The sequence below is a fragment of the Triticum dicoccoides genome, chromosome 7B, assembly GCF_002162155.2.
Source record: "Triticum dicoccoides isolate Atlit2015 ecotype Zavitan chromosome 7B, WEW_v2.0, whole genome shotgun sequence".
Taxonomy (NCBI): domain Eukaryota; kingdom Viridiplantae; phylum Streptophyta; class Magnoliopsida; order Poales; family Poaceae; genus Triticum; species Triticum dicoccoides.
The window spans coordinates 316,291,266-316,363,354 of NC_041393.1; the positions used below are offsets into that span (position 1 = coordinate 316,291,266).

At 44.2% G+C, this 72,089-nt stretch overlaps 1 protein-coding gene across 8 annotated transcripts; it reads left to right on the forward strand.

Annotated features, from left to right (window-relative positions):
- The first annotated feature begins 31,495 nt into the window (after window positions 1-31,495).
- LOC119337711 lies at window positions 31,496-35,895 on the forward strand. 8 transcript variants are annotated; one of them, XR_005163562.1, is made up of 7 exons: window positions 31,496-32,225; window positions 32,543-32,664; window positions 32,760-32,882; window positions 33,311-33,438; window positions 33,902-34,031; window positions 34,727-34,822; window positions 35,426-35,895. XR_005163562.1 is itself a non-coding variant. In XM_037609870.1 (7 exons), the coding sequence occupies exons 3-7, from the start codon at window positions 32,637-32,639 to the stop codon at window positions 35,453-35,455; spliced, it is 315 nt and encodes a 104-aa protein (XP_037465767.1). In that variant the 5' UTR covers window positions 31,503-32,017; window positions 32,104-32,225; window positions 32,543-32,636; the 3' UTR covers window positions 35,456-35,895. The 8 variants fall into 8 exon arrangements, 1 of the variants encoding a protein (XP_037465767.1); XR_005163564.1 differs by having other exon boundaries at window positions 31,499-32,225; window positions 32,543-32,591; window positions 33,902-34,020; XR_005163560.1 differs by having other exon boundaries at window positions 31,501-32,225; window positions 33,902-34,020.
- The last annotated feature ends 36,194 nt before the right edge of the window (window positions 35,896-72,089 follow it).

Genomic DNA, 72,089 nt, shown 5'->3' on the forward strand with positions numbered 1-72,089 from the left:
AGACAACAAATTAATAGGTGCACGAGGTAGGAAACCATACGCAATTCCAAAAGGGCACATCTTAGTAGTAGAATGCAGGGAACCTTTATAAGAAAATTCAATATGAGGCAAGTATTCTTCTCACATTTTTAGATTACTCTTCAAAATAGCCCTAAGCATAGGATACAAAGTTCTATTAACTACTTCAATTTGACCATCAGTTTGGGGGTGACATGTAGTACTAAAAAGCAGTTTAGTCCCCAACTTAGCCCATAAACATCTCCAAAAGTGGCTAAGAAATTTAGTATCATGATCTGAAACAATAGTATTTGGCACACCATGCAAGCGAATAATTTCATGAAAGAACAAATCAACAACATTAGTAGCATCATCGCTCTTATGACATGGTATGAAGTGTGCCATTTTCGAAAATCTATCCATGACAACAAATATTGCTATCCATCCCCTTCTTTGTTTGAGGTAAACCTAAAACAAAGTCCATCGATATGTCCTCCCATGGAACACTAGGTACAGGCAAAGGCATATATAAACCATGAGGATTGAGTCGCGACTTAACTTTTTGACATGTAGTGCAGCGAGCAACAAAACACACAACATCCCATCTCATCTTTGGCCAAAAGAAATGTGTAGCAAGCATGTCTTTCATCTTCTTCAGGCCAAAATGCCCCATTAATCCTCCTCCATGCGCCTCCTTCAACAATAAAAGACAAACGGAGCTAGGAATGCATAGCTTGTTAGCACGGGATACGAATCCATCATTAATGACGAACTTGTTCCACGTTCTTCCTCTTTATAATTCTGCATCACATCTTTAAATTTAGCATCCAACACATATTGATCTTTGATGGTCTCCAAACAAAAAAAATTAAAAGTCAAGTCGTGAAAGCACAATATAACGATGAGACAATGCATCAACAATAACATTTTCTTTACCCTTTTTGTGTTTAATGACATAAGGGAAACTCTTAATGAATTTAACCCATTTAGCATGTCTATAGTTCAACTTTGCTTGACTTTTAATATCTTTCAAAGATTCATGATCAGGATATAGAAGATTCTTTGGGCCATAAATAATGTTGCCATGTTTCCAAAGTCCTAATAAGAGCATATATTTCCTTACCATAAGTAGAATAATTAAGACTAGGCCCACTCAATTTTTCAGAAAGGTATGCAACATGTTTACCATCTTGTAATAACACACCTCCTAATCCAATTCCACTAGCATCACATTCAAGCTCAGAAGTCTTACTAAAATTAGGAAGTTGGAGTAAAGGAGCATGTGTCAACTTATCTGTCAATACCGTGAAGGCTTCTTTCTATGCGGTACCCAAAACAAAAGGCACATCCTTATTTGTAAGCTCATAGAGTTTTGCAGCAATGATGCTGAAATCTCTCATAAAACGCCTATAAAACCCAGCGAGTGCTAGAACACTACAAGAAATATGTCAACTAGTGACCTTCTCTTAGTGAACCTAGGTAAATTGGTCGTAAATCTACGACCATTTAGATCCTAGTGCTCGTAAGTCATTTGAGAGGGTCCAAACCCTAAACCATAACAACCATTTTGGTCAGAATGGTCGTAAATTTCTTACTTGAAATGGTTGTAAAGCAGATAGCACTAGTCGATGGCCTTCTTTCTAGCTCGTTATGACCAATCTAGATGGTCATAACTGCTAATTTGTTATGCGTTGAAATGACATGGCGGCCACCTCACCTGATTTGCCTATGTGTTATGCCCATGTGTCAATTTTTGCTTACGTGTCTGGATATGATTTACACCTACCACTGACGCGTGGAACAAACACATTGGGCTATCTACCAAGAGGTCCAACTACATCGCCTATGCAATGACATGTGGGACTCACCTGCTACAGGACCTAGCAGCCTGACATGCGGGGTCGCATGTGGGACCCACAAAAATAAGGGTAGGAGGGATTCGAACCCAAGACCCTCTGATGTCAGGACCCTAACCTACCACCACGCCACCATCCTCTTTGTGTTCGGCTTCCACACTCGCCTTCTTTAAACCTTATGGTCCAGCGACTAGGCCAATGGCCCATATATGCTGCGAACCTCCAGACTATTTTTCTTGAGTGTTTCGATCCGCTGAGTGGGCCAACGGCCCATAGGCCACTAGAAGGAGCTCGAGGGCTACAGATTCGTATTACAGGAACTGCCTATGAGCGGGAAATAGAGGGCCGGCCCAACACTGTACGATATCTTTTCAAAAAAATTGTATAGAAAAAATGTTGCCCACGTATCAGAAAAAATTAATGTTGTATTTGGAAAATATTAATCAAGCATTCATAAATGTTAAAATGTGTATAGAAAAATGTTGACCATGTATTAAAATTACTAATCTTGTATTTGAACAAAATTAGTAACGCAATTGAAAAATGTTAAAACATGTATAGAAAAAATGTTGACCATATATTAAAAAATGCTAATATTTTATTTCACAAATGCTAATCAAGCATTTGGAAATGTTAAAATTTGTATAGAAGAGTTGACCGTGTATACAAAACGTCTTGTATTTGAAAAATGTTAATCAAGCATATGAAAAATATTTAAAATGTGTATAGAAAAATGTTGACCGTTTATTAAAGATGTTCAAATTGTATTTTAATGCTAAGCGTGTATTAGAAATTTCTTTTTCTGCGGTGAAAATCAAAATTCCTTTGGCTATGCCTGTTTAAAAAGCTCGTTGTGACACAATGTGAAGGTTTTCATTTTTTTGAATTTTTTATCACTGTTTCAACATGCGGTCTGAACAGTGGGCATGCCCATTCGTAGGTAGGGGTTGAATCTTGCAAAACTTTTGCAATATTTCTGATTAAATAGATATTCGTGTACCTAAAAATATTTAAAAAAAATAAAGAGCAAAGTATGAGGTTGTTGTAGTTCAAATTTGACCCGCTTCCTATTGAATCGGTGGAAATTTATCTTTTTCATGAGAGGTGGATCAAAAGATTTTGACACCCAACCATTTGGTCAATTGTATATTAAATATGGCTTAATATTTAAAAAAATTATTTGGTCCAATTTTGCAACAAAATATTTGGTAGGTTCTTCACAAAATAAACTCATTTTGGGCACTCTAAAAATGGAAAATGAAATTTCGTGCAAAGAAAATGAAAACTTTCTCAGGCAACATTTTTTTTCATTCCAAGATGCAAACTTGTGCAAAATATTATATCATCTGAAGAAAAATATGCCATGAATGTTGCCATAACATTGGCCATTTGCCTTGAAAGCCATGAATCTTCATACATGATAGCTCATTTCCGAGAACACTTTTTAAAGATATTTTCCATAGTCCAAGTTTGTTATTTTTCGTGGAATAGGTTAAATGTAATGACACAATGCGATGGTTTTCAAAAGTTTTGATTTATTTTAATTTCTTGTGACCATTTCAAAATGCGATCAAAATAGCGACTTGACCGTTTGTAGCTAGGGGTTGAATCTTGCAAAACTTTTGGAGTATCTCTGATTAAATAGATACTTTTGTACCTAAAAATGATTTTTGAAAATAAAATAAAAATCAAGCGATTAGATAGTCGTAGTTCAAATTTGACCCGCTTCCTACTAAATTGGCAGAAATTTGTCCTCTTCGTAAGAGGTGGATGCAAAGCTTTTGACACCCAACCATTTGGTCAAATACATTAAATATGGCCTAATATTTTATAAAATTGATTTGATCCAATTTTGCAACAAATATTTGGTAGGTTCTTCACAAAAAAACTAATTTTGGGCAAACAGAAAATGGAAAATGGAATTTTTGTGCAAAGAAAATGAAAAATTCCTTAGGCAACATTGTTTGCCATTCCAAGATGCAGCCTTGTGGAAAATGTGATATCATTTGAACAAACTATGCCATGAATGTTGCCATAACAGTGGTCGTTTGCCTTGAAAGCCATGGATCTTCATACATGATAACTCGTTTCTGAGAACACTTTTTTAAACACTTGTCGTGGTCCAAGTTTTTTATTTTTCCTGGAAACTAGGTCACATATGATGACACAATGCGAAGGTTTTCAATTTTTTTTGATTTTTTAAAACATCTTATGCCTGTTTCAAAATGTGATCAAAACGGCGGGCATAACCATTCATAGCTAGGGGTTGAATCCTGCAAAAATGTTGGAGTATCTATGATTAGATACTTATGTACCTCGAAATAATTTTTGAAAAAAATAAATAGCAAACTATGAGGCCGTTGTAGTTCAAACTTGACCCGCTTCCTACTGAATCGGCGGAAATTTGTCTTTTTTATGAGAGGTGGATCAAAAGCTTTTGACACCCAACAATTCGGTCAATTGTACATTAAATATATCTTAATATTTTGTAAATATTATTTGGTCCAATTTTGCAACAAAAATTTGGCAGGTTCCTCACAAAAAAACTTATATTGGGCACTTGAAAAATGGAAAATGAAATTTTCATACAAAGAAAATAAAATATTCGTTAGGCAACATTGTTTGTCATTCCAAGATGCAAACTTGTGCAAAATATGATATCATTTGAACAAAAATATGCCAGGAATGTTGCCATAACATTGACCATTTGCCTTGAAAGCCATGGATCTTCATACATGATAGCTCACTTTTGATAACACTTTTTAGGACATTTTCCATACTCCAAGTTTGTTATTTTTCCTAGAAACTAGGTCACATATAATGACACAATGTGAAAGTTTTGATTTTGTTGAATTTCTTATGCCAATTTCAAAATGCGGTCAAAACTACGGACATGACCGTTCATAGCTAGGTGTTGAATCTTGCAAAACTTTTGGAGTATTTCTGATTCAATAGATACTTTTGTACCTAAAAATGATTTAATAAAAAAAAAGCAAACTATGAGGTAGATGTCGTTCAAATTTGACCCGCTTCCTACTAAGTCGGCGGGATTTTTTTTTTGCCGAGAGGTGGATGGAAAGCTTTTGACACCAAACCATTTGGTCAATTTTACATTAAATATTACCTACTATTTTATAAAACTTATTTGGTCCAATTTTGCAACAAATATTTGGTAGGCTCTTCACAAAAAAACTCATTTTGTGCACTCGAAAAATGGCAAACAAAATTTTTGTGTAAAAATGATATCATTTTCCTGGATGCAGCATTGTGCAAAATATGATATCATTTGAACAAACTATGCCATGAATGTTGCCATAGTTGTGGCCATTCGCCTTAAATGCCATGGATCTTCATACATGATAGCTCGTTCCTGAGAACACTTTCTAAGAAACTTGTCGTAGTCCATGTTTTTTTCCTGGAAACTAGGTCACATATGATGATACAATGCGAAGGTTTTCATTTTTTTTATAATTTTTTAAGTTTCTTATGCCTATTTCAAAATACAGTCAAAACGGCGGGCATGCCCGTCCGTAGCTAGGGGTTGAATATTTCAAAACTTTTGGACTACCTCTGATTAAATAGATACTCGTGTACCTAAAAATGATTTTTGAAAAAAAATAAAAATCAACTATGAGGCAGCTAGTTCAAATTTTACCCGCTTGCTTCTGAGTCGACGAGACTTTATCTTTTTCACGAGAGGTGGATCAAAAGCTTTTAACACCCAACCATTTGGTCATTTGTACATTAAATATGGTCTAATATTTAGAAAATTGATGCAGTCCATTTTTTTAACAGATATTTGGTAGGTCCTTCACAAAAAACTCATTTTGGGCACTCAAAAAATGGAAAACAAAATTTTCGTGCAAAGAAAATGAAAACCCCCTTCGGCAACATTGTTTGTAATTCCAAGATGCACCCGTATGCAAAATATGACATCATTTTAACAAAACTATGCCATAACATTGGCCATTTGCCTTGAAAGCTATGCATCTTCATTCATGATAGCTCATTTCTGAGAACACTTTTTAAGACATTTGTCGTAGTCCAATTTTGTTATCTTTCCTGGAAACTATGTCACATATAATGATACAAGCCAAAGGTTTTCAATTTTTTGATTCTTTTTAAAAATTCCTCTGACTGATTCAAAATGCTGTCAAAATGGCGGGCACGACCATTCGTAACTAGGGATGGAGCCTTGCAAAACTCTTGGTGTATCTCTGATGAACTAGATACCTATGTACCTAAAATTGCTTTTTGAGAAAAAAATGAGCAAACTATGAGGCACCTGTAGTTCAAATTTGACTTGGTTCGTGCTGATTCGAAAGAATTTTGTCAAATTGATGAGAGCTGGATGGAAAGCTTTAATACATAGTCATTTGGTTAATTGGACAGAAATATGGTCTAGTATTTTTTTAAATGCAGTGGTTCCATTTTGCAAAAAATATTTGATAAATGCTTTATTTGGTGAATAAATACATAACATAAACCAAAGGGAAAACACAATTAAAGAAGTTTAATTCTCATTGATGGAAACGTTGGTGCCATGGATCGATGACATGCCACACATCCATCCATCCATCCATCCATCCACCAATCGCGAACCCCTCTCTGTCTCGCTAGATGCTTAGAGAGAGAGAGAGAGAGAGCAAGAGCTCTGCTCGCAGATCGCCACCCCTTCCCTCCCAGATCGTCTCCGCCACCTCCCTCCTACCTCCTAGAGAGCTCTGCTTGTCCACCTCCATCCCATCCCACCCAACACAACCCAATCCCCGTTGCCGCCACCCCAACCCCTCACCGAACCCGGAGAAGAAGGAGCCTCTCCGCCCACTCTCTATGGGGACCCCGACTTACACACTCAAAGCCACCGATTGTGTGTGCATAGTGATCCCAAGGATCAATGCTCACTGTACACAACAGACTGAATATCAACAGTTTACATCCATTACATAATGTCTTACGCAAATAGGACCATTATGGTCAATCTTACATAGATGAAGCCTCGTGGGATAAGCATCAAATAAAACATCATTGTGGAAAACTTCGTCGATAACTTGGACCCATGCCATCTGCCTTTACCCTACAGGCATTATGACTAGGAAAGCATCCTAGTTCACATGTTCGTCACCAAAGAACTCTTCTTCATACTCCTGCTCTTCCAGGCCCGGCCAAGTAAATTGTCGGGGACAAGCCAATGAGTACTTTTGAATATACTCGCAAGCAACCCATGAATGGTAACAAAATAATTATGCAAGGCTCTACCACTAGATTGGCATTTTTGTAGACAACTAGTTTTTCTTATGCAAGTATGATCGACACTTATTTAGTCATGAATGCATCTGCAACAAGTATCAGGATGTTACAGACATCAACATTGAGAAAGAGTGTAGGATTGAAAGTATGTCTAGGGGGGGTGATTAGACTACTTGACAAAATAAAAATCTTTCCTTTTCCCAGTTTTAGTTGTGGGAAGATTTTATAAATTACGACAAGTCAAGCAACCAACCTACACATGCAATTCTAAGAGTATAGCAGCAAAAAGTAAAGCATTGCATATGAAGGTAAAGGGAAGGGTTTGGAGAAGGCAAACGCAATGGGGAACACAAAGATTTTTGGCGTGGTTCCGATAGGTGCTGCTATCATACATCCACGTTGATGGAGAGTTCAACCCACGAAGGGTAACGACTACATGAGTCCACAGAGGGCTCCACCCACGAAGGGTCCACGAACAAGCAACCTTGTCTATCCCACCATGGCCATCGCCCACGAAGGACTTGCATCACTCAGGTAGATTTTCATGAAGTAGGCGATCTCCTTGCCCTTTCAAACTTCTTGGTTCAACTCCACATCATGTCGGAGGCTCCCAGGCGACACCTAATCAATCTAGGAGAAACCACTCTCCAAAAGGTAATAGACAGTGTGTTGATGATGAACTCCTTGCTCTTGTGCTTCAAATGATAGTCTCCCCAACACTCAACTCTCTCACATAGATTTGGCTATGGTGGAAGAAGGATTTGAGGGGAAAGCAACTTGGGGAAGGCTAGAAATCAAGGTTCAAATGGTAGGAATGGAATCTCTTGATCTCAACACATGAGTAGGAAGTTATCTCTCAGAAAATGAATGGTGGAAGTGTAGGCATGTTCAGATGGCTCTCCTATATGCGGAAGAAGGGGTATATATAGCCTGCACACAAAATCCAACCGTTTCACACTTTTGACCATCTTGGTGGCACCGATCAGAAAACTCGGTGGCACCAATCTGTGTAAAAATATTAACGTTAGGAATCTTGGTGGTACCGATAGGAACAACTTGGTGGGACCGACGTGCAAGGGCTTAGGGTAAACCTCATCTCGGTGGCGCCGATTGCATCATCTTGGTGGGATCAAAGTGAATCAATAAGGCAACAGAGAATCATTCAAGCCATGAGACAGCTTGCAACATCTCAGTGGGACCGAAATAATCGCAACAAGCAATAGAGAGCTGGCAAGGCCATCTCGGTGGAACCGAATTGTTAGTGTTTTGGCAGTGGCTAAGTCCAAATTAATTTGATGGCTCTGGATAGGAAGTTTTAGTGTGGTTGAGTTGGGAATTAGGGTATGGACATATTTGGGTAGAGAAAGTGGTTGAGGGTTTTGGAGCAATATCACAAAGCACTTGAGCAAATCGATCAGTAAGCAACACCTCATCCCCTTTTAATAGTATTGCCTTTCCTATGGACTCAATGTGATCTTGGATCACTTAAACAAAAGTGTAGAGTCTTGAGCTTTTGACAATGCTTGTCCTTCGCATTTTGAGGGGGTCCACATCTCTAGTTCATGCCATGCCAATCATTAAACATCCTGAAATATTTATCTTGAATGGACATTAGTTCAATGAGACATATGTTCTTATGAATTACCAAAACCACCCAGGGATTAGTTGCACTTTCAAAGAGTTATAAACAACTCATCCTCAAACTCATCATGATGAGGACATCAATACCATTGTTACACCCACAGCCCCTGCTGCTATACGTACTAGACCAATTACTAGAGCTCGCGCACGCCAATTAAATTACCAGGTACTTTCGTTTCTTGGTAATGATTCTAATGTTCACGAGAATATGATGCTGCCTAAATTGGATACATTTGTTTTGCTTACAAATGAAGGGCCTAGCTTGGAGAAGGATGAACATTGGAGCAATAACAAGCACGGAGATGATGGCATGCGCAAGGGGAACAAGAACGGGGTTACAAGTGATGATTTCAGGACATTGAAGCCATCATAATGAGTACATGAAGCCTTGGATGAAATATAGAAGATGCTACTTCATAACTTACGTCCAGAGGCTATTCTAGGTGCTGCATCACCTTATTATTGGGCCAGGCCCATGTATTTTTGAAATACTTGAGTATAGGCTGTTTTTAGAGTCTGTATGTGTGGGGAAATAAGAGATGGGGTTGGTTTCGGAACCCTTCCCCAGGGGCCACGAAATTCCCCCCTGTTCCTCCATATATACAGCCCTTAGGGTGTCGTTTAGACTTTGAGATTTGTTTAGTTAAAAGTTAGCCAACGCAACTTCGTGTACTTCGTTTGTGTCCAACGACCAGACCAAGACCACTTTCGGATCCCCACCATTATCAATACTTCATCCATATTCGCAATATTTAGATTGCTTTATCATATTCTTGCTTCGATTGCTTGCAGGAATAGACCTTCGTGGTCAGGCTGATCGTTCTTCCGGCATCGTCAGTAACCTCAGGAGATTGGTTTAGTGATTGCTAAGGCGCAACATCGTGCACGTTTGTAGTCGGATCGTCAAAGTCGACTCCACCAAATCGATAGTTATCATCTCATTGAAAGATCAGGACCCTTGCCTCTATCAAGTGGTATCAATTTTCAGGTTGCTCGGTGAGATTTTACCTGTTTTTCATAGTTAGATCACATCTGTCTTTATACCTAGAGTCCAAGGAAAAGCCACAAAAAAAATTAGGGTTAGTTCATCCTATCCGAACCAGTCTGAGCCTTTGCATAGTCTTTTTAGGGTTTTGCTTTGTTGAATTTGCGGTTGCATCGTCGTGTTGAGTTGCTGGTCTTAGTGTCTAGTCCTTTAGAGTTTCGAGTTCTATTCACAAGTTGTCAAGCCACCGCCGCATCATCATCATCACCGCTGCCATATACCACCATCATCGTCACCGCTGCCATATACCACCATCATCATCATCACCGCTGCCATGTACCACCATCGTCATCACCGCTGCCATATACCACATATTCACTGCCATCACGATAATCCGAGTCCACCTCCATCAGAGATTCGCCACCAGTCCGTGTTCCACCACCCTACATATATCCGCCACAAGTCCGAGTTTCCCCAGATTCATCTCCGCCACCAGTCCTAGTCTGAGTCTAGTATTTGTTGGTTTGTTTTCGATTTCCAGATCACGCCATACTCTGCGTCGTGACCAAGTCGGACTTTCCAACATCAGTGCCACCCGTACAAGAAAAATAGTTCGAGTTTCTAAAAAAAATTAAGTCTGGAATATTCTGGCTAGGCAGTTTTTAAACCATATGTAGACTTTTTTGAATTTTTTTGTTGCGGAGCAAAAAAAAGAGGGAAAAAAGTGCAAAAAAGTGAAAAAAGAGAAAAAAAATCCAGAGTGTGCTCCTCCCTTGATAACATGTCGCGTCGTGATTTTGTTAGTGTTTTAGGCTCGCGTCTCTAGCACGGTCTAGCCTAGGACCAGCACAGTACCATCGTTGAGCGTTTATTCAACTTTGCATCTCTGAATTGATTATTGCTGAACCTTTTTGCTACCATATTATAAGCCTTCCCAGCTCCACATACATCTACGTCGTGGGTTTGACTCTCCCTGGTAATCGCTCTATCCAAGCTTTGAGAGTTTTGACTACAACGGTTGCTGATCACCACCTGCTGCTAGGTAAGAACTGGTAAGAATTTGAGATTCACTTGAGGATTTGTGACACCCCACCACCACCATATTCCAGTAGTCTATAGGACCATATTCATGTCTGTTTCTATTGCTGCTAACTATGGCAGGAACACAAGCCGACGAGATTGACTGGGAGAACATGACGAACAAGGAGCTTCATGATAAGTTTCATCAAATGTTGGGTCAACAGGTGGAAGACGTGATGGTCAGCTTTGGAAAGGCAATGGAGAAGATGGATGACATTGAGAAGTCCATTGACACCAAGTTGGACGCCAAGTTTGATGAATTACTCAAACGTCTTCGAAGACCCAGCTCTAGGCCACGACACAGTAGGGCGAGGACATCATGTTCCTATTAAGCCAGGACAAAATTCTGGTGCCGCTGCTACTGCTGTTGGTGCTTCTGTAGCTCCTGCTGATACTGCAGAGGTGGAGGACTATTACGAGGATGAGGTTAATCAAAATCAGAACTACGTGCAGCCACTAGCACCACCATCATCAGGTCGACCGCAGGTATATATTCGCAACGGTAGGCCTGTACCACCACCTCATGTACGAGATAATGACCATATTCCTAAACTGAAATTGAATATTCCACCGTTTGAGGGTAGATATGTTCTTGATATATAACTTACTTGGGAGTTATAAACTTAACAATGTTTTACATGTTTACAATATCCCGAGGAGAGACGGGTTGCTGTTGTTGTTTGTGCTTTCACTAGTTTTGCATGTGTATGGTGGTCTAAACATGGTAGATTATATCCTATTCCAGCTACTTGGGCTGCTTTGAAAACTGCTATGCGTACTCGTCGGGTTCCAACATATTATCAACGTGAATTGCTACAAAAATTGCAGCGTTTAAGACAAGGAAAAAATTATGTAGAAGAATATTATCAGGAATTACAAACTAGCATGATTAGATGTGGTATTGTTGAGGAGAATGAAGCTATGATTGCACATTTTATGGGTGGATTAAATAGAGAGATTCAGAACATTCTAGAGTATAAGGAGTATACTAATATCACTCGTTTATTCCATCTTGCTTGTAAAGCTGAATGTGAAGTGCAGGATCAACAAGCATTGGTGCGAACTAACTTTTCTGCAGGTCGACCTTCATCATGCACACCGCATGCATCTTCTACTTACACTGCACTGGCACCTCCATCAGGTGCCACCTCCAGTCGAGATACAATAAAGCAGGCACAACCACCGCTATCTGCCAAGAGCGCACCTGCCGGGCCTACACAGAGCTCTTCTTCTTCCATGGCATCAACCGGGCACACAAGTGATATTATTTGTCGTCGTTGTAAGGGAAGAGGTCATTATGCGAGAGAATGCAAATCTCAGCATGTGATGATTGCTACTGAGGATGGTGGGTATGAGTCCGCTGGTGACTATGATGAGGAGACTTTTGCTCTCATTACACGTGAAGAACACGGTGGAGATGATTCTGATCATGAGACGCAATACATGGCTCCTGAAGACGCTGATAGGTATGAATGTTTAGTTTCTCAATGTGTTTTGAGTGTGCATGTCACACAAGCTGAGAAAAATCAGAGGCATAATTTGTTCCAAATGAAGGGAGTTGTGAAGGAACATTCTGTGTGCGTCATCATAGATAGAGGGAGCTGCAACAACTTGGCTAGCATGGAGATGATGGAGAAGCTATCTCTCACCACAAGACCACATCCACATCCTTACTACATCCAATGGTTCAACAACAGCGGCAAGGTTAAGGTAACACATACTATTCGTGTGCATTTTAGTATCTCTACGTATGCTGATTATGTTGATTGTGATGTGGTACCTATGCAAGCATGTTTCTTATTAGTTGGTCGACCATGGCAATTTGATAAAAATTCTGTACACCCTGGTAGGAACAATCAGTATACTCTTGTTCATAAGGATAAAAAATATTAGTTTGCTTCCTATGACTCCTGATTCCATTTTGAAAGATGATATTAATAGAGCTAATAAAGCAAAACAGGGGAAGAATAAGAGTGAAAATCAGATTGTGGCAAAAGAATTTGAGCAACAAATGAAGCCTAATAATAAACCATCTAGTGTTGCTTCTGAAATTAAATTGGAAAGTGCATGTTTATTTGCCACCAAATCTGATATTGATGAGCTAGATTTCAGCAAATCTGTTTGCTATGCATTTGTGTGCAAAGAGGCATCATTTTCATTCAAGGACGTGCCTTCCTCTTTGCCTCCTGCTGTCGCTAACATTTTGTAGGAGTTCGCTGACGTCTTTCCACAAGATTTGCCACCAGGATTACCGCCTATTCGAGGGATTGAGCATCAGATTGACTTAATTCCCGGTGCTTCACTGCCAAACCGTGCGCCATACCATACCAATCCAGAGGAGACGAAGAAGATTATGCATCAACTACGGGAGCTTCTCGACAAAGGTGATGTACGTGAATCCCTTAGTCCTTGTGCTGTTCCTATTATTCTAGTGCCTAAAAAGGATGGTACCTCGCGTATGTGTGTTGATTGTAGAGGCATTAATAATATTACTATTCGTTATCGTCATCCTAATCCTAGGCTAGATGATATGCTTGATGAATTGAGTGGCTCTACAATATTCTCCAAAGTTGATTTGCGTAGTGGATACCATCAAATTTGTATGAAATTGTGGGATGAATGGAAAACAACATTTAAAACTAAGTTTGGATTATATGAGTGGTTAGTCATGCCTTTTGGGTTAACTAATGCACCTAGTACTTTCATGAGATTAATGAACCAAGTTTTACATGCTTTCATTGGACGATTTGTGGTAGTTTACTTTGATGACATATTGATTTATAGCAGATCTTTGGAGGAACATTTGGAACATTTACGTGCTATTTTTATTGCTCTACGTGATGCACGTTTGTTTGGTAACCTTGGGAAGTGCACCTTTTGCACCGACCGAGTGTCTTTTCTTGGCTATGTTGTTACTCCACATGGAATTGAAGTTGATAAAGCCAAGATTGAAGCTATTGAGAGTTGGCCGCAGGCCAAAACGGTCACACAAGTGAGAAGTTTTCTTGGCCTCACTAGATTCTGTAGGCGTTTTGTGAGATATTTTAGCACCATTGTTACACCTCTCAATGAGCTTACAAAGAAGGACGTGCCTTTTGTTTGGGGTACCGCACAGGATGAAGCCTTCACAGTGTTGAAAGATAAGTTGACACATGCTCCTTTACTCCAACTTCCAGATTTTAATAAGACATTTGAGCTTGAATGTGATGCTAGTGGAATTGGATTAGGAGGTGTGTTATTACAAGAGGGTAAACCTGTTGCATACTTTTCTGAAAAATTGAGTGGGCCTAGTCTGAATTATTCTACTTATGATAAAGAATTATATGCTCTTGTTCGGACTTTAGAAACATGGCAACATTATTTATGGCCCAAGGAATTTGTTATACATTCTGAATGAATCTTTGAAACATATTAAAAGTCAAGCTAAACTGAATCGTAGACATGCTAAATGGGTTGAATTCATTGAGACTTTCCCTTATGTCATTAAACACAAGAAGGGTAAAGAAAATGTTATTGCTGATGCATTGTCTCGTCGCTATACTATGCTTTCACAACTTGACTTCAAAATATTTGGTTTGGTGACCATCAAAGATCAATATGTGCACGATGCTGATTTTAAAGATGTATTGCAGAATTGTAAAGAAGGAAGAACATGGGACAAGTTTGTCATTAATGGTGGATTTGTGTTCCGTGCTAACAAGCTATGCATTCCAGCTAGCTCCGTTCGTCTTTTGTTGTTGCAGGAGGCGCATGGAGGAGGACTAATGGGTCACTTTGGTGTGAAGAAGACGGAGGACGTAATTGCTACACATTTCTTTTGGCCAAAGATGAGACAGGATGTTGAGCGCTTTGTTGCTCGCTGCACTACATGTCAAAAAGCTAAGTCACGACTCAATCCTCATGGTTTATCTATGCCTTTGCCTGTACCTAGTGTTCCTTGGGAGGATATATCCATGGACTTTGTTTTAGGTTTACCTCGAACAAAGAAGGGGAGGGATAGCATATTTGTTGTCATGGATAGATTCTCGAAAATGACACACTATATACCATGTCATAAAAGAGATGATGCTGTTAATATTGCTGATTTGTTCTTTCGTGAAATTATTCGCTTGCATGGTGTGCCAATACTATTGTTTCAGATCGTGATAATAAATTTCTTAGCCACTTTTGGAGATGTTTATGGGCTAAGTTGGGGACTAAACTGCTTTTTAGTACTACTTGTTACCCCCAAACTGATGGACAAACTAAAGTAGTCAATAGAACATTGTCTACTATGCTTAGGGTTGTTTTGGAGAGTAATAAGAAAATATGGGAAGAATGCTTGCCTCATATTGGATTTGCTTATAATCGTTCATTGCATTCTACTACTAAGATGTGCCCTTTTGAAATTGTGTATGGTTTCCTACCTCGTGCACCTATTGATTTGTTGCCTCTTCCATCTTCGGAGAAGGTTAATTTTGATGCTAAACAAAGTGCTGAATTGATTTTAAAAATGCATGAGTTAACTAAGGAAAACATTGAACGTATGAATGCAAAATATAAACTTGCTGGAGATAAGGGTAGAAAACATGTTGTATTTGCACTTGGAGATCTTGTTTGGTTACATTTGCTTAAGGATAGATTTCCTGATTTGCGCAAATCAAAGCTAATGCCACGTGCTGATGGTCCTTTTAAGGTGTTAGAGAAAATAAATGATAATGCATATAAACTTGAGCTGCCTGTAGATTTTGGGGTTAGTCCCACTTTTAACATTGCAGATTTGAAGCCTTATTTGGGTGAGGAAGATGAGCTTCCGTCGAGGACGACTTCATTTCAAGAAGGGGAGGATGATGAGGACATCAATACCATTGTTACACTCACAGCCCCTGCTGCTATACATACTGGACCAATTACTAGAGCTCACGCACGCCAATTAAGTTACCAGGTACTTTCGTTTCTTAGTAATGATTCTAATGTTCATGAGAATATGATGCTGCCTAAATTGGATACATTTGTTTTGCTTACAAATGAAGGGCCTAGCTTGGAGAAGGATGGACATTGGAGCAAGAACAAGCATGGAGATGATGGCATGCGCAAGGGGAACAAGAACGGAGTTACACATGATGATTTCAGGACATTGAAGCCACCATAATGAGTACATGAAGCCTTGGATGAAATATACAAGATGCTATGTCATAACTTTCGTCCAGAGGCTATTCTAGGTGTTGCGTCACCTTATTATTGGGCCATGCCCATGTATTTTCGAAATACTTGAGTATAGGCTGTTATTAGAGTCCTATCTGTGGGGAAACAAGAGATGGGGTTGGTTTCGGACCCCTTCCCCAAGGGCCACGAAATTCCCCTCTTCCTCCATATATACAGCCCTTAGGGTGTCGTTTAGACTTTGAGATTTGTTTAGTTAAAAGTTAGCCAACGCAACTTTGTGTACTTCGTTTGTGTCCAACGACCAGACCAAGACCACTTTCGGTTCCGCACCATTATCAATACTTCATCCATATTCGCAATATTCACATTGCTTTATCATATTCTTGCTTGTTCTTCGATTGCTTGCAGGAATAGACCTTCGTGGTCAGGCTAATCGTGCTTCCGGCATCATCAGTAACCTCATGAGATTGGTTTAGCGATTGCTAAGGCGCAACGTTGTGCACGTTTGTAGTCGGATCGTCAAAGTCGACTCCATCAAATCGATAGTTATCATCTCATCGAAAGATCGGACCCTCGCCTCTCTCACATCATGACTTCTTAACGAATCACATCAACAATATTGGCAATCCATGTTGTTTTTCAGAAACATATGGATGTAGTCTAAGTAGCACCACCCAAATGTCCATGATCGTGGACACGGCTATTCGAATAGTTTGGCACTCTGCAAAGGTTTTACACTTTACCCACAAGATTCGGGAAGCTTCCGTGTCAACCATGACCTGTAGTACCTCAAGTACCCGGGGTAAGCACCTAATCACCATCTTTCCCTAGGTGACACTAACATAGAGTCCACTCGTTGGTACCCGACCTTCGTGTCATAATCATAAAAGATCTTGGGAATTGGCCCTCTCTATCATCACATTCACATGAAGGGACCAACAGTGTGTTTGGTGCCCTGTAAAAATAGTCATGGCCTCCTATCCAAGCACAAACCCGTCCCGAGAATGAACACACGTCACTCCCATCACTAGTAATGTGCGCATCATGCTAGTATCGGACCAAGTAATCAGTAATGCCCCGTCCCATAAGGGGCAGTGTGGTTGCACATGTTCGGTTGGTTCGGTCGAAAAATCTTAAATCTAATCCGTTTCTGGAAACAACACATTCAACTTGCCTCGATACACTACTTCTCATCAAGTACTGACCTAGCTCATCATCATCATCTCCAAAGGGCATTAGCGGCACCCATTGGGGTCTTCGGAAGATTTCTCTCAAGGTGGTATTCACGGAATTTATGTAAGTTCATGCATCACAAAATATGGCTCACCATCGTATCTCTAAGCAAAAAATAGAGCTATGAATCATGCAAGTGTCAATGGTTCATGCATCAATGCAACATGCATAGCATCTCATCATCACTATCATCATCATCACACATATGTAATTTTATTGAATGAAAGAGGGGTGATGATAGAGGAGGGGTGTCCCGATCTTTCGATGAGATGATAACTCTCGATTTGGTGGAGTCGACATTGACGATCCGACTACAAACGTGCAAGACGTTGTGCCTTAGCAATTGCTAAACCAATCTCCTGAGGTTACTGACGGTGCCGGAAGCACGATCAGCCTGACCACGAAGGTCTATTCCTGGATGCAATCAAAGAACAAGCAAGAATATGATAAAGCAATCTAAATATTGCGAATATATATGAAGTGTTGATAAAAGTGGAGATCCGAAAGCGGTCTTGGTCTGGTTGTTGACACAAACGAAGTACACGAAGTTGCAATGGCTAACTCTTAACTAAACAAATCCCAAGGAAAAAGCTACTAGATGGACCTACTTATATAGGAGCAAGGGGTGGCGGCGAAGGAGGTGGGAGGACGTCTCAAGGCAGCCTAAAACTAACCCTAGGTCGTACAAGGCTTATGGGCCCAAGTGGAGGTGATGCAACAGCTTTGGACTTGTAGTTTGACTTGGATTCTGTTGCAGCGTCAGATTGTTACATTGATAACTCAGCGCTCCATACAAATTGTAAGGTGAATCTCATTGGGTTGGAAAGAACACAAAATCTACTTTCCAACAAAAAAAGAATCACCCAATTTGGAGTCCATATGAAAGAGTTCTTTGCGTTTTGAGTCAGGTATGTCGATGCAGTCTGAATCTGAATCCAGAACGTGAGAGACTTGGACTCTATTTTCTCTTGGCACAAAATTGACGTGAGAGGACTTTTTGAACAACACCTAAACATCTGTTTCCCCCTTATCTTCATATGTGGATTGTAAAAATTTACCATACACCTGCAATTATAAATGACACAAAAGTTTGTGAAGTATTTTTGTCCTGGATGACATCAATACATTATTGCATAGTTTGCATTAGAAATCACCTCACAAATATACATGTATGCAATATTTTTGGTCGTATCTAAGGTAGCCATGTCCTCATCATCCTCCCCTTCTTGAAAACAAAGCCGTCCTCGGCGTTGCTTAATCTGAAATGTGGTTAACAAAAGAGACAAGGTGTACATGTTGTATATGTATGTCATCCATTTTTAGTTCCCTTGGTTTTTGCACATATGAAACATGTATACATGAGTAACCTTCATAATTCATAAAATCTAAAGACACAATATTATCACAAGAAGTAGAAGGCATGAAAATATTGCAACTCAGTTTGCACATATAAGTGAAGCTCTTATTCATTTCAAAAGGTTGACAATGTTCATCATTAAACCATCCTAACATTGGTGAATAAACGTTACTTGCATCAAATTTACATGCTACAATATGCTTAAATAAGCAAACATGCAATAAGTCAATGGTCACAGAATCATCACCAAGATTAGAGGTCATATCAAAACGATTAAACATTGGTTCTTTTGCATCAATAGTTAATTCAATGGGTGCACTCAAAATTGTTGGTATTTTAGTTGTTTGATCATATGACGCATTCATGACAGTAACACAATTCTCTAAAATAGGTAGTGTGGCCAAATCAATAGGTAACTCAACACATGATGTATTCAAGTTAACTAGGCATGCATCATTCTCATGTGAAAGTGGAAAATCTGGACCTTTGTCATTACCTCTTATGATCAACTCAGATGATGTAGGCACTCCCGATGGTGAAGTGTCACATGGTGGAGATGATGTAGTCCTCGCAACAATGGACGTGGTTGTCATAGTGCGCCTAGTAGTTGAAGAAACATCTGTATCAACACGTGGAATGTGCACCGTGCGCTTGTTCTCCTTGTGGGCAACACGTCGTTTTATTTCCTGTTCAGCTTTGCAAGCAAGACAAAACAAATGGTTCGTAGGATAACACTCTTCATGAATTTGTATCTCTTGAATATCATGGTTTAATCCTCCCCAAAATCTATCCAGAAAATCTTCTCCACTTTCTTCTAAAAATGAGTGCAACAATATAGTTTGTAAATCATCATAATATTTTGTTATCGTGTCAGTTCCTTGTTTTAAATGTTGTAATTTTTTAATCATGCCATGAGTATAATAAAGATTAGCGAATCTATCTCTCATGATAGGTTTTAAATCATCCCAAGTAGTAGGTATAAAATCAGGGTTTAACAGAAAATAGTCACCCCACCAAACTAAAACAAAGCTACTGAAAGTACTAACCGCAGCTTGAAATTTTCCACGCTCATCAAAATTATGGAAAAAAGATATAACATTTATTTTGTACTCCAATTCAATATATAAATCAGGCCTAAAACGACCAATAAATGGTGGCATTAAAACATTAACATGATTATGTGCATTCTGATGTTGTTGCTCCTCTTGTGACGGTTGTTGTATTTTCTTATGTGGTGGCAAATCTCCCACGATCGATGAAGCCCAAGAACTAACAACTCCAGAACCTGCCATAGTTAGTAGAAAACAAGAACCAAAATCCGAGAATAATGTTCCTATGAACTACTAGGATGTGGTGCTAAACACTCACAGTATAGCAAATATCAATATCTTACAAGTTCATACCAAGCAGCAGGTGGTGACACGCAACCAGCGGTGTCAAATAACTCCGAAGATTGAGTACATTGATTGCTAGGGGAAGGTACGTATACATGGTTTGAAATATGTGGAGTTTGAAAGGGTTAAATATTTGGTAGCAAAAGATTAGCAATAATCAATTCAGAGATGCAATGTTGAATAAACGCTTAACTACGGTATTGTGCTGGTCCTAGGCTAGACCGGACTAGAGACGTGAGCCTAGAACACTAATGAGGTCAGGGCGTAGCACAACTAGCATCAATAAAGGATATAAGTAGCTCTGGACAAAAAGATAAAAGTGAAGATCACAACAGCAGTAAAGATAATGATGCGAAACAACTGCCAAGCAAGATATACCAACAACTTTCTCTCCAACTTTCCTCTAGAAAATTTTGTGCCAATTTTCTAATATTTTTTCTCAAGAATGGCACTGACTCAAGCTTTCAAACGCAAAAATATTCACTCAATTCCGAGTTGATATGAGGAGTCAAAAAAATATCTAAAACTGGCCGAACAAGCTATGTTCGCGAACTTCGGAGGGCAAAAGACCTATTTAGAAGCTGATTTTGAGGTGTCAAATATTGAACTTGCTTCTGCAACTATTTAGATGCGGCTCGTCTCTAGCTTTAATTTGAGTACTCATGAAGCCAAAACAGACTTCGTATGAGGAATATATGTCTGTTTTACTAAACAGTACACAAAACAGATTCCGATCCGAATTCAGCTACGAGATTGACTCTAGATAGATTCGAATTTTGTTTTTTTCTTCTCTCTTTTTTTTCCTCACACTTTTTTCCTTTTACTTTCTCTCCTTTTTTTTCTCTGACTTTTTTTAACATTTTTTTCTCTCTCTTTTTTTCTGTCTTTTTTCTCTCTCCCTCTTTCTAAGACAACTAGATAAGATGCAGATTGGATCTAACGAACATGTGAACAACCTCAACTATGATTCTAACAATGAATGATGGGTAGCACCTGGTGGAAATTGATGGATGGGGTGATGGACATCGGAAGGGATAACAATGCAACGACGACGTGACTAATGTGAGTAGAACTCGAAACTCTAAACAAACTAGACACTAAGACCAGCAACTCGACACGACGATGCAACCGATAATTCAATAATGTAAACAATGAAAAGAAAATTACAAAGGCTCAGACTGTCTAGCACAAAGGATGAATATATCTAACTTTTTTTGTGTGTTTTTTCTTGGACAATAGGTAAGAAAATAAATCTAATCCAGGGAAAACTGGAAATTTTCACCGAGCAATCTGAAAACTGATACCACTTGATAGAGGCGGGGTGTTTCGATCTTTCGATGAGATGATAACTATCGATTTAGTGGAGTCGACATTGATGATCCGACTACAAATGTGCAAGATGTTGCGCCTTAGCAATCACTAAACCAATCTCCTGAGGTTACTGACGATGTCGGAAGCACGATCAGCCTGACCACGAAGGTCTATTCCTACATGCAATCGAAGAATAAGCAAGAATATGATAAAGCAATCTGAATATTGCGAATATATATGAAGTGTTGATAAAAGTGGCGATCCGGAAGCGGTCTTGGCCTGGTCGTTGGACACCAATGAAGTACACGAAGTTGCAATGACTCACTTTTAAATAAACAAATCCCAAGGAAAAAGCTATTAGATGGGCCTAAAACTAACCGTAGGTCATACAAGGCTCATGGGCCCAAGTGGAGGTGATGCAACACCTTTGGACTTGTAGTTTGACTCGGATTCTGTTGCAGTGTCAGATTGTTTCATCGATAACTCAATGCTCCATATGAGTTTTAAGGTGAATCCAATTGGGTTGGAAGGATAACGAAATCTACTTTCCAACAAAAAAAGAATCACCAAATTCGGAGTCTGTATGAAAGAGTTCTTGGCGTTTTTAGTCAGGTATGTCTGTGCAGTCCGAATCTGAATCCAGAACGTGAGAGACTTGGACTCTATCTTCTCTTGGCCCAAAAGTGATGTGAGGGGACTTTTTGAACAACACCTAAACATCTATTTTTCCCTTATCTTCATATGTGGATTGTACAAATGTACCATACCCCTGCAATTAGAAATGACACAAAAGTTTGTGAAGTATTTTTGTCCGGGATCACATAAATAAATTATTGCATAGTTTGCATTAGAAATCACCTCATAAACATACATGTATGCAATATTTTTGGTCGGGAAGGTGGGGTGGCATCGAAGGCGCAACCCCGGAGTGCGCTTCCACGTGAGGGCGGCGGCTTCCCCTGGTCCGCCTTCACTTAAGAGGATGGGGCCCGCCCGCTGGGTCGATGATGTGCAGGGCCCAGCGGTCAGGTCATCTCCTACCCCCCGCTAGAACAGAGCAAAGGCAGGGGATGTGGGGAGAGCCCGTCCCGGCCACCAGGGGCACCCCTGTGGGTGCCCGATGCACCGGCGAGCTCGGGGAAGAGGGCCGCACCTCTCTGGCCGGCCTGGGGTTCCAGGAAGACCGAGGCTGAGCGTGGCGTCAGCCATGGAGGTGGACGGCGATGACGGGCATGGCACTACGGCCACCAGGAGGAGTAACCAGAGTGTAGGGGAGCTCTGTGGGGGCGGTGTCAATGCAATGAAACCGAGAGGTGGAGAGGAGGGGGCTCGGGTGACGTGAATTTAGGCGGAGGCCGACGGCGGCACTTCGACCATGGAGGTGGATGGAGGGCATAGGAAATGGAGTGGTCTGGTCCAGGAGGTGTACGGGAGAGACATAGAGCAGAGGGTGTCTGGATGGGCACTAGGGGAGGCTTTAAATAGACATGCCAGGTGCACCACGGACGGAGCTCACGGGCGGTGCTCGGGCGAGCTGTACACGGGGAGTAGGAGGGCGAGGGAGGAGGGGCCCTACAACATGGCATGTAGAGGACGTCGAGGTGGTCTCGGGGGACACGATCCTAGCGCCCAAGGTCGATGGGGAGTCTTGGAATGGGTGTGCTATAGTGCGGGAGAGCACTGTAGCATGCTCTAGAGCACGAGCTCGGCATGCCATGGCATTATTTTAGTGCCATGGGCGTGTCCTTTTGTGTCTAGTGGTTCTAGGGGAGGGTAAACAAGGTGGGCATGGCCTTGGATGCCTTGGGGAGCCACTAGATGGGAGGGGAGGTGAAGAAAGATGGGGAATAGTGGTTGTCCAGAGAGGATAAGTGGGGTTTTCATCCACCAATTATTCGTCCATGACCTTGCAAGAATTAGTGGAGGTAGAAGATGACTAGGGAGAGCTCTGGTAAAAATTTGAGCTCATGGAAAATAGTGGAAGGGGTCAAAGTAACATTGGAAAATTCACCAGAAGATGTTTGATGTTGTTTTGGGATATCTAGAAGAATCCAATTGATCGGAAAATTAACAGGAATGTGTAACAAGGCCAAATAGGCTTTTTGTAAAATATTAGCTCAGATGGTGAAACTTGACATTGCAATTATTTTTAACCCTAGAAATGTGCAGAAATGATTTTGGCAAGATATGAATATGATGCACTACTCTCCTCCATGCACCACTTGGTATAGTTGTAAGAATAGGCAATTTGAGCAAGTTTACCAAATTTGAGCACATTTGGACAAACTTGATAGTGCAACAAACTTGAAAATCAGTAGAGAGGATTTTGAGGGGGTTTGATGGGGTTAACTTGTTCTCCATGACATGAGACTTGGCAAGAGCATCAAACTCGGCAATTGCGACATGGTAGAATTTTCTTGGAATTTATGGAGAAAATTTCCTTGGCAAATATTTCAAAAGATTGAAATATCTAGAAAGGGTTTCTGAGGGATTTGACCAATATTTTGAACATGACCATGTGTTGAAACTCATATATATGGACAATATATGTCCACTGAGCTTCCCTATTTTTTATCAAATATTTTTAAAACATTAAATAATTTTAACCTATTAAAGAATATTTTTTTGCCTTAAGAAAAACCTTTAAATAAAATAGCAAAATAACTTTTAAAATAATATTTTTGTGGTTTCAGGGAGTCCTATGGCTAATAGGATTGAAATATAATTTTTGAAAGATTTTTCTCAACCTAAATTAAGTACTTGTAGTTCAAGCCTTAACTAAGTTTTTTTTTGGAAAACCTAATTTACAAAATACTTTTTGGCCAAATTATTTTCGTAAGAGAATACTTTTTTGTCCTATACACATGGTATTATCATTGGACAAGGTTTTGGAGCAACAAGATGGAGTATAAGAATTAGGGAATTTATTCGATTTAAGAGCACTTTGAAAATATCAATAGAAACCCAGATCAAAATAAAGCCAAATTAAACAAAAGTTTTTGTTGGTATAAATTTCCATGCTTAATTAACTTAAATGATGTGGTATGAAAATCAGGGTGTGACACCCTCCCACTCCTCCAATCTCAAATCTGCAACCTCCTTCTCCACCCCCTCTCGCCCAGCCCACAAAACCCCGCATTAATCTCCTTCCAAATCCAACCCAATCAAATTCGATCCATCCGCCAGCCCTAAACCCCCTCCCATCCCCGCCGTTTACTTCCCATTAGGTTAGAGCAAGTACAATAGAGCTGAGTCAGCTGGCTATAAAAAATAAACTAGTATATTCTTACTTAGTTGGAGGAAAGAGAAGAAGAGAGAGAAGGAAAGCGGGCTCTTGGTGAAGAGCCAGCTCTAGCACGTGAACCTAGGCACTTTGTGAGAGTGAAAGGTGGGCCATATAATAAAAAAATAGTACACTCTTCTAATCAATTATTGTACATATTGGCTATAAGATGGGCTATAGATGACATGACAATGGCTTATAGCCAGCAGTTGGCTGTACTATTAACCATGCTCAACCTGGCAGTCGGGTCGGGTTTGCCCGGGTCGAGGTCTACCAAACCCATGCCCGATTACTAAATGGGTCTTCCCAGTCGCCCACGACCCTGCCCATGGGCGAAGGATCAGACCCACGCCCGAACCCGATGGGTAACCCGACCCGATGGGTTACCCATCGGGCTGCTGTATATCGTTCTTGTACAGTGTACAACAGAGTAGTGGCAAAATTCATATAACAAATATTGGTTCACACGGTGACAAAAATGCACAAATAGCTTCAGTTACTAACCATCAATGTGAATATATAGTAGAACAGCTAGAAAACACAATATCAGGAAGGCAAATACAAGGTTCAAGAGCACAAATAGCATCACAAATACATGGTGCAGGTCTTCAGAAGCACAAATACAAGGTTCAGGAGCAGAGATACAAGGTTCAGGTGCACAAATAGCAGCAGAAATACAAAGTTCAGTAGCAGCACAAATACAAGGTTCAGGTTGAGTAGTTGTGTGCCAACAAGCTAGAAGTAGGAAGTAGTAGTGTAGCAGCCATGGATAAATGTAAATAACAACAGGTAGCAGTGTAGCACGCCGGGTCGTCCGCCTTCTCGTCGCAACCAAGCAGCAGCAGCAACATCATACAATCATGTTTCAGGCTTTAGTTAGGATGGATTGATCATCAACCTCCTGAAACACAAGAAAATAGAAGCATTCAAAGTAAACAACAAGATTTGCATTAAAATCTATAAGATTAAAAGGCATGCTAAGTTGCTAAAAGTAGAATCTGTTACCATCATTTCTGTGTCATCCTTAAGAAGAGTTTCAAAGTCCGCAAAGAGAGTAGAATTGCAATCCCCTGATGCATAGATTTAGATATTAACATATAGCAAGGAAATAATATTGTGTATGGAAAGAAGAGTCATGATTGAAATAGATTATCACCTAACATGTCTGCACGGGACCAAGCTTGCATACACATAAGAGCTTCAGTCATGTTTGGTGCAAGTGAACATCTATGTGCACTTAGTATTCTCCCACTAGTACTGAAGGCAGATTCCGACGCCACAGTTGTTACAGGAATGGCTAGTATATCATGAGCCATTCTTCGCAATGTAGGATACTTGATACCTGCATACTGCCACCAATTGATGATGTCAAGACCCTCTGGCCTATGGATAATTTCCTCTTCCAAATATAAGTCTAGTTCTGTACGCACACGAGAAGCACTCGTAACAGGCTTCGAGGACATATATTGTTTAAATATATTCTCCATTTCATCTACTGCAGCACCACCTTGGGTAGAAATACTCCCACCTACATGTGACTCCGAGGTACCCACACCACCATCAGATGCTTGATATTCTAGCAACAAATCACCCATTAACTTTCTAATTTTCTCCACTTCTCTAGTTGCATGTTCAAACCCATAGAGAGAGCCAAACAAAGCTTGCAACATATGAAGCTTATATCTTGGATCAAGGACTGTTGCCACAGACATAAGACCATGGACTTCTTTCCAATACTTCTCAAACTTCGTCTTCATTTCCTCAGACATCTTTTGCAAAGGAACATGCTCACTAGTAGACCATTTTCGTATTGCTAGACGAATAGAAGATATTTTGGGGAAGAACAAATTTGCGGTAACATATTTAGTCCCTGAGAATAGTTCAGTGATCTCAAAGAAAACTTGTAGCCTAGCACAAAGTTCTTTTGCAAATTTCCAATCTTCTACGGTTGGGCAACAGTTGAATAGGAGCTCACGTGTTCTTAGTTTCTCGAACACATCAGTGTATAGTAATGCAATGGATATCATTTGATATGTTGAATTCCACCTAGTCTTGCAATCCAAAAACAACCTTCTAGAATAGTCAATGTTTAAAGTGTGTGCCATCTTTTCAAATTTCTTGTGCCTTTTAGGTGTGGCCTGCCAAAATGCAACACTATCGCGGACTCTAGCAATACCTTTCTCCATGACACTCATTCCATCTTTCACAATCAGATTAAGGATATGTGCACAACAACGCATATGCAGATACTTACCCTCCAACATAAGTGATTTAGTATCCAACTTATCTATCAAGATATCAATAGCCTTGTCATTACTTGTGCAATTGTCAAGAGTAACTGTGGATAACTTCCTCTCTAGATGCCAATCAAGAAGACATTCGTGCAAAGCTTGACAAATAACTTCACCATTATGTGGTGCTGGTACATATGCAAACCTAATATACAATAAACATCCAGGTTCAGCTTCACAATCATTAACAAAATAGTTCAGATTCATAATGATACAAAAAAGCTTCGCTTTAACGAAACATACCTCAAAATGATGCTCTTTAGATTAAAAGATTCATCAATAAAATGGGCTGTAACAACCATGTAGCCTTTCTTTTGACGGCCTGCAATCCACAAGTCTGAGGTGACAGCTACTCGTTGTTTGAAATTTGCAAAACATTTCACCATCTTTTCCTTTTGGGCTGAATGCATAAGCAAGATATCCTTTCTAATGGTATTTCTTGAGACAACCTTGAACAAAGGTTGCATTGAAGCACAAAAGATTCGGAAAATAGAATGATCAACCATCGATAAAGGATATTCATGAACACAGATCATTAAGGCAAGATTTTTCCTAGCTACATCTTGGTCAAAAACCCCATTGTTATCGAGTTCAACTTTCCCACCACTAGCAGCCGCCAACCTTAACTTCTGTTGCTTTAGGCCTACAGGAGCACTCTTGGCACAACAAGTTTTCAAATGGTTGTTCAAATGTGTGGTGCCACCTGTGCTTGCTGCACTAAGCCATTTTTTACAATACATGCATTGAGCTTGCCATCTCCCACCAATAAATTCTTTATGAAACTCATTCCATACTTCAGATGTAAGTTTCCTCCTTTTAGGTTGTTCAGTATCTGTACCAGTACCTTGGGTCGTCTCAGCCTCGATGCCATCTGTACCTTGTGGAGTGGATGACTTGTCATGTTGAGTTCCATGCACAGCTGAGCTTTCCACTCCCGGCGCCGAGAAACTATCCACTGGTGAACTCATCTATACAAGACCACACAAAATTACTTAGTTGAACTCATCTCTCATCTATTATACTGATGTAAAGTGAATAGAAAAGGTTGGGAATTGTTCTACTGTTGCAAACCTTGGTGAGACAGAAGGAGGGCGCGGTGATGGCCTCGGTGCTGCTCCGGCTTGATGATGGCCTCGGTGCTGGTCCGGTGCGGTGATGCCTTGGAGGAAGAACGAGGATGGCGGTGGTGCTGCTCCGGTTGGACCGGATTGATGCAGAGCTGGCGGTGTTGCTGCTCCGGCGCGGTGAGCCTGCTGCTCGAGGGATGGAGGCGGAGGTGGTGCTTGGCCGTAGATCTAGCAAGGATGGAGGCGGCCTGCAGGGGGGATCCTACGTCCCCGCGAGGATGGAGGCAACGGGGATCCTATGGCCCAGGAGGATGGCGGCCGCGGGGATCCGGCAGCCTGCGACGGCGTCGGACAGTGGGCGGCGGCGGCGGCTTGCCGATGGGACTGGGAGGGGCGAGAGGAGTGGGGCGGCTAGGTTTGTGCGTTGGCTGCGCCGCCTGCGCGGGGAGGAGTGGAGGACGGGGTTGGCAGCACTGGCTTCTCTGCCTCGTAAAACCTAGGTGCTGACTTACTGGACTGGGCCGGGGACTGTGGGCTGGACTGCGGGAGACTAGCCTACTACTACTATTTAGATATAAATGGCCCACATGTCAGCTAATCGGGCGACCCATCGGGTGACCCATGGGCAGGACCTCGTACCCATGCCCTACCCGTGACTAATCGGGTTACCCATCGGGCTTACCCATGGGTGAATATGCCGACCCATACCCTACCCATTCGGGTCGGGTGCCCATGGGCGCGGCCACCCATGGGTCGAATTTTTCCCTTATCTTCATATGTGGATTGTACAAATGTACCATACCCCTGCAATTAGAAATGACACAAAAGTTTGTGAAGTATTTTTGTCCGGGATCACATAAATAAATTATTGCATAGTTTGCATTAGAAATCACCTCATAAACATACATGTATGCAATATTTTTGGTCGGGAAGGTGGGGTGGCATCGAAGGCGCAACCCAGGAGTGCACTTCCACGTGAGGGCGGCGGCTTCCCCTGGTCCGCCTTCACTTAAGAGGATGGGGCCCGCCCGCTGGGTCGATGATGTGCAGGGCCCAGCGGTCAGGTCATCTCCTACCCCCCGCTAGAACAGAGCAAAGGCAGGGGATGTGGGGAGAGCCCGTCCCGGCCACCAGGGGCACCCCTGTGGGTGCCCGATGCACCGACGAGCTCGGGGAAGAGGGCCGCACCTCTCTGGCCGGCCTGGGGTTCCAGGAAGACCGAGGCTGAGCGTGGCGTCAGCCATGGAGGTGGACAGCGATGACGGGCATGGCACTACGGCCACCAGGAGGAGTAACCAGAGTGTAGGGGAGCTCTGTGGGGGCGGTGTCAATGCAATGAAACCGAGAGGTGGAGAGGAGGGGGCTCGGGTGACGTGAATTTAGGCGGAGGCCGACGGCGGCACTTCGACCATGGAGGTGGATGGAGGGCATAGGAAATGGAGTGGTCTGGTCCGGGAGGTGTACGGGAGAGACATAGAGCAGAGGGTGTCTGGATGGGCACTAGGGGAGGCTTTAAATAGACATGCCAGGTGCACCACGGACGGAGCTCACGGGCGGTGCTCGGGCGAGCTGTACACGGGGAGTAGGAGGGCGAGGGAGGAGGGGCCCTACAACATGGCATGTAGAGGACGTCGAGGTGGTCTCGGGGGACACGATCCTAGCGCCCAAGGTCGATGGGGAGTCTTGGAATGGGTGTGCTACAGTGCGGGAGAGCACTGTAGCATGCTCTAGAGCACGAGCTCGGCATGCCATGGCATTATTTTAGTGCCATGGGCGTGTCCTTTTGTGTCTAGTGGTTCTAGGGGAGGGTAAACAAGGTGGGCATGGCCTTGGATGCCTTGGGGAGCCACTAGATGGGAGGGGAGGTGAAGAAAGATGGGGAATAGTGGTTGTCCAGAGAGGATAAGTGGGGTTTTCATCCACCAATTATTCGTCCATGACCTTGCAAGAATTAGTGGAGGTAGAAGATGACTAGGGAGAGCTCTGGTAAAAATTTGAGCTCATGGAAAATAGTGGAAGGGGTCAAAGTAACATTGGAAAATTCACCAGAAGATGTTTGATGTTGTTTTGGGATATCTAGAAGAATCCAATTGATCGGAAAATTAACAGGAATGTGTAACAAGGCCAAATAGGCTTTTTGTAAAATATTAGCTCAGATGGTGAAACTTGACATTGCAATTATTTTTAACCCTAGAAATGTGCAGAAATGATTTTGGCAAGATATGACTATGATGCACTACTCTCCTCCATGCACCACTTGGTATAGTTGTAAGAATAGGCAATTTGAGCAAGTTTACCAAATTTGAGCACATTTGGACAAACTTGATAGTGCAACAAACTTGAAAATCAGTAGAGAGGATTTTGAGGGGGTTTGATGGGGTTAACTTGTTCTCCATGACATGAGACTTGGCAAGAGCATCAAACTCGGCAATTGCGACATGGTAGAATTTTCTTGGAATTTATGGAGAAAATTTCCTTGGCAAATATTTCAAAAGATTGAAATATCTAGAAAGGGTTTCTGAGGGATTTGACCAATATTTTGAACATGACCATGTGTTGAAACTCATATATATGGACAATATATGTCCACTGAGCTTCCCTATTTTTTATCAAATATTTTTAAAACATTAAATAATTTTAACCTATTAAAGAATATTTTTTTGCCTTAAGAAAAACCTTTAAATAAAATAGCAAAATAACTTTTAAAATAATATTTTTGTGGTTTCAGGGAGTCCTATGGCTAATAGGATTGAAATATAATTTTTGAAAGATTTTTCTCAACCTAAATTAAGTACTTGTAGTTCAAGCCTTAACTAAGTTTTTTTTTTGGAAAACCTAATTTACAAAATACTTTTTGGCCAAATTATTTTCGTAAGAGAATACTTTTTTGTCCTATACACATGGTATTATCATTGGACATGGTTTTGGAGCAACAAGATGGAGTATAAGAATTAGGGAATTTATTCGATTTAAGAGCACTTTGAAAATATCAATAGAAACCCAGATCAAAATAAAGCCAAATTAAACAAAAGTTTTTGTTGGTATAAATTTCCATGCTTAATTAACTTAAATGATGTGGTATGAAAATCAGGGTGTGACACCCTCCCACTCCTCCAATCTCAAATTTGCAACCTCCTTCTCCACCCCCTCTCTCCCAGCCCACAAAACCCCGCATTAATCTCCTTCCAAATCCAACCCAATCAAATTCGATCCATCCGCCAGCCCTAAACCCCCTCCCATCCCCGCCGTTTACTTCCCATTAGGTTAGAGCAAGTACAATAGAGCTGAGTCAGCTGGCTATAAAAAATAAACTAATATATTCTTACTTAGTTGGAGGAAAGAGAAGAAGAGAGAGAAGGAAAGCGGGCTCTTGGTGAAGAGCCAGCTCTAGCACGTGCTCCTAGGCACTTTGTGAGAGTGAAAGGTGGGCCATATAATAAAAAAATAGTACACTCTTCTAATCAATTATTGTACATATTGGCTATAAGATGGGCTATAGATGACATGACAATGGCTTATAGCCAGCAGTTGGCTATACAATTAACCATGCTCTTATTACTCCATCCACCCACCCGACGCAAATCCCCAATCCCAATCCCTTCCCATGCGTCGCGATGAGGACCGAGGATCCTGAGCCCCCCAACCCCAGCCCCAAACTATAGCCACTAGGGAACTCGTCTGGGCCAAGACCAAGTGCCGCCACCACTGGTGGCCCACGCACCTCCATGCCCCCTCCATCAACGGGCACCTCTGCCACCAGCCGGCGCATGACCTTCGGCCCCTGCTGCTCTCCCCGCCAGCGCACGACCGATGGCCGAAGAGCGTCCCTCGCCCCGGCTCCCTGCCCACCTCGACGAGCCGACGCACATCCATGACCGGCTGGAGCTTGCGCCGCCAGCCACGTCCACGCCCATGACCTCCTGCTTGACGCCCTACTCTTCTGTTGGAGGAGGTCCTTGCCGTCGGCCTGCATCTCATGGTCAAGCCACCCTCCGCATGCCTCCTTCCCCTCGGCTAGCTCTGGCCGCCTGCCGTCTCTGACCTTGCCGCCTCCCGTTGGTCCCTTGCACAAAACATGATAGCAGTCTCTTCCCGGAGAGTTCATCTCCCTCCAGCTCCTTCCTAGGGTTCGCCGGATCTGGCTGTCTCTCTTTTCTCCCACTCTCTCTCTATCAGGATTTCACTACCTGAGTCTCTCTCTCTCTGTTTGCAGGCACCCATGGAGGCGATGACACGTGGACTACTCGGGTGGTGGCCGCCAAGGACAAGGCCAAGGAGGATGGCGACCCGAAGTTCGTCGGGGACCTCATCGTCTTAGACAAGGCACGCCAGTAGGTAATCGTCGAAAAATGATTGTTTCATATGAACTGTTGGGTTGCTGGTTAGTTTGTACTCTTAGCTTCATCTACGAGCCCCGTATCAATGCATGGTGTCCTCTGGATTTAGAGTGAAAACATAACTGCTCACTGCTGCTCCTCTAAAGAATTTGAAGTATTGAACTTTCATGATGAATATGAGGACGCGTTGATTTGTTTACAGTTTTCCTGCTAGTAATCAATTGTTTTATGTATCAGTTACCATGGTTTCAGATGCAAAAAATATTGACTGGTGGATTAAAATGACTGACACAATCATGTGTGATCCATTATCAGGTTACAGATTTGTGCCGCTGGCCCCAACAAGGCACATTGCACTACTCGGGTAAGTGCGTTCAAGAAGGTTGTGAGGGTGTTCGCGGAAAAGCCGATGAATAATGTAGTCACTCCAGTGTTGGGTACTACCTTCGACTTGCTTGTAGAAGCATACGATTTGTCTCTTCTCTGTGTAGATAACATGTTGAATGTTGTTCATACGATTGCATGTTGGCAGAAATGATGAGGATTAGTAGGTGAAGACGAGGTACTGCTATGGTTATCGTAAAGATCCTCCTCCATGCCTCATGGGAAGCAACATCATGATTGCTCTTGCAAAATCGATGATGATGCTATGAATGTTAGTTCTGCTGCCATTGTGGATTAGCTTGTGCCCCTCAAATGCTATTGACAAGTTCCACCTTGAGTCCGTAGATCAGTGGAATTATAATGAGTAGTATAAAACATGAGATGTCTGATTGTATATAACCCGCACCTCCAAATTGATGTGTTCTAGGCTGTGTCTTTGATTGAAAATGTTTCTAGACTATAAACTGTTCTATCCGTGATAACTGCAACTAGAAGAATTTTTCCCATTTAAATTCTGTAATCCCTATTAGCTAAAACTTTAGCATTACAAAGTTTTATATCTAAGTTCAGTTTCTTGGTAAGCCATCCTCCTCATGGTAGAGTTTCTCTTGCAGATAGATAATTATTTCTTCAAGTTTTGTTTTTCTGGTGTGTTTAGCTGTTTCTCATGATGTAGCTATTGTTGCTTTTTTGTCTCAGGGTGTGATTGTTCTGATCACCTACTTCAACAACGGCTCGGGCGTATGTGCCTCAAACTCTTAGCGTGGACTCACTATTTATGTTTGTTCTCCTAGGGTTCGTAGATTGCGAAACATGGCAAGTAACATGTAGATGCTCTATTTCTTATTCCCTGCTCTAGTTTATTTCAATTTATATTTCTCTGGACATCAAGTCAAGTGCTGAATTTTGAGGGTACGGAAGCTTGTAACATCACGGGTTTCTTTGATGATAGTGAATGTGAAGTAGGATTGTATTGTATCTTCGTTTATAGATATTTTTTAGTTACAACTCAATACCAAATTCTACAGTAGGGGTTCTTGTGGCATCAACAGCTATTGTAATAATGAATGTATATTACGATTGTATTGTGCCCTTCGGTGTTTTCGTATTTATCATGCATACACAACAAATCATGAAAATAAACTACATTCGGCATACTCAAATAACACTAGGGTCTGGGACTATTTTATGGTGTTGTCGATATACTTTGTGATTTAAAGTTACTGATCTATGGTCTGGTGTCATATTATGGTCTAATATTTTTTGTTTTGATTCTTTCTCTGTTGCCAGGAATAGATGTCGATGATGCCTACTTGCTTGCCAGCTACAGTGATGCATGGACCGGTGAAGCAAGCACACATGCAAGGCTAGCCCCATGTATCTTCCTTGGGTGCAAACATCATCTACAAGTATGAAAAATGTAACACCTCTCTGTGTTGTTTTGCTCCTCTTCTCTCTGCATCCGAGAAAATTGGTGCTTAATATGCTATTGATTTACAGTGTCTGTTAGTTAACACCAAGCCTAAACTATTGCTTTGTTTTTCCTCTTTATGCCCCAAGTTTTACTAGCAACAAGCTCAACTTCATGCTTTGTAGGAAATAAGTACATGATTGTTTATCCTCCTGTGTAACAGTTTAAGTTTGTGAGTTGATCCTATGTTCGTGTTAGCAAGTCTAATTAGGCGTGTTCTGATGATAGTGAAGAAGAAAAGTGTCTTCTAATGTGGTGGTGCCAAACAAAAGTTTTATGCTTATGTTGAGCTTACTTTTAATATGTGAACATGACAATTTAGAGGCTATACTGAAGTTCCACTCATTTTATTCTGTGTGTTGAGCTTACCTTTGTATGTCAGGATTTTTTCTTCATCTGTTACCCTTCCTTTGGCTGTAGTTTATCTTTGTATAGAAACCAATCTTGGTGTTCTTCCTATTTGCATTTGATTTACATTTCGAAATTCCCTAGCACAACTATATATAACAATGTCGGTATGTGTTTTCTTATTTTAGTGTCTATAGTACATTTGCATGATGTTGAATTATGTGCTACAGAATATACATTAGCTGATTTAAACTGCTATTTTCCTATGCCTAATCAAATGCCCTTTGTTTTTGCAGTATGCATACCCAGGTCAAACTTGCGATCATGGTGAAGGTGCTGATCTAGGTTTCCTATCTTCAGAAGTGAAATGTTTGCTTGCTACCTTCTTTTGGGTACTGCTTTCTAATCAAGTTCTTGAACACAAGAGTTACGTATACAAATCATGTGCTATTTATGGTTAGGTTTATGCACTGATAGTCATCTTCTTGTCTACTTAGCTGAATCATGTCTTTGTGTACTAAACATCAATTACTAGTATTTGGCTTCTATGTGCTAATTAAACCCGATAAATATATATAGTTCTTTGAGGTGCAAATTCCATAGTGCATGTTTACGAGGTTAAGATTCTACAGATGTTGCATAATATTGGTGACAAAGTGTCTCTCCTTAGGGGTTGATTTAAATAACATATGATCTACTGAAATAAATTTTTTGGTGCCCAAACATTGAAATTCTGGTTCTTTGTTTCAAACACCAAAATGTTGTTTACCTTGTCGTTCTATGCTTAAATGATAAAAATGTCTCATTTATAGGAATGTAAACCTGATGTAGAATAGTATTTACTTGTTGCTGTTAGTTACTACTTGTATCCGCTGATTTCTATTCCTCATTTTGCTTGTTTTACTCTTATTTATGCTCACGGACTGCCTACAAGTTAACATGCTGTTAGATTTGCCTTTACTTTGTTCCAAACCATTTTGTTTGATAACTTGCAGACGTTGTCCTTCATTCATGTTTCGTCGTGAGATCTAGGACGAAGAAGTTGGGAGAATCATAAAGTTCTAGCTCATTGGAGCTAGTTATACTTGTATGGCTAGTTATTTTTTTTGGATTTTTTAGTTGTGTTACCTGATGTGAACTAGTTCTGATTGTAAACCTCATGTGATCTTAGAACTATTATTGCTCTAATCTGGTGGGAGTTGTGGAAGCATAGGAATGCTATTGTTTTTGAAGGGGCGCGCCCTTGCTTGGAGTATCTACTAGGGCGAGTGAGGCATGAGGGCCAACTGTGGGCATCGGCCGGGCTAATGAAAGGGAATGTAACTCCCTTCTTTACTAGAGTGGAGAGGTGGGAGATGAGTGAGGAGTAATATGTAACAAAACCGTGTAATTGTGGTGGAGGCTTTCTATGCCTTTCTTCTTTAATATATGATATGCACACTCATGCATATTCGAAAAAAATAAACCTCATGTGAACCATGTTTGATTGCAATGTGCCAAGTTTGGCTCTGTTTGATTGTATTCATGATGTGAACCATGTTTTCATGATATTTAGTTGTTCTTTGTTTGAAGCATCGTCTAATTATTGGTTATTTATTTATTGGATCATTGAAATCTGAGGAATATAACCTTGACACCTAGGAGCTATTTTTTAAATAATACATTTTTTATTAATTCTTAGAAATTACGCTGAATTATTATTTTCCAAAAATAATACATCGTCAGCCATCTGGTGTCCGACTGGATCCAGCCGGCCAAGAGTAGGCCGATTAGTACCATGTCGGCTAACAGCAAGGCGATTGGGCTCCTGCCCACTCCTATCGGCTAACTGTTTGCCGACTGGAACTAATTGGCTTACAGTAGGCCGACTGGAACTAATTGGCTTACAACAAGCTGATAGGTGCATGCCCCATTTTCTCACATAGTCGACCTACTATTTTTGAAAATTAATAAAAAATTGTATTATTTTAAAATATTAGCCACCTGGGACCCACTTATTAGAACCTAACAATTGGGATCCATCAGACTAGTGGACCCTTTTCTTGAAAATAAAATAAAATCTGAAACTCTAGAGCCAAAAAGGCCACGTCAAAGCAAAATAAAAGACCGAATTGTTGGGCTTGGCCCATGTGGCTGAACAAAATTATTAGGAAAACAAATAATAAATTGGATGAATTATTGGGCTTGGCCAAATAATAAATGGGCTGAATTATTGGGCACGACCAAATAATAAATGGGCAGAATTGTTGCGCTCGGCCCATGTAGACGGCTGGACTAGACTAGGCTGATTCTAATCAACGACCAATTCATTTGGTCACAATTTTGCCACATTAGCTTACCACGTTGGATCTGACGTGGTGTGGGCATGTTGCAAGTGACCAAAATAATTTGTCGTAGAACCAACAACCTTTTATTTTGGCCTTTGCCTTGTACGACCATTTCACACAAAGGTTGTTAAGTTTCATTAAAGACGGCAAGCTTTTGACCAACTATTTTTGGTCACAAAAGTTTGTAAATGAAAAACATTTACCATTCAGTGACCAATATTGATGGTTGCAAGTTGCCATATTTCTTGTGGTGGAAAATTCCTCACTTGTGTGACCGTTTAGGGCTACGGCCAACTTCCAATAGCTTCAATCTTGACTTTATCAACTTCAATTCCCTATGGAGTAACAACATAGCCAAGAAAAGATACTTGGTCTGTGCAAAGGGTGCACTTCCCAAGGTTACCAAACAAATGTGCATCATGTAGAGCAATAAAAATAACACATAAATGTTCCAAATGTTCCTCCAAAGATCTGCTATAAATTAGTATATTGATAACCCACAAGTATAGGGGATCGTGTGTAGCCTTTTTTGATAAATAAGAGCGTCGAACCTAACGAGGAGCTAAAGTAGAACAAATATTCCCTCAAGTTCTATAGACCACCGATACAACTCTACGCACACTTAACGTTTTGCTTTACCTAGAACAAGAATAAAACTAGAAGTACTTTGCGAGAATAAAACTATGAATAAATTGCAAGATAATAAATTTACTAGTTTAGTAGAAAGCTTTTTGTAATCAAGAGAAAGATTTATCCCTAGGAAGTCGATAACTAGACCGGTAATCATTATTGCAATTTTATATGAGGAAGAGGCAGAGCTAACATACTTTCTATTGGGATATAACTCCATGGTGTGACCTGCCCATGAGGGGTCGGGTTACACTGTTGGTGACTCAACAATGAAGCTTAGGCAGGCCCAAGAAGCCAAAACCTGAGAGCCTAGAGGTGGCTTACGAGGCGGGCCAGCTGAAGGCCCAAGACCCGGAGGTGGCGCGTGACCTGGAGGTGTAAGACACCCGATGGAGACTTGTCAAAGAAGGAAAGATGATGTAGAGCCGGCATTGGTTATGAAGTATAAGCCGACCCGGATACTTGTAAGCCCAGGACCTCGACTTGTGTATATAAAGGCGAGCCCCTACGGCGGGTAAACAAAAGTTACAATCGATTGATAGCCAGGTTAAGCAATACCGTTCCCTTGTAATCAGTACTCAATCAATACAACACAAATCAGGACGTAGGCTTTTGCCTCGATAGTGAGGGGCCGAACCTGGGTAAACTCGTGTCTCTCGTCCCGCTCAATCCCTTTAAGCTAATCACCGTAGACATGGCCTCGCACCTAAGTCCTTTCACGAGGGCATCTGCCGTGAGAAAACCACGACAGTTGGCGCCCACCATGGGGCCAGCGCATGATGGTTTCGACTTCTTGAAGGTCTCTTTCCTAGGGATCAAGGGATACGCCATTGGCAGGATGACTAAGAGTCACCGCGGCAAGCTCTACATGTACGACGCTGGTTGCGGCCCCGAGGCCGACTCAATCGAGTACGGGTACCGGGTCCCCTTCAGCGGGATTCATGTCTTCATCGGCAAAATCGGCGGATCAGAGCCTGAGTCGGACGTCTGCACCGACATCGTCGAGCCGGCTCGGCGCGCGCAACCCGCTCGGGTTCAACCCGGCCAGAAGCATGTTTTCGTTGGTTTCGCACAAGGCAAGGAGCTCGCGGAAGATTCTGTATCTAGAGGAGAGACTCTCATCTACGCAAGTGATGAGTCCTTGACCGGAGAAACGAAACCCATCTATCAGCTTCAAGACGACGGGCTTGGGGGCTATTTCGATGGTGACCGTATTCCGGACCCCTATGAGCCACTATGGAGGGCTGCTATCTTCATGGCTGGCATAGGGCCCTCTCAATTCATCAACAATTGCGGCTATGATATCGGGCTCAATTGCTGCTGCGACAGCCGGTGCTGGTGGCTCAGATAGGCCACAGACTCAGATTTTATCAGATCTCTTGGGCACTCTGACAACTTTGCTAGCGATGGAGGTTACTATAGCAAATCAAGCAAAAGGCAATGCAGATATTGTAAAGATTCAGGGGGAGATCACTAAGTCCCAGGAGGATATCAACGCAGAGAATACCAGGATGGCAGCGGAACGGGCTCAGATCGTGACTCACTCGGAGCGCGTGATGACAGAAGCTTGGCGTTTAAGTCTGGATCAGAATCCCTCTAACACAGTTCTTCGTAGGAGGCACTAGACCCGCCTGTGTTAGCATTATGAGCCCATGAATTTATTTAACACACCAGGGGCAGGGCCAAGCACTCCAGATGCAAGGGTGAATCCTCAGTTAAACCTGGACATGCATGGAAGTCAGCGGCGGCTCAACCCCGCCAGCCTCAGCGGGCACAGAGGAAGGAGCGGGCACCTAACCTGCCCCAATCAAACACCGCCTCAATGTTTTTGGACGCCATTGCCAGAGCAGTTAATGCTGGCCATGGCAGTTAACACCTCAAAGGTCGCCTCATCGTTAAGAATAAGAGAAGGGTCAATATCAGGGACAAAGATATGCTTACACCTTTGAGGGGTTAAGTCCACAATCTCATGTGTCGGCGGCTTAATACGAGCATTGTTGTTGTCATAAGCCGCCCGATACTTGACAGGTCCAACTCCTGTGCAAGTTTACATGCCAAGGGCCGCATCTCTTTGATGCATCTGGCAAAGTCCTGCTCTTCAAAGATAGACCCGTCGTCGTTGAATTCCGGACACATCTCTTTAACGCATCTGACAAAACCATGACACTTTCGGTACTTGGATCATATGCACTTATGATTGGGACTCTAGCAAGCATCCGCAACTACCAAAGATCATTAAGGTAAAACCCAACCATAGCATTAAGTATCAAGTTCTCTTTATCCCATACGCAACAACCCCCTTACTCGGGCGTAAGCTTCTTTCACTCTAGCCACCCAACGTAAGGGAATAATGAACATATTGCAACACCCTATATCAGGGATCCCTCACGTTTGCGCGATATGGAGGACACCATAAGTCAACACCAAAATAAAATATACAACTCAAACCAATCATGATCATCAATCAACCCATAGGACAAAACAGATCTACTCAAACATTATAGGATAACCACATATCATTGGATAATAATATATAGTGTTAAGAACCATGTTTAAGTAGAGAATCATAGCGGGAATAGAGAGGTTACACCGCTGCATAGAGGGGAAGAGCATTGGTATTTATGGCGGCGGAGTTGTTAGTGTAGCGCCGTCACGATCCTTGTCTCGGCGGCGCTCCGGCGCCATCGGGAGAGAGGGGGAGAGAGCCGCCCTCCTTCTTCTCCTTCTTCCTTGGCCTCCCCCCTAGATGGGAGGAGAGTTCCCCCCTCTGGTCCATGGTCTCCATGGCACCGGAGGGGTGAGAGGCCCTCCGAGATTGGATCCCTCTCTCCTCTTCTGTTTCAAGTTCCTATTTTCGAGCCCTTCATCGATTCTTAAATATCTGGAGATCAGTAACTCCGATTGTGCTGAAATTTAACACGATTTGTTTCCGGATATAAGCTTCCTTGCGGCTGAAGAAGAGCCCCAGCCGACTTACGGTGTGCCCACTAGTTACCATCGTGCTACAGGGGGCCCAGACGCACCCTGGTGGGCAGTGGAGGCCGTGGGCCTCCGTTTGTGTTGATTCCACCTCCCCAAAATCAAGTATATTCCAAAATAATTCTCTGTAAATTTTTATTGTGTTTGGACTTTGTTTGATATGGATATTCCGTGGAACAAAAAAACATGCAACAAACAAGAACTGACACTGGGCACTGGATCAATATGTTAGTCCCAAAAGTAATATAAAATGTTGCCAAAGGTATGTAAAAGTTGTATAATATTGGCATGGAACAATAAAAAATTATAGATACTATGGAGACATATCAACATCCCCAAGCTTAATTCCTTCTCGACCTCGAGTAGGTAAATGATAAAAAAGACATTTTTGATGTGGAATGCTACCTAGCATAATCTTGATCATGTAATCTAATCATGGCATGAATATTAAGACATAAGTGATTCAAAGCAATAGTATATAATTTGACATAAAGACATCAATACTCAGGCATCCCAACAAACAATCATGTCTTTCAAAATATCAATGTTAAAGAACGTTATCCCTACAAAATCATATAGTCTTGTCATGCTCCATCTTCTTAACACAAAGTATTCATCATGTACAACCCCGATGACAAGCCGAGCAATTGGTTCATACTTTTTAATGCGCTTCAGCTTTAAGAACCCCCACGCAATACATGAGCGCAAGCCATGGACATAGCTCTATGAGTGTAATAGAGTACGATGATAGGGGTAAACATAAAAAACACAAAAAGTAAGAAAGTCTCACATCGACGTGGCTAATCAACGGGCTATGGAGATGCTTATCAATTGATATCAATGCCAGGAGTAGGGATTGCCATGCAATGGATTGATACATCTCCTACGTATCTATAATTTTTGATCGTTCCATGATGTTATATTATCATTCTTGGATGTTTTACAATCATTTTATAGCAACTTTATATCATTTTTGGAACTAATCTATTGACATAGTGCCCAGGGACAGTTGCTGTTTTTGCTTGTTTTTTTACTTTGCAGGAAATCAATACCAAATGGAGTCCAAACACAGCGAAATTTTTGGTGATTTTTTCTGGAGCAGAGGACACACGATGGGCCAAGAAAGTACCTGAGGGGTGCTCCGAGGGGAGAACAACCCACTAGGGCGCGCCTGGGGGCCCAGGCGCGCCTAGCTGGGATGTGCCCACCTCGGTGCCCCCTCGCACCGCCTCTTTTGCTCTATAAATACCCCAATATTCCAGAAACCCTAAGGGAGTCGACAAAAATCAATTCCAGCCACCGCAAGTTCCATAGACACCATCACAGAGGGGTTCATCATACTCATTGGTGCCTCTCCGATCATGCATGAGTAGTTCATTGTAGACCTACGGGTCCGTAGTGAGTAGCTAGATGGATTCCTCTCTCTCTTTTGATTCTCAATACAATGGTCTCTTGGAGATCTATTTGATGTAACTCTTTTTGCGGTGTGTTTGTTGGGATCCGATGAACTTTGAGTTTATGATCAGATCTATGTGTTTATCCATGAAAGTTATTTGAGTCTTACTTATAGCCTCGTATTTCTTCTTCAAATCTTTGGTTAAGCCGACTAGATCGATTTTTCTTGCCATGGGAAGAGGTGCTTTGTGATGGGTTCGATCTTACAGTGCTTGATCCCTGTGACAGAAGGGGAACCAGCACGTATGTATCATTGCCATTAAGGATAACTAGATGGGGTCTATTTCTACATAAATAGATCTTTTCTACATCATGTCATCATTCTTATTGCATTACTCTGTTTTTCCATGAACTTAACACACCAGATGCAGCTGGATAGTGGTCGATGTGTGGAGTAATAGTAGTAGACGCAGGTAGGAGTCGGTCTACTAATCTTGGAGGTGATGCCTATATAATGATCTTTGCATGGATATCGTCATGATTATTTGAAGTTCTATCAATTGCCCAACAGTAATTTGTTTTTCCCACCGTATGCTATTTTTCTCGAGAGAAGCCACTAGTGAAATCTACGGCCCTCGGTCTCTTCTTTATCATATTTGCTTTCGAGATCTATTTTTATTTGCTTTTATTTTCAGATCTATTAATCCAAAAACAAAAAAAATACCTTGCTGCAATATTTATTTATTTATTTATTTATTTATTTTATCTCGCATTCCCACGAGATCTATTTATCCAATCTACTACAATTTTACCTATCCTTTTACTTGTGAGGGATTGACAAACCCTCTCTTACATCGGGTTGCAGGTATTTGTTCTTTGTGTGCAGGAGCTGTGATGTAGGTAAAACCCTAGAGGTCGATCTTTCACGTTTGGAGCGGATCCCTACGAGGAAGACGAAGAACACGAGGATGGGAACGAGGGAAAAACACGAGAGAACACTCAACCAACAAGAATAAAGTCACACATGCGCTAGATCATCGAGGCACAAGGTGATGCAAGATCCAAGTCCGACAAAGGACGATACATAGGGTAACTGGTTCTTCTCAATGAGGAGGTCTTGAAGATGGTCTTCTTCGAATGGAGGTCTTGAATCCAAGTGGATCTTCTCCGAAGAGGTGTCGGTCCCTCGCAAAGGAGTAGATCCGGATGGATGAGCGAGGCACTCTCTCACAAATGTGCTAAATCAACATTGACCCTAGCTATGAGGTGGGAGAAGTCTATTTATAGTCTAAGGGGGGTGAAAGGGTAAGTGGCTTGACCCAACACTCGGGCGAACGCACATGCGTCGGACGTCCGACGGTCACCGGTCGTTCGAAGGGTCACGAGAGTCCGGACGTCCGGTGCCGGTTAGGCGTCCGATGTTTTGGTTCTGGATAGGAAATGTCGGTTGTCCGGTCGTCCGGTCATCCGGAAGTCTCCGTTCTTCCGCTGTTTTGGCTCGGGAGTGGTTGTGCCGGTCGTCCGGAGAGGCTCGGTCGTCTGGGCAATGGGAGGTGTTGGACGTCCGGTCGGCGTCGGTCGTCTGGCCGCTGTAGCGTGCGAAGGATGGGGCTTGGTTGGTCGTTTGGAGCTTCTAGGCATCGGACGTCCTGTCGGGGTCGGTCATCCAATGACTGGGAGTTTCGAGCGGGCCTTCTCCTTGTCCGTTGAACTTGGTATCCTCGCCGTCTTGTCCAATGGGTGTAGATGATCCGTGACTCTCCTCCAAACACCTGATCACACATAGAGTCTCCGCATGAGGTAGTAGCCATGTCTCATAAGTAGGGAGTGGGAGTTCGGAGAGGAGCGAGTTCACCTTATCTTCGATAGCCTTTGCTCGAGCTCTTGTCATAGGTCCAAGTAGTGTCATGGGATATGTAGGCACGTCCATGGGGATGATCGTGGGATGCTCCGCATCATCCCCCCCCCCCTTGGGAAAGATCCGACCTCGGATCGAAAGCTTCATCACCATGGTATGGTGAGAGATCCTTGACATTGAAGATGTCGCTCACGTTGTACTTGTCGCGTGGGAGGTCGATCTTGTAGGCGTTCTTGTTGTAGCGTGCTAGCACGTTGAAGGGTCCATCGGCTCGAGGTAGTAGTTTGGACTTGCGTTCGTTGGGGAAGCGGTCCTTGCGAAGGTGTAGCCACACGAGATCTCCAATGTCGAATATCATGGGTTGGTTGTTGATGTTGAGCTTGGTTGCGAGTCGTTGTACTTGGCGCTCAATGGTGTTCCTTGTCTCTTCATGCATCTTCTTGAGGTAGGTCGCGCGTGCACTCGCGTCCATGTTGGTGCGGTCTTGTAGTGGAAGAGGTAGAATGTCCAATGGGGACAACGGGTTGAAACCGTAGACGACCTCGAAGGGGGACTTGCCGGTAGTCAAATGTCTTGCACGGTTGTAGGCGTACTCGGTGATGGGTAGGCACTCCTCCCACTCCTTGATGTTCCTTTTGATCAACACGCGAAGTAGAGTGGAGAGTGTACGGTTCGTCACCTCCGTTTGGCCGTTGGTTTGAGGATGGTAAGCCGAAGAGAACAAGAGCTTGATTCCGAGATTGGCACATAGAGTCTTCCAAAAATAACTCAAGAACTTGACGTCGCGGTCCGAGACAATCATTTTGGGCACTCCGTGTAGTCGCAAGATTTCCCTACAAAAGATATTCGCAATATGTGAAGCATCGTCTATCTTGTTGCATGGAAAGAAATATGCCATTTTAGAAAATCGGTCCACGACAACAAACACGGAATCCTTTCCATTTGGGGTCCTAGGCAACCCAAGTACAAAATCCATGCTAATGTCTTCCCAAGGTTGATAAAGAATAGGAAGAGGCATGTAAAGACCATGGGATTGAGCATTTGACTTAGCTTTGCGACATGTAGAGCATCGGTTGGTGAAGCGTGAGACGTCGCTAAACATCTTGGGCCAAAAGTAGTTCTTGGAGAGTGTGGCGAATGTATTGTCGCATCCAAAGTGTCCCATGAGTCCGCCTCCATGAGCCTCTTGCAAAAGGAGCAAACGAAGAGAAGAGTCGGGAATGCAAAGTTTGTTAGCTCTCATAAGATAATCATCCTTGATGTAATATCGTTCCCAAGATGTATGCGTCAAACACTTAGCATAAGGAGTAGCATAGGTAGGATCATTCGCATACAAGTCTTTTATGTGCTCAAAGCTAATAACATTCAACTCTAGTTTATTGACAAGCGTGCATATGTGGGAAAGGGCATCCGCCACTATGTTTTCCTTACCCTTGATGTACTTGATGACATAAGGAAAATACTCTATATATTCACTTCATTGTCATGACGCTTGTTCAACTTAGTTTGGCCTTTTAAGTACTTAAGTGTTTAATGATCGGTATGTATGACAAATTCATGAGGTCTAAGATAATGTTCCCAAACATGTAACACACGCACTAAAGCATACAATTCTTTGTCATAGATGGGATAGTTAAGTTGAGCGCTGGAGAGTTTTTCACTGAAATATGCAATAGCTCGTTTTTCTTGCATGAAAACTCCGCCAATGCCATGACCGCTTGCATCGCAATGAACCTCAAAAGTTTTGTCAAAATTGGGTAAAGCAAGAATCGGAGCATGAGTAAGCAAAGATTTGAGCTCATCAAAAGCAGTAGATTGCAAAGGTCCCCAAACAAAAGGAGTATTTTTCTTTCTCAAAGCATGCAAAGGTGCGGCGATGGTGCTAAAGTCTTTCACAAAGCAACGATAGAAACCCGCAAGGCCAAGAAAGCTACGCACTTGTTGCAAATTGGTGGGTTGGGGCCAAGTTTTAATTGCTTCAATTCTATATTCATCAACATGGACACCCTTTGAGGAAACAACGAAACCCAAGAAAACAAGTGTGTCAACACCGAACGTGCACTTTTGCATGTTGGCATAAAGACGTTCCTTGCGAAGAGTTTGCAAAACAGCCCTAACATGCTTTAGATGATCTTTATTGGATTTGCTAAAAATAAGTATGTCATCAAAGTAAACCATAACAAACACTCCAATGTAAGGGCAGAACACAAAATGCATAAGATGCAAGAAAGTACACGGAGCTTCCGATAAACCCATAGGCATAACCAACCACTCGTACAAGCCAAACTTTGTTTTGAAAGCGGTTTTCCATTCATCACCTTCTTGTATGCGGATTTGATAATAACCACTTTTAAGATCAATTTTTGAGAAAATGGTGGCGCCGCTAAGTTCATCTAGCATATCATCTAGGCGAGGAATGGGATGCTTATAATGAACGATAATAGCATTGATGGGTCTACAATCCGAGCACATGCGAAAACTACCGTCTTGCTCGGGCACAAGTATAACCAGGACGACACAAGGGCTTAAGCTTTCACGTACATGTCTGTTGTCGATGAGTTATTGATAGAGGCAAAGGTGTCCCGATGTTTCGATGAGATGGTGGCTATCATTTTCTTTGGGAGTCGACCTTGACGATCCGACTACGAACGTGCGAGACGTCGCGCCTTAGCAATCGCTAAACCAACTTCTGAGGGGTTATTGACCACGTCGGAGCACGATCAACCTGACCATGAGGGTCTGTTTCCTACGAGCAAACGAAGAACAAGCAAGAAACTGAGATTGCAATCTGGATATTGCGAATATAAGAGGAAAGCTTTATTAATGAAGGCGGGGTTCTGTGACGTCTTGTCTTGGTCGTTGAACACAAACGAAGTACGTGAAGTCGCAACTATGGCGAACTTTTAATCTAAACAAAACCCAAATTCAAAACGACGCCCTAAGGGATGTATATATGGAGGAAGAGGGGGAAATTCGTGGCCCTTGGGGAAGGGGTCCGAAACCAACCCTAGCTCTTGTTTCCCCACACACACAGACTCTAAAAACAGCCTATACTCAAGTATTTCGAAATTACATGGGCCTGGCCCAATAATAAGGTGACGCAACACCTAGAATAGCCTCTGGATGAAAGTTATGAAGTAGCATCTGTATATTTCGTCCAAGGATTCATGCACTCATTATGGTGGCTTCAACGTCCTGAAATCATCACTTGTAACTCCGTTCTTGTTCCCCTTGCGCATGCCATCATCTCCATGCTTGTTCTTGCTCCAATGTTCATCCTTATCCAAGCTAGGCCCTTCATTTGTAAGAAAAACAAATGTATCCAATTTAGGCAGCATCATATTCTCAAGAACATTAGAATCATTACCAAGAAACGAAAGTATCTGGTAATTTAATTGGCGTGCGCGAGCTCTAGTAATTGCGTCAGCGTTCTGGGAACGGGGGTCCCCAGACTTGCCTGCCTGCGGCCTGCTGCGCGGCTCAACCAGTGGCCCAGTACGGCCCGTCTTCATCAACCAACGCTCAAGACCTTCGCGAGGGGCCAAGCCTCGCGGGGAAGACGACACAAGGCCTCCTCAGGGACGACCTCACCAGGCAGGCTCGCGAGGAGGCGGAGAGATCAAGGCAAGGGGTACCTCGTGAGGTGCTCATGATGCAAGCCATGACGATCAAGACCAGGCGGGCGCCAGCCCGTGCAGTGTTCTCGTTTCCTCTTTGGTGCAAAGGGGGCAAGCGCAAGCATGGAGAACCGAGGCATCAGGCAAAGGTTTCCATATCGGTGCAACAAGATCAAGACCAGCAGGACGGCAGGACGGAGGTCACTGTGGAGCCCAAGACGGCGTCATCACCGACACCTTTGGTAGGCAAAGACCACCTTTAGTCAGGATAGCTTGTACTAGCTGTCCCCTTTCAAAATGGCTGTTGTTGGATCCCTTCCCGCTCAATATTTGGGAAGAGGACCAAGGCCTCTATAATTAGGGCTAGCCACCACCATAGAGAGGACGTATTGATTCCTCCTCAAGCACACCACCAAGCACAAGAACACCTCTCCTCGCGAGGTTGTTCTTCCTCTGTACTATTCATCATCAACCCAAGATGCAATCCACCAACACACACAGGAGTAGGGTATTACACCACAACGGTGACCCGAACCTGTATACATCTTGTGTCTCTTGTGTTGTTCATCGAGCTAGCTTAGAAATCGCAGCAAGGCTGAGAGCGAGATCGGTAGGAGGAGATCTTCGTGCGCACCCTAGTGTTTGAACCTTAAGGGTTTTGCCAGAAACCGATATGTGACATTTGGCACGCCAGGTAGGGGTGCACCAAAATCTTCCTTCCGCTGATCTGTGTCCCATCGCTTCGTCGCATCCATGGCAGACGCTCGCCGAGCCTACGCCGAGTGCCGGGCTGCTCTCGCTGCTCCCGTCGCCTAGACGGCTTCCGTCGGCGGGCCTCCTCGCCGTTCTCCTTTGCGTGCCGCCAATGCCGCCACCGGCCTGGCGAGGAACGAGCAGCAAGCGTCTTCGCTGCACCCATCGGTGTGGCGGGAAGGCCGCACCGCCACTCCATCGCTGACCCCAGCTGGTTCGTTGTCTCACGCTCGTCGCGCCCCCACGGACGCGCATGCTGCATTGCTCCTGGCACGTGAGCTCCTGCACTACCGCCCCATCGACAACCTCTATGAAGAATGGCTCGCTTGCATCACCGAGCTCGTCTGCGCCGTAGGGGGGCTCTCCCGCGCCATCCCTCTCACTGCCTCGCGCTCCGTCAGGCATGGGCGATGCGGCTCAGGGAGCGCCTCCACCGCCTCCGCCCCAAGACAGCGCCCTGGCTCCAAGGCGTGCAGTCCCTGGACGCGACCCACTGCATCCAGTGCCTGCGCGACAAGAAAGAAGCTCCCAAGAAATCCCCCGACCTCAAGAAGGCGCTCACGTGGTTTCTGCACCAGCATGACAAGACCGCGTCCTGACATGCCAAGACCCCGTGCTGCCACTGGCGGCAGTGCGCGGGTACCACCAAGAGCAAGCCCCACGTCAGCAAAGGGCTCCAGTGGCCACGGGAGGTTGCCGTGCCTTCACCATCGAGCTGCATAGCGTCGCTTGGCCGGACAAGTTCAAGCCGGACTTGCCTCCTCGCTACGACGGCACTGCCGACCCCGTGGAGTTTCTGCAGCTCTACGAGCTGGGCATCGAGGCGGCCAACAGAGATGAGAAGGTCATGGCAAACTGGTTTCCCATGGCGCTCAAGGACGATGCCCGCACCTGGCTCCTGAACCTGCCTCACGGCTCGATCTCCTCCTAGGACAAGATGCGCAGATGCTTCATCGCCAACTTCCAGGGCACTCGCGACCGCCCCCCGGCCGCGGGTGACCTGCGCCGCATCAAGCAACAGCCCGAGGAGACCCAGCAGAAATACATCCAGCGCTTCAATAGCGGCAGCCTCAAGATCCCCAAGGTGACGGACGAGGCCATCATCTCAGTGCTCTCTGACGGTGTCCGTGATGTTAAGATGAAGGAGGATCTCGCCATCCACGAGGAGTTGTGCACATCTCTGGAGCTGTTCAACCTGGCGACCAAGTGCGCAAGAGCTGAGGAAGGACGCCTCTCCTACCTCGAGCTTCCAGCTGCTGACCCAGAAGAAAAGAAGGCCAAGGCCAAGGACGTGAAGTGCAAAGGAGCACCCATGCTCGCAGTAGAACCAGACACAAAGCACGGCAGGGACCAGCCGGAGTCGTCCAAGGGCAGCCGACTGTTCTGCGCCTACCACAACCTCCATACCCACAACACCAATGAATGCCAAGAGCTCAGGGCCGTTCGAGAAGGACGCTTCGGTCGACGCCCGAGCGCAACGATCGGGGCTACGACCGAGGATGAGGATGAGGCAGAGGACGATGGGATAACCGTGGCCCTCACCAGGAGTGGCGTGACCGACCTCATGAGGATCGCTGGCAGGACCAGCCTCGCGAGGGCGCCTGGAAGGATCAGCCTCGCGAGGACCGCCCATAGGGCAATGCATGCCTTCCTCCTCTGCCGTCGCCGCCAAGAAGGAATGACGACCATCACTAGGACGAGGGGGCTGGGGGCTTCCAGGACCCACGTGCTATCGCTTGCATCTTGGGCGGAGCTCAGGCCCCAGCCTCTTAGTGCATTTTCAAGAAGTTTGCTCGCGAGGTGAACGCAGTCCTCCCCAAGCTTGAGGCCATGCGCCCGCTCAGGTGGTCCAAGTGCGCCATCACTTTCAGCTTAGCAGATCAACTCAAGTGTGCAGCTACAACTGGCGTCCTCCTGATGCTTTGTTCCCTAGTCATCAACAACGTGCAAGTCACCAGGACCCTCATTGATGGCAGCGCAGGGCTCAATGTCCTGTCCGTCGAGATGTTCGACAACCTTCAAGTGCCATACGATCAGCTCCAGCCAACCAAGCCTTTCTCAGGAGTCACTGACGGTTCCACCACCCCGATAGGGCAGGTTCGCCTCCCTGTCACCTTCGGACAGCGCAACAACTACCGCCCTGAGCTCATCAACTTTGACGTCACCCACATCCACCTACCATATAATGCCATGCTTGGGTATCCAGCCCTGGCCAAGTTCATGGCAGTGACCCACCATGGTTACAATGTCCTCAAGATGCCATGAAGCGACGGAATCATCACGGTCCCCTACGAAGAGAGAGATGCGGTGTGCTCCCTCGAGCGCGCCTTCCAAGCTGCATCAATCGAGGACCCAGACAGCAGGGGAGAGAATCCTACGGAGGTTGTCCTCAAGAAGAAGAAGACACCGCTCAGCTCAAGGCCTCAGGAGGTTGGCATCTCAGGAGGTGCTGCGTCAGGATCAGTGCCCGCGCAAGGGAAACGTGCCAAAGTCTGAGGCGCCCCTTCGCGGCACGTTTCCCTCAGGAGGTCTCAGGGTGTGGAGAGCCCAACGTTCAGGAGTTCATCACCAAGACTACTCAGGATCTTCAGGAAGCAAGAGCCATGCGCGATGACCGCCGCTCGCTTGGTGTGGCCCCCCATCCAAGCGAGGATGGTGGGCTGCGCGCCTGCATCGACGTCCCAGGGCTCAACCGAGCCGCATCTCAGGAGCGCCTCTGGCCTTCGCGTGTGGGATGCTGCGAGGGTCTGCCACACAGCTACGTTCGCATGCCTTTCGGCCTGCCGAACGCGGCTGCCACCTTCCAGCGTCACCTACAGAGCATTCTGGTGGCTCAGGAGGCCAGGAACCACGCGGTCCTAGCAGAGATGGAGACGGTCCTCGAGGAGCCACCTGGACCCGCAGAGCCTCCCGAGGCTTCGGGCTCCAGCGTCTCATGAGGGTCGGCCTCTTCACCGCGCATCTTCAGCCACATCTTTCACTACTCCAACACCCCCTCTACAATGGTACCAGGTGACATCTTCCAAGTTCATTTCAGCCTGGAGCGCCCTCAGGGCTGCATTATTCCCAGGCCGCATGGGTCCGTCCCTACGGCATGTATCCCTTTTGCTTATGTCTTCAGTTTACCTCGCTGGGGGCGCCCCTCAGGCTACATCATCCCCAAGCCACTCGGGCCTGACCCAGTGGCATGTATCCATTCCGCGTTTACCTAAGCTGGTTGCCTTTTATGCTTAACCTGCCCATGATTATCACCTACCACTGGAGCTGCTCACGCTGGCACGGCGCTTGCACATGGGTCCATCCCTGCAACATCGACAAATTTGAGTGGTCGAGCTCTGGCCCGTGGCAGCCCCGCACGCGTCACCTCACCAGGCCCTCAGTGCCCTCACCTCTATCTGGGAGCAACCAATGGCCAACCGGCAATCATAATGGCAACCCGTGCTTTTCTCGTGTTGGTTTAAAGGAACTTCCTGAGGTCTATAGAGGGTGGCACCACGAGCTCTCTCTCTCTCTTTCCTAAGCGATCCGCTTGTGCGTTAAAGGGGGCTCCTGAGCATCGGGACTCAGGAGATCTTACTGGCTCTCCAGCCCTCACCCCCTAGCCTTGACCACGGCATCGCGACCTGGCATACCAGCAGCGGCTGAGCTAGCTCGAGGGCCGAGACCCGAGGACGTAGAGCATGAAGGAGAATGTGGGGAAGAGAGGGGAAGCTCACGAGGGCCTAACCTAGCTGCGCCATAGCTGCCAATGTACAAGTCCAGCGCAACACAAAGGAGAGACTCCATATTACCAAGATAAGTTTCACGCCTGGAACAGCTAATCGTCGCAACGCGAAATCTCCACTTGATGCGGTTATGTGACGGCAACGTTGCCTTCCTTTCTCGCCTCTCGGTGGCTGCTTGCGTGCTAAAGGGGACCTCCTGAGCATCGCGCCTCATGGGCTCTTACTGGACCTCGGGCTGCTCACCGCCTGGCCTTGACCACGGCATCGCGACCTGGCATACCAATGACGGCTGAAGCCTGCCTGGGGACCGGGACCTATCAGCGTAGAGCACCGAGTCCTCGCGAGGTTAGAAACAGGGAACCAAGCCTGGACAGGACAAGCATTCGCACTGTTTCATAATAAGGATCACATCAGCAAAATACATTGCAGACCCTTTACATGCCCCCACTGGGTGTTTTCTAGATTCCTTGCAGGGAACAAAGGACAAGAACCCTAAGGAGCCCTAACTAACCGCGCCTCCACGGTCGATGCCATCATCAACAGTGGGCCACGGGAGGCCAGTGCCAACCCCATTCATATCAGCCGCGGCGACGGCCTGATGCTGCCGCGTTGCTCCGGGCGCGGCGCGAGCTCGGGGGCACATAGCTATCGTCGCTCGTCTCCAGAGTCACGAAGAGCTCGAGAGAGTCGCTGGACTCCCAAGCATAGCTGCTGCTGCCGGCGGAGCCGTCGGGGAAGTGAGCGGCAGCCTAGCCCCTGCCACGTCGATGTCCTGACTACCTCCTCTGGGGCAGCACTCCAGGCGGCAGCCCTCAGCGTCTAAGACCTTGAAGAGCAACAAGGAGGCGCCATCGTATTCAAAATGAATCACGAGGGCGCCCCCCGTTCGGCAGACCCGGGCGACTTCGCCCCAGCCTCGGGTCATGAAGACCTTGCCCATGGCAACGACTTCAACCTCCACTCCGGTCGCCGGAGCGCTACAGTCGGCGTGCTGCCGCCAAAGCTCGAGTGGTCCCCTCGGCGGCATCTCGGTGGCGAAGAACGAAGGGAAGCGGATCCAAGTGCTTGGAGGCATCGCCGTGTGCAGCACGAGCTCGCGAGAGGAGTCTGCGGCGTGGACTCCAGGAACGATGGCGTGCGCCGCCACGGCTCGTCGACCTCACCTGCGGCGTGGGCGGCGTCGCTCGCCCTCCCTTTCTTCGGAGCCCTCGGCTTGGGCGTACAAGGGTAGCGGAAACCCAGGAGGTGGCCGCTTGTGCCAAGGCCTCGTCATCTCCGGCCTCGCAACCTCATCGCGGCGGCATGGGACCGGTTGTTTCTTCGGTGTGAGTGGGTCAGGTCCCTCCCAGGGAGCCTTCCCTTTCTCTTCGACCTAGAACCTGCGGACCGGTGCCATTGGCTTGAAGGATGGAGATGGAGCAAGGGAAAAGAAGCAGGCGGAGCAAGAAGAGATGGACAGTGGGGGCTCTTGACCCTCCTTATTTATAGCCCAGGGGAGGCCAGCCGTTGACCTCCACGATCATACGTAATGATGACTCTTTTTGCATGCAGCAGGGGCTCGTCGAATCGGGCAGTTGCCGAGGCAGCATAGGGAATTGGAGACGCCCACGTCCGATCAAGTCGCCACACGTCGCCCAAGGCTGCAGGCTCTTGGGGCCCGCGACTCTCCGCACTTGCCCTTTGGCTTCGCTGCTAAGCCAAGTCCAAGCGCGCCTTGGGACCGGGGACTACTATCGGCGTTCTAGGAACGGGGGTCCCTAGACTTGCCTGCCTGCGGCCTACTGCGCAGCTCAACTAGTGGCCCAGTACGGCCCGTCTTCATCAACCAACGCTCAAGACCCTCGTGAGGGGCCAAGCCTCGCGGGCAGACGACACAAGGCCTCCTTAGGGACAGCCTCACCAGGCAGGCTTGCGAGGAGGCGGAGAGATCAAGGCAAGGGGTACCTTGCAAGGTGCTCATGACGCAAGCCATGACGATCAAGACCAGGCGGGCGCCAGCCCGCGCAGTGTCCTTGTTTCCTCTATGGTGCAAAGGGGGCAAGCGCAGGCGCGAAGTACTGAGGTATCAGGCAAAGGTTTCCATATCGGTGCAACAAGACCAAGACTAGAAGGACGGCAGGACGGAGGTCACCGTGGAGCCCAAGACGGCGTCATCACCAGCACCTTTGGCAGGCGAAGACCACCTTTAGTCAGGATAGCTTGTACTAGCTGTCCCCTTTCAAAATGGCCGTTGTTGGATCCCTTCCCGCTCAATATTTGGGAAGAGGACCAGGGCCTCTATAAATAGGGCTAGCCACCACAATAGAGAGGACGGATTGATTCCTCCTCAAGCACACCACCAAGCACAAGAACACCTCTCCTCGCGAGGCTGTTCTTGCTCTGTACTGTTCATCATCAGCCCAAGAGACAATCCACCACCACACACAGGAGTAGGGTATTATACCACAACGGTGGCCCGAACATGTATAAATCTTGTGTCTCTTGTGTTGTTCATCGAGCTAGCTTAGAAATCACAGCGAGGCTGAGAGCGAGATTCGGTAGGAGGAGATCTTTGTGCGCACCCTAGTGTTCGAAACTTAAGGGTTTTGCCGGAACCCGATATCCGACAAATTGGCCCAGTATGTATAGCAGCAGGGGCTGTGGGTGTAACAGTGGTATTGATGTCCTCATCATCCTCCCCTTCTTGAAAAAGAAGTCATCCTCGACGGAAGCTCATCTTCCTCACCCAAATATGGCTTCAAATCTGCAATGTTAAAAGTGGGACTAACCCCAAAATCTGCAGGCAGTTCAAGTTTATATGCATTATCATGTATTTTATCTAACACCTTAAAAGGACCATCAGCACGTGTCATTCGCTTTGATTTGCGCAAATCAGGAAATCTATCCTTACGCAAATGTAACCAACCAAGATCTCCAGGTGCAAACACAATATGTTTTCTACCCTTATCTCCAGCAAGTTTATATTTAGCATTCATACGCTCAATGTTTTCCTTAGTTAACTCATGCATTTTTAAAATCAATTCAGCACATTGTTTAGCATCAAAATAACCTTCTCCGAAGATGGAAGAGGCAACAAATCAATAGGTGCGCGAGGTAGGAAACCATACACAATTTCAAAAGGGCACATCTTAGTAGTAGAATGCAATGAACGATTATAAGCAAATTCAGTATGAGGCAAGCATTCTTCCCACATTTTATTATTATTCTTCAAAACATCCCTAAGACTAGTAGACAATGTTCTATTGACTACTTCAGTTTGTCCATCAGTTTGGGGGTGACAAGTAGTACTAAAAAGCAGTTTAGTCCCCAACTTAGCCCATAAACATCTCCAAAAGTGGCTAAGAAATTTAGTATCACGATCTGAAGCAATAGTATTTGGCACACCATGCAAGCGAATAATTTCACGAAAGAACAAATCAGCAACATTAACACCATCATCGCTTTTATGACATGGTATAAAGTGTGCAATTTTTGAGAATCTATCCACGACAACAAATATGCTATCCCTCCCCTTCTTTGTTCGAGGTAAACATAAAACAAAGTCCATATATATATCCTCCCAAGGAACACTAGGTACAGGCAAAGGCATATATAAACCATGAGGAATGAGTCGTGACTTAGCTTTTTGACATGTAGTGCAGCGAGCAACAAAGCGCTCAACATCTCGTCTCATCTGGCTAAAAGAAATGTGTAGCAAGTACGTCTTCCATCTTCTTCACGCCAAAGTGTCCCATTAATCCTCCTCCATGCGCCTCCTGCAACAACAAATGACAGACGGAGCTAGCTGGAATGCATAGCTTGTTAGCACGGAACAAAAATCCATTATTAACGACGAACTTGTTCCATGTTCTCCCTTGTTTACAATTCTGCTATACATCTTTAAAATCAGCATCATGCACATATTGATATTTGATGGTCTCCAAACCAAATATTTTGAAGTCAAGTTGTGAAAGCACAGTATAGCGACGAGACAATGCATCAGCAATAACATTTTCTTTACCCTTCTTGTGTTTAATGACATAAGGGAAAGTCTCAATGAATTCAACCCATTTAGCATGTCTACGATTCAGTTTAGCTTGACTTTTAATTTGTTTCAAAGATTCATGATCAGAATGTATAACAAATTCTTTGGGCCATAAATAATGTTGCCATGTTTCTAAAGTTCGAACAAGATCATATAATTCTTTATCATAAGTAGAATAATTCAGACTAGGCCCACTCAATTTTTCAGAAAAGTATGCAACAGGTTTGCCATCTTGTAATAACACACCTCCTAATCAAATTCCACTAGCATCACATTCAAGCTCAAATGTCTTATTAAAATCAGGAAGTTGGAGTAAAGGAGCATGTGTCAACTTATCTTTCAACATCGTGAGGGCTTCTTCCTATGCGGTACCCCAAACAAAAGGCACATCCTTCTTTGTAAGCTCATTGAGAGGTGCAGCAATGGTGCTAAAATCTCTCACAAAACGCATATAGAATCCAGCGAGGCCAAGAAAACTCCTCACTTGTGTGACCGTTGGGCTGCGGCCAACTCTCAATAGCTTCAATCTTGGCTTTATCAACTTCAATTCCCTGTGGAGTAACAACATAGCCAAGAAAAGACACTTGGTCGGTGCAAAAGGTGCACTTCCCAAGGTTACGAAACAAACGCGCATCACATAGAGTAATAAAAACAACACGTAGATGTTCCAAATGTTCCTCCAAAGATCTGCTATAAATCAAAATGTGATCTAAGTAAACTACCACAAATCGTCCAATGAAAGCACATAAAACTTCGTTCATTAATCTCATGAAAGTACTAGGTGCATTAGTTAACCCAAAAGGCATGACTAACCACTCATATAATCCAAACTTAGTTCTAAATGTTGTTTTCCATTCATCCCCCAATTTCATACAAATTTAATAGTATCCACTATGCAAATCAACTTTGTAGAATATTGTAGAGCCACTCAATTCATCAAGCATATCATCTAGCCTAGGAATAGGATGACGATAACGAATAGTAATATTATTAATGCCTCTACAATCAACACACATACGCGATGTACCATCCTTTTCCGGCACTTGAATAATAGGAATAGCACAAGGACTAAGGGATTCACGTATATAACCTTTGTCGGGGAGCTCCTGTACTTGACACATAATCTCCTTCGTCTCCTCTGGATTGGTACGGTATGGTGCACGGTTTGGCAGTGAAGCACCGGGAGTTAAGTCAATCTGATTCTCAATCCCTCGAATAAGCGGTAATCCCGGTGGCACGTCTTGTGGAAAGACGTCAGCGAACTCCTGCAAAATGTTAGTGACAGCAGGAGGCAAAGAGGAAGGCATGTCCTCGAATGAAAATAATGCCTCTTTGCACACAAAAGCATAGCAAACAGATTTGCCGAAATCTAGCTCATGAATATCTGATTTGGTGGAAAATAAACATGCACTTTTCAATTTAGTTTCAGAAGCAACACTAGATGGTTTATTATTAGGCTTCATTTGTTGCTCAAATTCTTTTGCCACAATCTGATCTTCACTCTTATTCTTCTCCTGTTTTGCTTTATTAGCTCTATTAATATCATCTTTCAAAATGGAATCAGGAGTCATAGGAAGCAAAGTAATATTTTTATCCATATGAACAAGAGTATACTGATTTTTTCTACCATGGTGTACAGAATTTTTATCAAATTGCCATGGTCGACCAAGTAATAAGGAACATGCTTGCATAGGTACCACATCACAATCAACATAATCATCATATGTAGAGATACTAAAATGCACATGAACAGTACATGTTACCTTAACCTTGCCGTTGTTGTTGAACCATTGGATGTAGTAAGGATGTGGATGTGGTCTTGTGGTGAGAGATAGCTTCTCCACCATCTCCATGCTAGCCAAGTTGTTGCAGCTCCCTCCATCTATGATGACGCACACAGAACGTTCCTTCACAACTCCCTTTGTATGGAACAAATTATGCTGCTGATTTTGCTCAGCTTGTGTGACCTGCACACTCAAAACACGTTGAGCAACTAAACATTCATACCTGTCAGCGTCTTCAGGAGCCATGTATTGCGTCTCATGATCAGAATCATCTCCACCGCGTTCTTCATGTGTAGTAAGAGCCAAAGTCTCCTCATCATAGTCACTAGCGAACTCATACCCACCATCCTCAGTAGCAATCATCACACGCTGAGATTTGCATTCTCTCCCATAATGACCTCTTCCTTTACAATGACGACAAATAATATCACTTGTGTGCCCAGTTGATGCCATGGAAGAAGAAGAGCTCTGTGCAGGCCCGATAGGTGCGCTCTTGGCAGATAGTGGTGGTTGTGCTTGCTTTCTTGTATCTGTTGGAAATATGCCCTAGAGGCAATAATAAAAGGATTATTATTATATTTCTTTGTTTATGATAGTTGTATTTTATTCATGCTATAATTGTATTATTTGGAAATCGTAATACACGTGTGAATACTTAGACCACAACATGTCCCTAGTGAGCCTCTAGTTGACTAGCTCGTTGATCAACAGATAGTCATGGTTTCCTGACTATGGACATTGGATGTCGTTGATAACGGGATCACATCATTAGGAGAATGATGTGATGGACAAGACCCAATCCTAAGCATAGCACAAGATCATGTAGTTCGTTTTGCTAGAGCTTTTCCTATGTCAAGTATCTCTTCCTTAGACCATGAGATCGTGTAACTCCCGGATACCGTAGGAGTGCTTTGGGTGTACCAAACGTCACAACGTAACTGGGTGACTATAAAGGTGCACTACAGGTATCTCCGAAAGTGTCTGTTGGGTTGACACGGATCGAGACTGGGATTTGTCACTCCGTATAACGGAGAGGTATCACTGGGCCCACTCGGTAGTGCATCATCATAATGAGCTCAAAGTGACCAAGTGTCTGGTCACGGGATCATGCATTACGGTACGAGTAAAGTGACTTGCCGGCAACGAGATTGAATGAGGTATTGGGATACCGACGATCGAATCTTGGGCAAGTAACATACCATCTGACAAAGGGAATAGTATACGGGGTTGCTTGAATCCTCGACATCGTGGTTCATCCGATGAGATCATCGAGGAGTATGTTCGCACCCGCTCTGTGGCGCCTCGTAGCGGGATCCCGATGAGGCCCCGAACGCCACCCCGCCTGTGCTCGCCACCGCCATCGATCCCGTCCTTCGCTGCTCCGCAACGACCGCCGTCCGACGCGCGCTGCCGCGGGCGTTCGAACGCACCTAGCCGGATGTCAAACGGAGCCTTGTGCTTGTTTTCCGGCCGTCTCCGGTGATGAGCCGCCGCGGGAGAGGCTCGCCGGAGCTCTCTCCGGCGCCCCGCCTACGTGGCACCGCCTGGGGCACTGGCGAGTGGGCCCAATGGGTCCCGCTGGCCCGGTTGACCCAGTCAACTGCTGACTGGGCAGCCCATGCCACTGACACGCGGGCCCCACCGCCTATATTAATTAATTAAAATGTTCTAATAATTAAAACCTAATTAGTTACTAATTAGAGACTGACATGTGGGGCCTAGTAAATATTTAACCTTAGATTAGTTTAATATAAACTCTGTTAATTACAATGGCTGACATGTGGGCGCCACCTGTCTGGGTTGACTGATCAGCCGACCTGTTGACCTGCTGACGTCAGCATTGTATCATGGCGATGTCATAATTCCCTTTTCTGTTAATTTAAATAATTCTAGAAAATGGTTTAATCTTTGAAAATTCATAGAAAATAAACCGTAGCTTGGTTGGAAAAACTTTATACATGAAAGTTGCTTAGAAAATTCCAACGAACCCGAATACGCTAACCATATACCTGTCATATGCCTCTAAGTGTCTGAACATGGAACATTCCCCTCTGGTCATCTGTTTGACACAGGTCCGGAACCGGGAATACATTCCCGGTTGAATTCCCCCTTCACCTATATCGTGTAGCCATATGTTAGGTCACACCCGCCACATCATATTGCCACTTTATGCCTTGTGATTCCTTGTTTGCTCTGTATTTACTGTTTCTTCCCGCTCTTCTCTCCGGTAGACCCCGAGACTAATGCTGCCCCTGTGATCGACTACGTCGACGACGCCCCTTCTTCCTTTACAGTAGAGCTTCCAGGCAAGCCCCCCTTTGATCATCCTGATATCGCCCATTCCATTCTCTCATGCTTGCATTAGATTTTGCTACTGCTATTGTTTGCTGCTATTCTGATGCATAGCCTGCTTTTGTAACCTGCTTATTGTTACCTTACCTGCTTATCCTAAACTGCTTAGTATCGGTTGGTTAGTGATCCATCAGTGACCCCGCACCTTGTCCTTGTTGCCCCTGCTTCATCATCGAAGACCCGATCAACGGGATCGAAGACCAGGCCCCGACACCGCACATCACTTCCCCTTAGTTGCTCGACACTACTGGGTTACTATCGAGTGCCGAGGGTGAGGCCTCATCAGCACTTCTGATGTTAACCCTGTAGTGTAGCTATTTGGTCGTGGTCATAGAGGGTGATTTCCTCTTTAACCACTTCCGATACGACTCTATCGTGCAACTCCTTAAGTGTGGACCTCCAGGGTGGTCCCTCTTACGTTCACCTTGATGATTACATCGAGTGGAATTCACCGGGGGTGATTCCTCGGGTTTTCCCCTTGATGTTTGGACACACGGTTACCATAGTTACTATGACTTTACACTGAACCATGTTACTAAGGACGGGTCGGCCCTGAGGGGTACCCGCGCGAGCATATTTGCGAGTGATGAGGAGTCAGGTTGATCTGGAGGGTGCCCGCGAGATAATTACGAGGCATGGCTGGGCATTCCTAGCCCTTGCCGCAAGTCCTCGAGACGGGGCAACGGGGTCACATCTTTCGTGAGTCTCTGCTTGTTACCGCGTGTTCCTAATCCACTACGATTTGGATATTTGATCCGAGGGGCCTCTGGCCTGATAGCACTAACCATCACGTGGGCATAGTATGGGCGTTCTGCGTCGTATGCATCAACCAAAGCTTATTAGACGTCAGCAACTGAGCCGCGCGCGCCGGGTTGGACTGCGTAAGCACCTGCCTTTTTGAAGGAGGTAGCTAAAGGAAATATGCCCTAGAGGCAATAATAAAGTTATTATTTATTTCCTTATTTCATGATGAATGTTTGTTATTCATGCTAGAATTGTATTAACCGGAAACATAATACATGTGTGAATATATAGACAAACATAGTGTCACTAGTATGCCTCTACTGACTAGCTCGTTAATCAAAGATGGTTATGTTTCCTATTCATGGACAAAGAGTTGTCATTTGATTAACGGGATCACATCATTAGGAGAATGATGTGATTGACTTGACCCATTCCGTTAGATTAGCACTTCATCGTTTAGTATGTTTCTATTGCTTTCTTCATGACTTATACATGTTTCTATGACTATGAGGTTATGCAACTCCCGTTTACCGGAGGAACACTTTGTGTGCTACCAAACATCACAACATAACTGGGTGATTATAAAGGTGCTCTACAGGTGTCTCCGAAGGTACTTGTTGGGTTGGCGTATTTCGAGATTAGGATTTTGTCACTCTGATTGTCGGAGAGGTATCTCTAGGCCCTCTCGGTAATACACATCACTTAAGCCTTGCAAGCATTGGAACTAATGAGTTAGTTGCGGGATGATGTATTACAGAACGAGTAAAGAGACTTGCCGATAATGAGATTGAACTAGGTATTGAGATAGCCACGATCGAATCTCGGGAAACTAACATACCGATGACAAAGGGAACAACGTATGTTGTTATGCGGTCTGACCGATAAAGATCTTCGTAGAATATGTGGGAACCAATATGAGCATCCAGGCTATGCTATTGGTTATTGACCGGAGACGTGTCTCGGTCATGTCTACATTGTTCTCGAACCCGTAGGGTCCGCACGCTTAAGGTTTCAATGACAGTTATATTATGAGTTTATGTGTTTTGATGTACCGAAGGAGTTCGGAGTCCCGGATGAGATCGGGGACATGATGAGGAGTCTCGAAATGGTTGAGACGTAAAGAACGATATATTGGACGACTATATTCAGACTTTGGAAAGGTTCCGAGTGATTCGGGTATTTTTCGGAGTACCGGAAAGTTACCGGAATTCGCCGGGGAGTATATGGGCCTTATTGGGCCAGACGGGAATAGAGGAGAGAGGCCGAAAGGAAGGAGGCGCGCAGCCCCCCTTTGGTCTGAATTGGACAAGGGGTGCAACCCCCTTTTCCTTCCTCCTCTCCCCCTCTTTCCTTCTCTCCTACTCCAACAAGGGAAGGAGGAGTCCTACTCTCGGTGGGAGTAGGACTCCCCCCTTGGCGCGCCTCCTCCTGGCCGGCGGCCCCCTCCCCCTTGCTCCTTTATATACAGGGGTAGGGGGGCACCTCTAGAAACAACAACAATTGGTCGTTTGATCTTTTAGCCGTGTGCGGTGCCCCCCTCCACCATAGTCCACCTCGATAATACTGTAGCGGTGCTCAGGCGAAGCCCTGCATCGGTAGAACATCATCATCGTCACCACGCCGTCGTGCTGACGAGACTCTCCCTCAACACTCAGCTGGATTGGAGTTCGAGGGACGTCATCGAGCTGAACGTGTGCTAGAACTCGGAGGTGCCGTAGTTTCGGTGCTTGATCGGTCGGGCCGTGAAGACGTACGACTACATTAACCGCGTTGTTCTAATGCTTCCACTTTTGGTCTACGAGGGTACGTGGACGACACTCTCCCCTCTCGTTGCTATGCATCACCATGATCTTGTGTGTGCGTAGGAAAATTTTGAAATTACTACGTTCCCCAACAGTGGCATCCGAGCCTAGGTTTTATGCGTTGATGTTATATGCACGAGTAGAACACAAGTGAGTTGTGGGCGATACAAGTCATACTGCTTACCAACATGTCATACTTTGGTTCGGCGGTATTGTTGGATGAAGCGGCCCGGACCGACATTACGCGTACGCTTACGCGAGACTGGTTCTACCGACGTGCTTTGCACACAGGTGGCTGGCGGGTGTCAGTTTCTCCAACTTTAGTTGAACCGAGTGTGGCTACGCCCGGTCCTTGAGAAGGTTAAAACAACACTAACTTGATGAACTATCGTTGTGGTTTTGATGCGTAGGTAAGAACGATTCTTGCTCAGCCCGTAGCAGCCACGTAAAACTTGCAACAAGAAAGTAGAGGACGTCTAACTTGTTTTTGCAGGGCATGTTGTGATGTGATATGGTCAAGACGTGATGAGATATAAGTTGTTGTATGAGATGATCATGTTTTGTTGAAGTTATCGGCAACTGGCAGAAGCCCTATGGTTGTCTCTTTGTTGCATAAGATGCAAGCGCCAAATAATTGCTTTACTTTATCGCTATGCGATAGCAATAGTTGCAAGAGCAATAGTTGGCGAGACGATCATGTGACGACACATTGATATAGATCAATATGATGGAGATCATGGTGTCATGCCGGTGATGATGGAGATCATGACGATGCTTTGGAGATGGAGATCAAAGGCACAAGATGATGATGGCCATATCATGTCACATATTTTTAATTGCATATGATGCTTATCTTTTATACATCTTATTTTGTTTTTGATTGACGGTAGCATTATAAGATGATCTCTCACTAAATTTCAAGATAAAAGTGTTCTCCCTGAGTATGCACTGTTGCCAAAGTTCGTCGTGCCCAGACACCACGTGATGATCGGGTGTGATAAGCTCTACGTCCATCTACAACGGGTGCAAGCCAGTTTTGCACACGCGGAATACTCAGGTTAAACTTGACGAGCCTAGCATATGCAGATATGGCCTCGGAACACTGGAGACCGAAAGGTCGAGCGTGAATCATATAGTAGATATGATCAACATAGTGATGTTCACCATTGAAAACTACTCCATCTCACGTGATGATCGGTTATGGTTTAGTTGATTTGGATCACGTGATTACTTAGATGACTAGAGAGATGTCTGTCTAAGTGGGATTTCTTTAGTAATATGATTAATTGAACTTTAATTTATCATGAACTTAGTCCTGATAGTATTTTGCAAATTATGTTGTAGATCAATAGCTCGCGTTGTTGCTTCCCTATGTTTGTTTTGATATGTTCCTAGAGAAAAACTATGATGAAAGATGTTAGTAGCAATGATGCGGACTGGGTCCGTGATCTGAGGTTTATCCTCATTGCTGCACAGAAGAATTATATCCTTGATGCACCGCTAGGTGACAAACCTATTGCAGGAGCAGATGCAGACATTATGAACGTTTGGCTAGCTCAATGTGATGACTACTTGATAGTTTAGTGCACCATGCTTAACAGCTTAGAATCGGGAATTCAAAGACATTTTGAACGTCATGGACCATATGAGATGTTCCAGGAGTTGAAGTTAATATTTCAAGCAAATACCCGAGTTGAGAGATATGAAGTCTCCAACAAGTTCTATAGCTAAAAGATGGAGGAGAATCGCTCAACTAGTGAGCATGTGCTCAGATTGTCTGGGTACTACAATCGCTTGAATCAAGTGGGAGTTAGTCTTCCAGATAAGATAGTGATTGACAGAGTTCTCTAGTCACCATCACCAAGTTACTAGAACTTCGTGATGAGCTATAGTATGCAAAGGATGACGAAAACGATTCCCGAGCTCTTCGTGATGTTGAAATCAACGAAGGTAGAACTCAAGAAAAGTGCATCAAGTGTTGATGATTGACAAGACCACTAGTTTCAAGAAAAGGGCAAAGGGAAAGAAAAGGAACTTCAAGTAGAATGACAGGCAAGTTGTCACTCCCGCGAAGAAGCCCAAAGCTGGACCAAAGCCTGAAATTGAGTGCTTACACTGCAAAGGAAATGGTCACTGGAAGCAGAAATGCCCTGAATATTTGGTGGATAAGAAGGATGGCAAAGTGAACAAGGGTATATTTGATATACAAGTTATTGATGTGTACCTTACTAGTGTTTATAGTAGCCCCTGAGTATTTGATACTTGTTCGGTTGCTAAGATTAGTAACTCGAAACAGGAGTTACAGAATAAACAGAGACTAGTTGAGGGTGAAGTAACGATGTGTGTTGGAAGTGGTTCCAAGATTGATATGATCATCATCGTACACTCCCTATATTTTCGAGATTAGTGTTGAACCTAAATAAATGTTATTTGGCGTTTGCGTTGAGCATGAATATGATTTGTTCATGTTTATTGCAATACGGTTATTCATTTAAAAGTCAGAGAATAATTGTTGTTCTGTTTACATGAATAAAACTTCAATGGTCATACACCCAATGAAAATAGTTTGTTGGATCTCGATCGTGGTGATACACATATGCAATATATTGATGCCAAAAGATGCAAAGTTAATAATGATAGTGCAACTTATTTGTGGCACTGCCGTTTGGGTCATACCGGTGTAAAGCGCATGAAGAAACTCCATAAAGATGGACTTTTAGAATCACTTGATTATGAATCATTTGATGTTTGTGAACCGTGCCTTATGGGCAAGATGACTAAAATTCCGTTCTCCGGAAAAATGGAACGAGCTATTGATTTGTTGGAAAGAATACATACCGATGTATGCAGTCCAATGAGTATTGATGCTCGTGGCGGGTTCGTTATTTTCTGACCTTCAGAAGATGATTTGAGAAGATATGAGTATATCTACTTAATGAAGCACAAGTCCGAAACATTTGAAAAGTTCAAAGAATTTCAGAGTGAAGTGGAGAATCATCGTAACAAGAAAATAAAGTTTCTACAATCTGATCGTGAAGGAGAATATTTGAGTTACGAGTTTGGCCTTCATATAAAACAATGTGGAATAGTTTCACAGCTCACGCCACATGGAACACCACAGCGTAATGGTGTGTCCGAACGTCATAACCGGACATTATTGATATGGTGCGATCTATGATGTATCTTACCAATTTACCACTATCGTTTTGGGGTTATGCATTAGAGACAGATGCATTCACTTTAAATAGGGCACCATCAAAATCCGTTTGAGACGACACCTTATGAATTGTGGTTTGGCAAGAAACCAAAGTTGTCGTTTCTTAAAGTTTGGGACTGCGATGCTTATGTGAAAAAGTTTCAACCTGATAAGCTCGAACCTAAATCGGAGAAGTGCGTCTTCATAGAATACCCAAAGAAAACTGTTGGGTACACCTTCTATCATAGATCTGAAGGCAAGATATTCGTTGCTAAGATGGATCCTTTCTAGAGAAGAAGTTTCTCTCGAAAGAAGTGAGTGGGAGGAAAGTGGAACTTGATGAGGTAATTGTACCTTCTCCCTTATTGGAAAGTAGTTCATCACAGAAGACAGTTCTAGTGATTCCTACACCAATTAGTGAGGAAGCTAATGATGATGATCATGAAACTTCAGATCAAGTTGCTACCAAATCTCGTAGGTCTTCCAGAGTAAAGATCCGCACCAGAGTGGTACGGTAATCCTATTCTGAAGTCATGTTACTAGACCATGATGAACCTACGAACTATGAGGAAGCGATGATGAGCCCAGATTCCGCGAAATGGCTTGAGGCCATGAAATCTGAGATGGAATCCATGTATGAGAACAAAGTGTGGACTTTGGTTGTCTTGCCCGATGATAGGCAAGCCATAGAAAATAAATGGATCTTCAAAGAGGAAGACGGACACTGATAGTAGTGTTACTATCTAAAAAGCTCGACTTGTTGCGAAAGGTTTTCGACAAGTTCAAAGGTGTTGAATACGATGAGATTTTCTCAATCATAATGATGCTTAAGTCTGTCCGGATCATGTTAGCAATTGCCACATTTTATGAAATCTGGCAAATGGATGTCAAAAACTGCATTCCTGAATGGATTTCTGGAAGAAGAGTTGTATATGATGCAACCCGAAGGTTTTGTCGATCCGAAAGGTGCTAACAAAATGTGCAAGCTCCAGCGATCCATCAATGGACTGGTGCAAGCATCTCGGAGTTGGAATATACTCTTTGATGAGTTGATCAAAGCATATGGTTTTATACAGACTTTTGGAAAGGCTTGTATTTACAAGAAAGTGAGTGGGAGCACTACAACCTTTCTGATAAGTATATGTGAATGACATATTATTGATCGGAAATGATGTAGAATTTTCTGGAAAGCATAAAGGAGTGTTTGAAAGGAGTTTTTCAAAGAAAGACCTCAGTAAAGCTACTTACATATTGAGCATCAAGATCTATTGAGATAGATCAAGACGCTTGATAAGATTTTCAATGAGTACATACCTTGACAAGATTTTGAAGTAGTTCAAAATGGAACTGTCAAAGAAGGAGTTCTTGCCTGTGTTGCAAATATATGAAATTGAGTAAGACTCAAATCCCGACCACGGCAGAAAATAGAAAGAGAATGAAAGTCATTCCCTATGATTCAGTCATAGGTTCTATAAAAGTATGCCATGCTATGGACCAGACCTATTGTATACTCTGCCTTGGTTTGGCACGGGAGTACAATAGTGATCTAGGAGTAGATCACTGGACATTGGTCAAAATTATCCTTACTGGAATAAGGATATGTTTCTCGATTATGGAGGTGACAAAAGGTTTGTCGTAAAGGGTTACGTCGATACAAGCTTTGGCACTGATCCAGATGACTCTAAGTCTTCATCTGGATACATATTGAAAGTGGGAGAAATTAGCTAGAGTAGCTCCGTGCAGAGCATTGTAGACATAGAATATTTGCAGAAGACATACGGCTCTGAATGTGACAGACCCGTTGGCTAAACATCTCTCACGAGCAAAACATGATCATACCTTAGTACTCTTTGGGTGTTAATCACATAGTGATGTGAACTAGATTATTGACTCTAGTAAACCCTTTGGGTGTTGATCACATGACGATGTGAACTATGGGTATTAATCACATAGAGATGTGAATATTGGTGTTAAATCACATGGTGATGTGAACAAGATTATTGACGCTAGTGCAAGTGGGAGACTGAAGGAAATATGCCCTAGAGGCAATAATAAAGTTATTATTTATTTCCTTATTTCATGATGAATGTTTATTATTTAAGCTAGAATTGTATTAACTGGAAACATAATACACTGTGAATATATAGACAAACGTGGTGTCACTAGTATGCCTCTACCTGACTAGCTCGTTAATCAAAGATGGTTATGTTTCCTAGCCATGGACAAAGAGTTGTCATTTGATTAACAGGATCACATCATTAGGAGAATGATGTGATTGACTTGGCCCACTCCGTTAGCTTAGCACATGATCGTTTAGTATGTTGCTATTGCTTTCTTCATGACTTATACATGTTCCTATGACTATGAGATTATGCAACTCCCGTTTACTAGAGGAACACTTTGTGTGCTACCAAACGTCACAACATAACTGGGTTATTATAAAGGTGCTCTACAGGTGTCTCCGAAGGTATTCGGTTGGCGTATATCGAGATTAGGATTTTGTCACTCCGATTGTCGGAGAGGTATCTTTGGGCCCTCTCGGTAATACACATCACTTAAGCCTTGCAAGCATTGCAACTAATGAGTTAGTTGCGGGATGATGTATTACAGAACGAGTAAAGAGACTTGCCGGTAACGAGATTGAACTAGGTATTGAGATACCGACGATCGAATCTCGGGCAAGTAACATACCGATGACTAAGGGAACAACGTATGTTGTTATGCGGTCTGACCGATAAAGATCTTCATATAATATGTGGGAACCAATATGAGCATCCAGGTTTCGCTATTTGTTATTGACGGGAGACGTGTCTCGGTCATGTCTACATTGTTCTCGAACCCGTAGGGTCCGCGCGCTTAAGTTTTCGATGACAGTTATATTACGAGTTTATGTGTTTTGATGTACCGAAGGAGTTAGGAGTCCCGGATGAGATCGGGGACATGACGAGGAGTCTCGAAATGGTCGAGGCGTAAAGATCGATATATTGGACGACTATATTCGGACTTCGGAAAGGTTTCGAGTGATTCGGGTATTTTTCGGAGTACCGGAGAGTTATGGGAATTCGCCGGGGAGTATATGGGCCTTATTGGGCCATATGGGAATAGAGGAAAGAGGCCGAAAGGAAGGAGGCGCGCAGCCCCCCCTCTGGTCCGAATTGGACAAGGGGTGCAGCCCCCTTTTCCTTCCTCCTCTCCCACTCTTTCCTTCTCTCCTACTCCAACAAGGGAAGGAGGAGTCCTACTCCCGGTGGGAGTAGGGCACCCCCCCTTGGCGCGCCTCCTCCTGGCCGGCCGCCCCCTCCCTCTTGCTCCTTTATATATGGGGGCAGGGGGCATCTCTAGAAACAACAACAATTGATTGTTTGATCTTTTAGCCGTGTGCGGTGCCCCCCTCCACCATAGTCCACTTCGATAATACTGTAGCGGTGCTTAGGCGAAGCCCTGCGTCGGTAGAACATCATCATCGTCACCACGCCGTCGTGCTGACGAAACTCTCCGTCAACACTCGGTTGGATCGGAGTTTGAGGGACGTCATCGAGCTGAACGTGTGCTAGAACTCGGAGGTGCCGTAGTTTCGGTGCTTGATCGGTCGGGCCATGAAGACGTATGACTACATCAACCGTGTTGTTCTAACGCTTCCGCTTTCGGTCTACGAGGGTACATGGACGACACTCTCCCCTCTCGTTGCTATGCATCACCATGATCTTGCGTGTGCGTAGGAAAATTTTGAAATTACTACGTTCCCCAACAGTAGCTAGGTCTGCTCACCAGCCGCCCTCGCAACGTGCAGGAGTTCCCGGGGCGATGGCCCATGACCCCTGGGGGCATAGGTTTAGTCCGGCATGCTGACCTCTCTGTTAAGCCTAGGTCGGGTTGTGGCATATTGTTTGGCCGAGGCCGGGCATGACCCAGGAAAGTGTGTCCGATCGGAGTTAATCGAGCGTGGTGGGTAAGTTGGTGCACCCCTACAAGGAAAAACATCTATCGATAGCATGTCCTACGGTAACGGACACTTGGAGTTGTATCCCGATCAATACAACTAGAACTGGATACTTGTGATGAGAATTGAATTGTGATGAGAATTGGATAGTATGGCTCTGGGATTGCTTTCTTGCAGGGAGTCGAGAAAGGATCTCTGGCCGAGGTTGATAACAGTACTACTACTTTACTTTATGCTACTGTACTCCCTCCTATTTGCTGCAAGATGGTGGTTTCCAGAAGATGCTAGTCTTTGATAGGACTAGGCCTTTTCTCTATTCTGGCATTTCTGCAGCCCAGTCCACATATACAGTCTTCCTTTGATAATGTTGCATATGTAGTGTAGATCCTTGCTTGCGAGTACTTTGGATGAGTACTCATGGTTGGTATGCTTCCCCTTTTCCCCCTTTCTTCTTCTTTCCAGTTGATGCAACCAGATGTGGAGCCCAGGAGCCAGATGCCACCGCTGGTGCCTACTACTACGTGGGACCGCTGACGACCAGGAGTAGTTAGGAGGCTCCCAGGCAGGAGGCCTTGCCTTTTCGATCGTAGATGCTTTTTAGCTAGCCTTCTTAAGGCAAACTTGTCTAACTTATGTCTGTACTCAGATATTGTTGCTTCCGCTGACTCTTGTGTATTCGAGCTTATGTATTCGAGCCCTCGAGGCCCCTGGCTTGTAATATAAAGCTTGTATTATTTTAATTTGTGTCTAGAGTTGTGTTGTGATATCTTCCCGTGAGTCCTTGATCTTGATCGTACACATTTGCGTGTATGATTAGTGTATGATTGAATCGAGGGCGTCAAAAGTTGGTATCAGAGCCGACTGCCTGTAGGTAGCCCCCTTTCAAACTCCTTGGCTCAAGTTGAGTCTAGTCACTAAAAAAACTTTTACTAACATGGTTGTGTGTCTTACGGGCCCACGTTGCCATTGGGTGGTATTAGGATCTTTTACTCCTCGTCTATATCTGGGACTCTTAACTCTCTTCTACTCGGGTTAAACAAATTTACTAACTCTAACATTAGGATCCCGTGACCACATTCACCCCAAAGTTGGATAAGCCATAGTTATTCCTTAGAATAGCCTCTTGAATAGTACACACACCATCAAGTTGACTACTATGTGGTATTCATCGTACCTCTTTCATTATGCCTGTTTCATCATGAATGGTCCTTTGTCTTTGCAAATGCTCGATACTGAACTACCCCTGTTACATGTTAGCAGGATGGTTAGACCTGCTGGTCGTGGCCGTGGTGGCAATGATCCACCACCGCCCGAATTCTTTGCTGGAATGATGCAACAGTTTGAGCTGAACCGCCAGTTCATGGAAGAAATGATGGCTCAGTTTCCTCGTCCGAATATGAACCAGCAGCCAGCCCCAGTTACTCTGCAGGACTTCATGCGCCTCAACCCGACCATCTACCGCAGCTCAACTCAGCCCTTGATGTTGATGACTGGCTCCAGGACATCACATATGAAATGGAGTCTGCTAGTGTTGCCCCTGCCAGCTATGTCACCTTCGCATCCTTCTTCCTCAAGGGTCCCACTACTCAATGGTGGGACAGCCACAGGTGTACTCTACCTACTGGAACGCTCATCACTTGGCCAGATTTCCAAGCTGCCTTTCGTGCCCGCTTCATTCCTCAGGGAATCATGGACAGGAAGAAGCAAGATTTCCGCAACCTCAGCCAAGGTAACAAGACTGTAGATGCTTATCAACAGGAATTTCTGGACTTGTCGCGTTATGCTAAAGGAGACATTGCAACTGATGCTCGCAGACAGGAAAAGTTTCGTGATGGACTTCACCCTGATATCAAGCTAGCACTGCTCGTTCATGACTTTACCAACTTCGCCACCTTGGTGAACAAGGCTATTCAGGTTGAGACTGGTCTTCAGGAACACCAGGGATCCCTCAGGCGTAGCCGTGACACTGGCCCATCTTCAGGCCTGTCAGCGCAGAAGCGTCGGATATGGATTCCCCACAACATGTATCGTCCAACTGCACCTGCACCAAGACAGTCCTATGTTGCACCTCGTCTGCCTCCTCCACCGGAGAGGCAGCCTCTTCGAGTTGTACCACCCCAAGATCCTACTCCCAATCCCAATGATGGTCTGTGCTTCAAGTGTGGCCTTCCAGGTCACCGCTCCAGGAACTGTCCTCAGAATCAGAACCAACTGGCTCTTCCTGCTGTGGGTCGTGGTAACAATCAACCCCGCAACAACAATGCCCGACCTTATGGTCGTGGTCAGGCTAACAACATTGATATGAAAGAAGCTCAAGACTAGCCTGCTACTGTGATGGGTACTCTTCTCGGTAATTCAGTACCGGCTTCTGTTTTATTCGATTCAGGAGCATCGCATTCATTTATGTCAGAAATTTTTGCATACGCACATGACATTCGATGCGAGCCCATGAACACCCCAATAGTGGTACGCACCCCTGCGGGCCAGTGTCGGACCACCATGATTGGTCGCGACGTCCCCGTGGAAACTAAAG

What these genes read in the sequence shown, in the direction of transcription:
- LOC119337711 (XM_037609870.1), top strand. Translation starts at nt 32,637, where the DNA reads ATGAATAATGTAGTCACTCCAGTGTTGG. An exon ending in ACTTCAACAACGGCTCGGGC is followed by an intron (nt 33,353 to 33,901) that starts GTATGTGCCTCA and finishes CTCTGTTGCCAG; the next exon opens with GAATAGATGTCGATGATGCC. An exon ending in GGTGCAAACATCATCTACAA is followed by an intron (nt 34,021 to 34,726) that starts GTATGAAAAATG and finishes TTGTTTTTGCAG; the next exon opens with TATGCATACCCAGGTCAAAC.